Raw genomic sequence first — 72,089 nt, 5'->3', positions numbered from 1 at the left:
TTTATGAACATCTGAATTCTGTTTTAAGGTACCAATTCTATCTGCAGTGAAAAGTAGGACGCGATAGATATAAATTGATGGTAGAGTGAGCAGCCTAAGATCTCTAAAAGTGCTTCTGCATGGATGATTATTTTCTAAATTTTCTAAAAATCTTACTGCCCGCTTTTGCAGAACAAATAATCTCTGAATGTTTTCTATACTTGTTGCACCCCAAAGCTCAACACAATACACAAAATGAGTATTAATAAGCGAGAAGTAAACACGCTATACTACTGTTTACAAGTCTTGCAATATATCTGAATACAAAAATGCCTTTGCTCATTTTATTAGCCACCTTATCAACATGCTCGTTCCAAGATAATTTGTCATCCACTGTCAAACCAAGCAGATTGACCACACTTGCGCTCTCAATCATGCTATCTCTATCAGGATTCAATGAGCCCTAACTTCGCTCTCTATGAAAAATAAAGGCAGTCATTCTATTCTAAACTTGTTATTAATTCACTGAATTTGTCATACACTCCTGATTCTAGAGAAGAATACGAAAATGACTCGACTGGATTCCTCTTGAGTGCTTAACATCAGATCATTCCTCTATTCGATTAACATCAGATCGATTCAATTGGATGAATTTAACTGAATGAATTGTAGAGTGAATTAATATAGTTATTGGCCTGGGGTCTGCCTAGAAGTTTAATTGCTCTCAATGACAATCGTACGCGTTTCTGTTCATCGTATACTGAGGTCCACGTTATAATGGCAGTGTTTGATTAGCAATGTTATTTCTGTCCTTGTCTATCATTCAACAAAGCGGATAGCGCTATCTCTATCTCGCTTTGCTCTGTTGCCAGATCGTCTTTTAACAATGTAGAATTGATAATTAATTAACAAAATAGTACATCTTAAGGCTGTTCAAAGGCTAAAAATAAACTTTCTACTTGAGATATTTTTCAAAGTTTTTCGATTTGTATATCATCAAGCTATCAAAATGAAAAAGTTTTCTCAGAAAAACTTATTTTTCCGATCATTACTTTTTGAGATATGAGTGCCTCAAGCTAAAATTTTTGGGACAGAAAATTTCAAATTCGGTGAGAGATAAATCAATGAAATTCAGAGGATAGATTATTCATGTTATTGTTGATATAGTAAAATAAAAATTCTCTGAAAATATCAATTTTTAAGATAGTTAGTTATTCAATTTACTAAAAATAACCAAAAATAACTTCAAGTTGAGTTATTTTTGGTAAATTGGATAACTTTTTCAAAAATTGATACTTTCAGAATTTTTTTGTTTTACTAGATCAACAATACCATGAGGAATTCATCCTCTAAATCTCATGGATTTATCTCTTACCGAATTTGAAATGTTGTCCGAAAAATTCAAAATTCAGGCGCTCATATCTCAAAAAGTAATGATCGGAAAAAATGTTTTCCTGAGAAAATTTTTTCATTTTGATAGCTTACACTTAGAAAAATATCGCGAGTAGAAAGTTTATGTTTAGCCTTTGCACAGCCTTAATTATGAAAATTCATTATGGAATTATTGAAAAAATATAATTTCTTGCTTAATAAAATATAATTGATTATTTTAAACGAGGATGAACAATTAATATTACATCAATAAACCTGTATCAGCTACCGTCTTTAGAAGGCATTGAGAAGACAGAGGTTTGGCAACGTTTCTCTCCTATCTTTCTCCACTGCCATTATAACGTGGACCACACTATAGGCATCTTTATACTGACAACATTGGGCCAACACTAGTTCGTAAACAAGGCCTCTTTACACCATTACACTCGCGGCTGTTCACTATAACCAAAGAAAAGAGAGACTACTATAGAAAAAAGAGAGACATTGCTCATTACTTTGTGTAAGCTGTAGTGAAGCTTAAAATAGACATCAGTTCATTGATCACTGCTTTTAGTGAGAGGAGGTATCTGCTCAAGTCTATTCGACTGAGACGATGAACTCGACGTCAAAACAAATCATTCATTAATTATTAATTAATTCATTCATTTATCTATTCATGATGAATAAAGGGAGGTTTAGATTAGATTTCTTTATTTATGTATGTTACAATATTTACTGGCTTATACACTAATTTACATTAAATGACGATAATGCTACTTATTCAACGAATTTCACAAAGTATAGATGATTAATCAATGAGAATAAATATAGAATGCAATTAGAATAACGATAATATAATAATGTGATGTAACTTCATAAATCGGCGGTGTTGATATAAAATATCCTTCCCATTAACACACGACCGGGTCTAGTGGATATGATTTTGTAATTTCCATTGATATATGAAAATAGATTGTTTTATTCCGTGTCTCAGTAGTCAAGTCAACTACTTTTTATAAGATTTGAGTTAACTTTTCAATAAATTTGTGATATTTTCAGACAATATTCCAATCTTTCATGAGTTATTGAGTTAACTAACTCTCTATGATAGTTGTCCATACTGAAAACAAGACTAGATGTGTCACCTGGTCATATGGGACATGAATCATTATATTTATCTCATATTGATCAGGATTTTAGAGTTTTAATTTAGAAAAGTTTAATGAACAGTGTTTTTGTCTTTGAACAATTTGTGTCATCGACAGAATGATTGTTTATTTCATTTGTTATCAAAATTATTGTAGCTTCTCTTTTGTTTTTGATAACAAACGTGCTCGCTTGTGCGACTGATAAAAATATGTATTTGAAATGGCTTCATGTTTGGCATTGACGGAGTTATATATTAATACCCAAAATTTTACTTGTGGTGTGTGAGTTCGTTCGTTAGGACTGTGAGTAAGTCCGGCTGTTCTGGTGAAAGGGGATAGATTTTGTTCTTGTTTTGTAATACAGTTTTCCTGTCACAGTTCGGGCAGTTTTAAAGAGAATTGTATTATTGAATAGGAAGGGATCTGAACCCACTTCATTAGATCAGTTATTTTGATTTTAATTAATAATTAACGTCGCGTTTCAACCAGTGGATGCCAAATTGGGAAGCCATTTTCATAAAGGTAGGTGACTACTGAGTCATTGTTTAAAATTTTTCATAACCACAACAAATGAATCTTCACTAGCAGCAAAGCGAGTAGCCCTTGAAAAATTCATCTGTCTATTATTATTTCGTAATTTCTAATTATAATTCTAATTTTGTAGTAATAATTTATTGTTTGTTTTAAATATCAAAACCTGTACGTTCTTTTCTTGTTTTTCATTTTCCCACCCTTACATATTCAGTGAAGGCACATATTACTTACAGATGTTACTCAACCACAGATTTATAAAAAATTGAATGAATGTGTCTCAGTTTTTAATAAATCTGTGTTTGGGCAACATCTAGGCCCGGTTGCACAAGAGCCGGTTAAATTATAACCTTTATTAATTCCACGAGAACCAATCAGAGAAGGCGTTTTTGTAAAGACGACTTGTCTGATTGGCTCCCGTGGAATCAATAACGGTTAAAATTTAACCGGCTGTTGTGCAACTGGGACCTAGTCTTTTAATTCATGATTGTTTTTCCCTTCCTTAGATACTTATCACATTATAAAATTACAGTATTATCTCAACCGAGTTTCATCAAATTTGAATTTTTGAAAGTGTTTGAAGAACTACCAAATATGTTTTAAAGCTTTTCAAATCTTGTCATATATTGATCCTGAACTTCCAATCAATATTCCAATCAAATCAAAGCTTAATGGATATTATAAAACACTTTTTTAATTTGCTTTAAAGTCCTCAAAGAATCTCTTTTCTGTATAGGGCTACTTTTTATAGAAATAGAAAGAAAAATAAAAACCTCAGTACCCTTTTGAATTATTTAATCACAACATGTTCGGACATCGATGCCATTTCAAGTGATATGAAGTCATATCTCTTTACTTCAAGTCAAGATATCACTTGAAAATGGCATCAATGTATATGACTCCATATCACTTGAAAATGGCATCAATGTCCGAAACATGTTGTGATTAAATAATTCAAAAAGGATACTGAGGTTTTTATTTTTCTTTCTATTCTTTAGAGAATTCTTGTTCAATATTGGCTGTATGTTAGCAATTTGATGATTGTTCAAAAGTTTGTCATTCAGACGTGAACAGACGGCTGTATAAATTGATGACAGAAACTTTTTGAAGCTTTTATTAATTATTTCAAGAACTGGGCGTTGGATTAAAACACCATAACATCATTCAATTCAATATTTTTTGTAATATGTTATGATTCAGTGGGATCTTCAATACTATCATAATCTATGCTATTATGATGCAATTTGAAATTTTATAATGCTGAGAATATTGTAGTGAATGCGAGTTTTATTTCATATAAAAAAATTCAAAAAATTGTCAATTATCTGTGTCAATCACATTAAAACCTTCTCAGTTTTATCACTAAGTACTGAAGTGCCAGGTTTCTATCTCTAGGTTTCTATTATTCTATGTTTTTATTAATTCAGTGTTCCATCTTTTATTATCAGTCCACTGTAGACAATTGAAAATGTTATGTGTATTATTTAATTACGACTATCGTATTGGTATCAGTAAGTTATTAATTTATTTCATTCAATGACAAAAATACATAGTGAAAGAAAAAGCAGGCATAGCCTGCAAACACAATTTTGAAAAATATAGTCGAAATTTTTAGGTTTTGTCCAACTTTCTGTTTATGCCAAAGGTTTTTCCACTCCAGTGGTATTTTCGTTGGTATCATAATGTATGCATTTATTATACAATATTTGAACTTTTATTCAGAAGAAATCAATGATCTATTTTGAATTTTGAAGGTTTGATATGAAAACTATTCAAGTTATGCTTAGAATATTCTAATTAACTATTTTCATGGGCCTAATTTGAGAAGATGAAATACATTTTTTATTAAAATTTGTTCAATGAGAATGAATATTGTGTTAACGTATAATAAATGTGGATATGACAATATAAAACTGTTATTATTAAACGAAAATCCAAATTGAATGCTGTAATTCACCCCGAAGACTTCTGCTTCAGCAAATATTGACAACAGGGCTGACAAATAATTTTTGAATAGTAGTGCTCATCGAATTTCCGTCTAGCTGTTTACCCTGTTGTCAATATTTGCAGTAGCATAAGTATTCGGGGTGAATTGCAGCATTTAATTTGAATTTTCGTTTAATAATAATAATTAATTCATTAGAATTTGAATAATTACAATATCTCAGTAATTTCCATCTATAAATTGTTTGTAAAGGAATGTAGATGTCAACATATTATCCGTAAATTGAATTTAAGACGGCCATAATTTCTATTGAATTTTGTTAAACTAGGTGAAGTTTTTGTTAAATTAAATACTAGTATCTTCTTAAAATGTATTTAGGGCTACTTATTTTTTTATTTCCCCCACTTATTTTATTAGGTGGGTACTATGGTGTTATTTTATAAAATATCGAGGCACCGAGCTTCGCTCGTTATTTATTTATTGACTTTTGATAAACCGAACACAATTCTTTAAAATGATTGTGGAAGTACTAACAGCACAGCCCAAAACTGTTTCTTTCCCGAATTTTGATTTATACACTATAAATAGTCCAGAAAGTAGGTTATGTTCCATACACTTGTATTCAGGTTCAATTTTCTGTTCAAACATTTGAAAACAAAAAATTATAATTTAGATTATATACAAACCAAATTAAATAACAAAATAACACTCACTAATCACTTGAAATTGTCAAATAATGATCAACTTTGAAAATTATGATATACTCTAGTTTAGGATGATTATCATGTCATGTCAACAAATCAGATTATGTTGATCAAATCGATTAAATTGTCTAGCTAGATAAAATTTCTCGCTGATTGATTATAATTACACAGCTGGAAATAATTCTTTCCCTCTCCCACACAGGCACACGCATCTTCTGTTATCGAGAGACGACGAAATTATCATCTGTTTTCCAAGGATGAATTATCCTTTTAATGTATTTCAGAGAGTTTTCCAAAGAATGAGACCTAGTGTAATCGAATCTTTATATCATAAACATAATATGTTCCAAATTTCGCGAAAATCGTTAGAGCCGTTTTCGAGATCCGTAAAACATAAATAACCAGATATAAAAATAACCAGATATATATACAGAAATTGCTCGCTTAATATAATAGGATAAATACGAGTACTTCTCAATCTGTTCCAAAATTATTCATATCTTGTTTAACATCTCTGTTCACTCAATCAGTATTGTGAATGTCCCAATAAAATTTGAGTTTTGAAGAGTTCAAACGAATTTGAATCTTGATCAATATCTCATTTGTTATGTACTGAAAAACAACATTAATTATATCATTGAAACTAATAATAATTGTTTCAAGTGTTTGTGTTTTGTTTCAATGTGGACATAGTGAAGAGTGGAAAGTCGCTCATAACCTTTATTTGGACAATTTATTTTATGAAATTGGGATGAAATAGTTATTTTATATCTAGAGTGAAAAGTACGACTTTTTCTCCCTGTGGGAAAAAGTTTGAAGCCCGAGGCGAAGCCGAGGGCAGCAATTTTCCTGAGGGAGAATAAGTATTTTTTGCTCGTGATGTACACAACATTTTTCCTCCATCTACATTTTTTTATAGAAACTGCAAATAAAATCATTCTAATAACTTACGTATTGGTGACAATGATTCCTAACAACATAACCTAAATCTAAAACCTAAAAACCGGTCATCTGATTGGCACTGCCGATTGCGCTATCTATCGGCAAAAGTTTTAACAATTATATCAGCTGAGCAGCTACCAAAAATGGCTGACTCCAGATCACGCGGTTCAGAATTGAATTGCAGATCAAAAATATTTGTTGGCTGGTATTTTGAATAGAATAAAATATTTTTTAAATTGTATAAATTTTTATCGTCTACTAATATCAAGAATATAATAATTATCATACAACCACAGATTTATTAAAAATTGAGATATTAATATTGAAAGTCTCCATTTCTAATGAAGCTGTGGTTGCACATTAGTTTTCCACATTCCTTGCCCTATTACCATAGGTAAGGAAAGAATTGCTTTCCAAAAAAAATTAACGTACCCCAATTTCCAAATTTCTATACGTTTCAAGGTCCCCTGAGTCCAAAAAAGTGGTTTTTGGGTATTGGTCTGTGTGTGTGTGTGTGTGTGTGTGTGTGTGTGTGTGGTGTGTGTGTGTGTGTGTATGTGCGTCTGTGTACACGATATCTCATCTCCCAATTAACTGAATGACTTGAAATTTGGAACTTAAGGTCCTTACAATATAAGGATCCGACACGAACAATTTCGATCAAATGCAATTCAAGATGGTGGCTAAAATGGCGAAAATCTTGTCAAAAACAGGGGTTTTCGCGATTTTCTCGAAAACGGCTCCAATGATTTTGATCAAATTTATACCTCAAATAGTCATTGATAAGCTCTATCAACTGCCACAAGTCCCATATCTGTAAAAATTTCAGGAGCTCCGCCCCATCAATGCAAAGTGTGATTTTGGATTCCCAATTATCAGGCTCCAGATACAATTTGAACAAAAAAAATCAAGTGGAAAAGATTGAGCATGAAAATCTCTACAATTAATGTTTTGTAACATTTTCAGCTTAAATTGAAATAAGCTTGAAATTCGAGAAAATGTTATTATTCAATTGCAAACTGTTGATTCTATTAAATCATTCACTATAAAGAGATAGCAGACCTCGTGTGTCTCCAGCGTTATTGTCCTGTCACCAGCTGGCTTAGATCTTTAAATAGTAGACTTGAGATGCGCGTGAACCCTAGCGTCAGGTGATCAATTTTCATAACGGCAAGGAAAGTTGTGTGAGTGCGCCACACCAGATTTTTTGAAAATGAAAACACCAATCAACCACTTTTAATAGTATTTTTATCCAGTTATGAACTACATTTCCTGCCGCGCATTCCTTTGCCTACACCATTTGTGTCCTTTTGACATATTTCCACCCTCCATTTTCTCCACCTTCAATGTCCTTAACCTTTAACTAGAACACAATCAATATGCATGAGTCACCCTGCCATTTTCTCTTCTTCTTCCTCTTTCTCTACCTCTCTCTTTCCTTCTTCCCTGCTATCCATCATCACCTCTATCAATCATTCTTGCTCTTTTACACGTTCCTTATCAACACTTCTATTGCGCTCGTTGCTCTACTTCTCTTTTATCTTCATCTTCTTCTACCCTCTTTTCTTCACATCATTGTATTTTCTCTTCTCTTCAAATCATCTCTGTCTTTTACCTATTATATATTTCTCCTCCACCTACTATCTAAAGTACCTACTTCACTCCCTTAAACATAATACTAAAGTGTCACTTTTTCGCTCTCGGTAGTAAAAAACAGAAAAACTCCCCAGGGAGGAAAAGTGACTCCATTTAAATAACATGGGAAGTATCTCTATTTTAAAAACTCACATTATAATAGGTTAGAAGGTCTAAGCTCAGATGGGGAAGCATATAGAGTAGTCGGACATTGAGCGAACTAGATTCAATACCTCATCCAGATTTGATCATATGAAATATATGTTTGTATGCTAAAATTATTAAAAAATTCATACCACTATACTAAAAAAATGTATATATTTTTTTATTTCATGCTATTCAAAATACCAGCAAACGAATATTCCTTATTAACTAATCAAATTTGAAACGGGAACTCCATCATAGCTGTAGTTGTGGCTGTCATTGTTGTTACAACTTTAGCCGACAGATAGTGCTGTCGGAGGAGAACTGTGATTACAAGCCAGCTGTTTCTGTTTACTTTTTAGATTATGTTGTAACACATTGTTTGGTCACATACGTTTTTAAAAATTATTTTATTAGCAGTTTTTATAAAAATGTAGGTGGAGGAAAAATGTTGTGTATATCACGAGTGAAAAATGTTTTTTCTCCCTCAGGAAAATTGTTGCCCTCGGCTTCGCCTCGGGCTTCAAACTTTTCCCTCAGGGAGAAAAAACAGCACTTTTCACTCTAGATATACAAATAACTATTACATACTCAATTCTCCTCGTAAAACAGCTTATTTCTGAGGAGAATCTACTTTTTCGCTCGCTGACCATCCGCGCATGCGCAGTAAATTTTCTTTACGCTCGCAAATCATTTGCGCATGCGCAGAAGAGTTTCTTTACGCTTGCCAATCAGCTGATGGTAAGTAGCTCACGAAAAGGTCAGATCGGTAACCAGTCGGTAATTGTAACTCCGCCGATATAAGTAATTTAACAGGTTTGGGCAGTTGTAGAAAAAATTTTGTATGTAATTCGCGCGTAATGCTTCTTTATCGCTCTTGCAAAATTATCACGCTCCGCTTCGCTATTTTTTATAATTCAGATTTGATATTCTGGTACATAATGTACTGAGATTCAATTTACTGGTAAATCATTATATTTTTACACGGTCTAATAACAATCTGGCAGTTGTTATAATAACAATCTGGTAACGGTGCGGAGTTGGGAAAAGGATAGGGCTATCTGCTTTGTCTAATGACAGACAAGAATAGCAACACTAATGCTAATCAGGTGCTGACTCTATAAAGTCTTCTCCTCCTCCTCCTCCTCCTCCTCCTGATTTCTCTTCTTCTTCTTCTCCTTCTCCTTCTCCTCCTCCTTTTTCCATCTCCTTCTTCTTTTTCTCCTTCTTCTTCTTTTCTCCTTCTTCTTCTCCTTCTCCTTCTTCTTCTTCTGCCTCTTCGTCCTCCTCCTTCTTTTCTTCTACTCCCTCTCCTCGTTCTTTCTTTTTCTTTACTTCCTCCCAATCCACTTAATAATATATTCTTTTTCTCCTTCTTCAGATTCAGGGAACCACCCCCTAGCATATTGTATTGCAGTAAATGGAGTTGCTATATCTTAAGGTGTGGTGACCTTTTACTCCTTGACCTACTGACATTCTAGCAGAAGTGAATAGATAGAAGGAGGAGAAGGAAGAGGTGGAGGAAGAGAAGGAGTAGGATGAGGTGGAAGAGGTAGAGGAGGAGGTGGAAGATGAGGAGGAGGAGTAGGAGGAGGAGAAGGAGTAGGAGGAGGAGAAGGAGTATGAAGAGGTGGAGGAGGAGGAGGAGGAGGAGGATGAAGAGAAGGAAGAGGAAGTGTCGGAAGTAAATTTCCTCCTCACACCCTTCTCCATAGATGAGAAGGGCGAATTCGGAAGAGCCCTGGAGAGGTCACATCAGAGGCTCATAATCAATAATAAATATTGCAAACTCCGTGTGGATGAGATGTGATGTTCATTATATGAATAATATTGTTGAAGTTTTCAAGTTAGTTGAGTGTACATTGAGTAAATTGTTTCACATGTGATTAGTGATTGAAAGGAAGTACATATCAATTGTTTGAATTTAATTGATGAAGGACCTTATGTACCACAGTTTAAACGGAGATCAGATGAATCAGATTATCGTTTAAGGCCTTTCGGTACACTCTTTTTATTAAAATTGGATAATCTTTTTCAATATAATTGTTGAAATCATTATGAGTGAAAAAAGTGGCAAACTAAAATTTTTAAGTGGTCTAATAAGCGAGTTATGGGTTGTTGAAGTTCTAACTCCGTTTTCTTTCCAGATCATAAACGGTTTCGACTATAAAAAAAACGCTTAAAAATTCAATAATGTATATTTCCAAACTGAAATATTTTATTCCCCATATCGTCCATAAATAAAATGTAACGTTTTTTGTAAACTCGATAACTTGTTTATTTTGGCATTAATCGCGAAAAAACGCATATTAGAACAAAGACAGTGATATACTGAATGTATAAAAGAACTCCAATGGAAAATTTGAAACCGTTTATGATCTGGAAAGAAAACGGAGTTAGCACTTCATACTCGCTTATTAGACCACTTAAAAATTTTAGTTGTCACTTTTCTCACTCTTATAATGATCTTAACAATTATATTGAAAAAGATTATCCAATTTGAATTGAAATAAGTGTATCGAACAGCCTTAAACCAGGAATGAAACTAACTGGAACATAGGAATGATAGCGACTATCACAGCAAGTAATCGTGGTTTAGCGTTCAACTTACATGATGCTTTAGATCCGAAATTGTTGAAACTTAATCGATCAAGAAATCTTGAATGTATTTATTCTGTGAGAAAGCTTGTTCAATTATTTCTATTGTTTTGTTTGCATTTGTTATCAGATTTCAGTTGGATGCTCATTATTTCCAACACATAGAGGGTGTCCAAAATTAAAGTGCCAAACTTCGGGAATAGGTTCTATTGGTCAAAATAAAGAGGAATTGTAGAATAATTTTTTTTCCTAAAAAAATATTCAACTTTGTCCAATTCGAAGATTAAAAATGGCGGCCATTTTAAACTTTCAATCCAAAATTGAGGAGTTGAATGGAATAGGGGCGTAACCCAGTGATATGATAAACCATATGTTTTCGTTGTCATTGATTCATTTATAAATATCAAATGTTGTTGATCCGTTACTAGTAGAAAGTCATGTTCAATTCTATTTGATTAAAGCTCTACAAATGAAGAGTTTACTTATTTCAATTTAATCAAATAAAATGCCGACAAAGAAAAAGACAAAAACGATTGAAAACCGTAACTACGAAGAAGATAAGATGGAATCACATATTGACAAGTTTCTCAAGCCAAAGGAATTATCTATCAACCCAGATTCGCCTACGGCAGAGAGAGAGTGGAAACATTGGAAAAAGACGTTCGAAAATTTCTTAGAAGGAACGACAACCAAAGACAAAATGAAAATATTGGTAAACTTCTTATCACCTGCTTTATACGAAATTGTGGAAAGCTATACTTCATATGAAGAAACTATATCCATGTTGGAAGATATGTTGAAAGAGAGAATTTGAACGACTGCTTTGCCTATTTGGATGATGTTGTCATTTGCGGTTCAGATCAAGAAGAACATGACAGAAATCTTAAGAAATTTCAACAAGTAATTGAATTGTATGGCTTGACTATAAATGAAGAAAAATGTAAATTTTCAAAAAAATCATTGAAGTTCCTTGGGTATGAGATAAAACATGGAGAAATTAAACCTGACCCAGAACGCCTTGCACCACTCATGGACTTTCCACCCCAAGAAATGCTAAAGAAATGAAACGACTCATGGGATTACTGGCTCATTACTCCCGATGGATTAAAAACTTTTCTCAAAAGATTCACCCCCTTGTCCACATACAGAAATTCCCTCTATCTCAAGATCAGATGGAAACTTTGGAATTGTTGAAAAATGAAATTGCTTCCGCGGTACTGCTCTTTGTTGATGAAAATGTACCATTCATAATTGAGACAGATGCATCAGATTTTGCAATTGGTGCAACATTAACACAAAATTCTCGACCAGTAGCCTTTTTCTCACGAACTTTGTCCCAAAGTGAAACCAGGCATTCAGCTGTTGCCATTGTGGAGTCTATAAGAAAATGGAGACACTATTTACTACGAAAACAATTCACTTTGATCACTAACCAAAAATCAGTCACATTCATGTTTGGCACTCAACACAATAGAAAAATAAAAAATGAAAAGATACAAAGGTGGCGCCTAGAATTATCTGAATACAAATTCAACATAGTCTACAGACCTGGAAAAGAAAATGCACCAGCTGATGCACTCTCTCGTATATGTATTACAGCTGGTTGTTCAACATTGAACTCAGCTTTGGCAAAATACCATGATGAACTTTGTCACCCTGGTGTAACTCGTTTCTACCACTGGCTCAGAATGAAAAATCTCCCCTATACTGTAGATGATGTAAGGAAAATTTGTTCCAATTGTGCAATTTGCTCTGAAATAAAACCACAGTATATGAAGACAAAAGGAAATCTCATAAAGGCAACAAAACCTTTTGAACGAATAATATGGACTTCAAAGGACCCGTACAATCAAAAACAAGAAATAAATACCTACTGGTGATGGTTGATGAGTACTCAAGATTCCCTTTTGTATTTCCTTGTCCAGACATGACTGCGAGAACAGTCATAAATTGCCTGGTCTCATTAATATCAATGTTTGGCCTTCCAAGCTATATTCACACAGACAGAGGAATATCCTTCATGTCAACTGAGTTGAAGAGCTTTCTTGGCTCAAAAGGGATAGCAACTAGTAGATCAACGCCTTACAATCCGAGAGGGAATGGTCAAGTAGAGCGATATAATGGAATTATATGGAAAGCAATAACACTTGCTCTAAGATCACGAGGACTTGATTCAAATCGATGGGAGGAAGTGTTGCCTGATGCACTTCACTCTATTCGATCTCTTTTGTGTACTACAACAAATTGCACCCCTCATGAACGAATGTTCCTACACATGAGATCCTCAACAAATGGACAGTCACTACCATCTTGGCTAATGAGCCCAGGACCAGTTTGGCTGAAGAAAATGAACCGAAATTCAAAGCAAGATTCATCAGTAGAAGAAGTTGAATTGATTGAGGCAAACCCAGAGTATGCTCACATTCGTCGCCCTGATGGACAAGAGTCCACTGTGTCGCTCCGTCATCTTGCCCCTAAGATAACATGAAAATCTAGCCGGGTAGAATGATATGATAAACCATATGTTTCCGTTGTCATTGATTCATTCATAAATATCAAATGTTGTTGATCCGTTACTAGTAGAAAGTCATGTTCAATTTTATTTGATTAAAGCTCTACAAATGAAGAGTTTACTTATTTCACCCAGAAATTGATATTTCGAGAAAATGGGCCTTGAAGTTTTCAACTAGTTTCAAAATAGAGAGGTTTTTTCTAAATATTTGGAAATTGTATTATATGGTAGTTATTTGGTAAAAATTCAAAGTATACCGCTACAGCTAATCTATATTGAATGTTTAAAATAGGCTTGTAACTGCCCTTATTCCATTCAACAGCTCAATACTGCCCTTTTTCCGTTCAAGTCACATTGAATGGAAGAAGGGCAGTTTCAGTCATTTGAGACTTTGTATCATATTTCAGATGTAGAATAATAAAAAATTGAATGCATGATTAATAAATAAAAACTTAATAATGATGATATTTATTGAATTTATTTTCTCAAAAATAAATGATAAATGATAACAAACAGAAAAGTTATAACTACCTAAATGGTAGTAGTCTGCTGGACTTTGCAAATTTGGTCAAAATAGGCCTTTATGAGATAGTGATATACATTTTAATATAAAATGCATTATACATTTTATTTTGAAAAAGTTATATACATTTTAATATATAACTTAAGTGGTAGCTGCCTGAGACTTTGCGAATATATTGTCAAAATATGCCTTTTGGTCATCACTCAGATATGGGTAAATACGTAGGTTTAATAGAATAAAAATAATCAAGTTCCAATACTTTCTATTACTCAAAGTTAATTCTAAGATTTCAAAAGCAAAATATAACGTTTTCGAGCATAATAATCATGAAGCATTTCTGTTTACAACCAATCCAGTTTTTAGCTGGGTTTACACCAAATTTATTAACAGAATTTCAATAACTTAATCCTTATAGATTCTATTAGATTGAACAGAACTTGACAAACACATATGTTTATCATATGTATGATAAGTTATGTTCAATCTCATATAATCTATAAGGATTAAGTTATTAACATTTTGTTAATAACTTTGGTGTAAACCCAGCCAAAGCTGAAAGCTCTGATCACAGACTGTGGAAACGAGAACTGCTGACAAACATAACCTCCTAAAAATCAACGTCATGATCTCGAGAAAGAAGATATTAGAGTGAAACTTTGCATGTATACCAACTAAACTACGTAGATTCCAAAAAAGCATTTAACGGTAAAAGGGCAGAACTTGGTTTACGCCACTATTCTATATAGCTCCACAATTGCGGGAGAACGGTGATAGAGAAATTTACCAAGAACAATTTTTTTAGGAAATTTTATGTACAATGAGTCAACACAAAAAATGAAAATCTTACAATCAGTCATAACAAAAAAATTGGAATTTTTTGGTGTTGATTGATTGCAAATAAAATTTCATGAAAAAATTCGTTCTTTGTAAATTTCTCTATCACCGTTCTCCCGCAATTTTAGATTGAAAGTTTAAAATGGCCGCCATTTTGAATCTTCGAATTGGACAAAGTTGAATATTTTCTTACAATTATTCATCTCTCTTATTTGAACATGCCTACAGATTTTTATAGCGATCAGTTGGAAAACTTTGAAGATGGAAATTATTTTGTAAAAAATACCATATGGCGAATATTTCGTAAACAAAGCGTTTTAGGAAAAAAAATATTCTACATTTTCTCTTTGTTTTGTCCCATAGAACCCATTCCCGAAGTTTGGCACTTTAATTTTGGGACATTATGTATGTATCCGATTGGAAACAATATTATTTAGAGAACGTTAGTACATCTCAAATGGTAGAATATAATATATTCTACCATTTGAGATGTACTAACGTTCTCTTATTATCAACTATCGTTGACGTTAACGTTCTCTTATTATCAACTATCGTTGACGTTAACGTTCTCTTATTATCAACTATCGTTGACGTTAACGGTCTCCTATTGGGCGAAAGGAATCAATTTGACCAATCGTCGCGTGGCTTCTAGAGCCTTTGGACCAAATAGTAACTGCAAAATCGGTAGTTTGTTATAATTTCAATGCTTGCTGTTTTCCAACTTATCGCACTTTATGTCGCGACAAGAAGGCTAAGTTTTAGAGATAATTCCATAATCTACATTCCTCGACGACTCGGAGCCACAATTTTTAAATATCTATCATGGGAAACTCGAAGTCATGGCCGTTCATAATAGAGAGAGAAAATAATTTATTTCGCTAACTGAGATATCTGGGCCTAATTCGGGCGTAACTCCGAATTGTGAGATAGTGGACTGTAGATAATGAATACTGTAGATGTATACTGTCTAGGTTAGACAATGTCGGTCCAGAATCACATAAATTCAATGCGGAGAAACAGCCACTTGAGTGCGCTGGTTCTCGTTCTCTCTGGTATGACAGAATACAATAATGTATCTGTGAATAAAATGAAAACAGCTCAGGACGCTGAATGACAGACAAATAAATATGTTTATTTGCTGTTGTGTTGAAAATACTTCTAAGCAAGTAGTAGGATCTTAAAGTATGAATTAATGTAAGAATGTATGATGCAATTGACATTTATTGAATTGCCTTGTGCAATGCTTAAGATTAATTGCAGTACAAATGTTGATAAAAATCTGAATACATGAATTGAACACTCGAAACCGCTTGTATTTAATGAATTGACCTATTTCCATAGATATAAGAATAATGTAGGAACGTAGGAATTGACCTGTGAGGTTTGAACTAGAATTGATTTGAGTAATAAGAATACAACTTAATACTATGAATAATTGCATAAACAATTAGAATAATAATAATAAGTGCGCTTCCAAAATTGCTACTGGAATGATTGAAATTGAAATAAGTATCACAACTTGAAATATTAAATAATGTTTGAATAATAATTGAATTGAGATAAATGAAATCTTGAATTGAATGATAACTTTTCATAAAGTTTCATGAATAATCTTTGCAAAACACAATAAATGAATAACTGTGAAAAATGTACTTGACCTAATAACTAATGATTAGATAAGGTATACAAAATTGAATGTTGGTAACTTGATGTTACAAAAAGTCTCATATGTGAGATGGAAACCTGAATCTTATGAGATGTCAGTGAATCAATAATTAATGAAGCCTTCACAACCAATAATGCTTGGTGGAAGGTACAGAAACAACAACTAGGGATGCCCTGTAAGATGACTGTGAGGACAGTTGAAACCGCCTTATTAAGTTTTAGTAAATAATGTACAAAAATGTTGAAGGTGCCATATAATATCCAGTGGTAGAGCAATGCGTAATTGACTCTGATATTATATTTCATATGCTGATAGTTGTATGACCTAACCTCAGTTAGAATTATGAATAATAATTATCGTTGAAGTAAGAAAAATGTACAAGTGTTTATGAACACTGTCATGTAAAAATTATGCTGCAAATAAATGGGAACTACCAAAAAATATGAATTAATAAATGCCTCTGAGAAAAGGGACCATGAATAAGATTGTTAAATCAATTGAAATTTACGTATCTGAAATAAAACCTGGTGAGGGAAGAGCTGGTCTGTCCCAAATGCGGCCGTACCCCCGTACTGGCTCTGCTTGGCTGAATCCAACGTCATTGGGCGCGGATGAAGACCTCTTGGAGTCGAATGATGAGTGGCTGAACCGAATCGTGGTTGAACTATGACGAATTTGGACGATGACGCACGAACTGAATGTTTTTGACCAGACAGTTTATGAACTTGGTGCACAATGACTAATTCACTGATTGTAATGAATGTTCTGACTCTAATCCACGATGAATGAAGACAATTGATGAAAGTTCAATTCTACATGTGCACGTTGGATGGCTAAGTACGAGTGGGCAAGTTAGGTTATGTGAACTAACTGCATGAATGTAACCGTGAATTGGCTGGTTCAACGGTGAAAATATGTTGCTAATTGATCAAATACTGCAAAATATATCTTTATGCTGTAGATATATGACCTGGCTGACTCTAGTGTCCAACGTATGTTGGGATGCTTGGATCGTTTTTGGAACACACTAGTTGAAGGGTCTCTAACTTGATGTCTAGAGCCTATGATGAAAAGCAATATGTTGCTGAAGTTGGATTTAATTGTTGAATTGATTGAATGTAGATTGAGTGCATTCTATATGACAGAAATGCCTCGAATTGGTTGTCAGCCAGATGGAAGGAATGCAGAACCAAGTCTTACAAAACCATTGAAACTAATGAAAATTGCAGTTTGAAATAACAGTTCATAATTGTATGAGCCTATGCTTTATGTTGAATTGATAATTAATGATGAGAGTTCTTGAGAATAAACGTTTGAAGTGATTGAATGTGAAAGCATGGCGAGTTAGGCACTGAGTCCTAAAGTTGAAATATTTACTGAACTGGTCTTACAAATTCGATGAATGATGTATTGGCGTTGACGGTATTCCTTGATGAATCCATTGAAAACACTTTTGAACTGTTATGAATGACTGGGAAGTTTAAATAAACTTGAAAAGACGGGAGCCTACCCCATTACAACGTTGACTTGTTGAAGCCGGAATTGAGAGTGTGTGACTCGCGGAAACAGGAAAAGAAGTGCTACGTATGTGACCGGAAACACATGAATGCATATGCGAATTATGAATGTAAATCTTGTAGAGATGAATGTTGAGCGTTGGCAAATATATGAAATAAACCAATAAATACATTGACGTCGAATAGATACAAAATATATGATAAAATATACGCAGAAATAGTACGATGCCGATGACCAAATAAAGATGGGGGTGGGATTGATCGATGGCAGTGGCGAAATTGGCGGTCGATTCAAATGAGGTGTCGACTGGTTGAATCAGCTGCTGAAACGATGCTGACAAAGTGGTAAGACAAAATGTACAAAATTGACACACCTTGACGATAAAAATGGCGAAGCAAGTTAATGAGCAGCTGAGATTTCACACTAACTTACTTACAATAATGGCTCTAGTCTATTGCATATTAAATTTACTATTATAACTTGGGAAAAGGCCTGAATTAAAAGGAGTGCTCGGCACAATAGGCTCTAATTAATCTTTCTCTTCTTTGTATTATTTAGGAAATTTATTTACCCAATTTTCTTTTTCTCTTGTTTGTATTTTTTAGGGAACTTATTTACCCATTATCCATCTTGATCATCTTTGTATTGTAATCTTGAAATGTTTGTATTTATTATACAGTCTTTAAATTATGAAATTATTTAAAAAATAAATGGTTCAATTTAGAACATGCTGAAATCTATTCTTATGTATAAATTCTTTTGTTATAATAAATAAACTTTAAAATTTGAAAGTATTAATGAATATATATGTGATGTATTAATGAAAGTTAACTTGAATAATGTTTTCATTGAATAAAAACGTCTTGTTATATTATTAATTGAAATGAGTTAAAGGTTAAAATTTCTCTAAAGTTTTTGTAATTGATGTCTTTTTCTAAATTTTAAAACTGTTTATTCTATAAATTTTGATATGATTGATTATCGTTTGAAATGGATGCTGGAGTGTATGTAGAATTTTAGTGAGGTTTGTTGATTAGAATTTTGCTGGTATGTGATTGTTTTTTGAGATGGAAACCCATTATTGCCTAAAGAAGGAATAACAGAGGTTATGACTTAGAGAGGCAGTAATGAGATAATATTTTTTGTGTTGATTACTTATGTTGATTGCCATAGATGCAGATGATTACTTATGAATATTGATTGCCTTTGAAGCAAAATATTATTGATGTTTTGAATGATTTCTTGTTTAATGATTGATAGTAAAGTTTTGTCATGAAATGTAGTTTGTGTTTAGAACATTGAAAAGTCGAAATAAACTATAGTATCCAACAAACGATGATTAATAATATTGAATAATTTGCTTTTTATAAAATATTTGAACAATGAATAAATGGAAATGAAATTATTTTTTTCTAGTGAAATTTTGTAATTGATGTCTCCAAATTTCACAATTTATGTATTGCTGACTGTATAATAAGATGTTAACAAATTTCAATTTTATATTGATTATATACTTAAAAATAATTTTCATGTGTATTAGATTGTATTGATAGCCTAATCAAAATTTTCCTTTTAGTTTATAAGCATTTTAAGATAACAGGTACAGCATGGACATTAACCTTGAAATAATTATCACGTGAATCTCGAAATCAGCAACAAGTGAACGCCATGAAGAGTGTTAAGAACATTTGGGTGATTTTCGAACTAGTGTGACTCATCAATTGAATATCTACATCAATATCTACACCATTATGTACGCAGATCACAGAGACAGTATTCACATGCAAGTCTAGGGCTTATATGGGTATCACTAACACCAAAAAGTAATACCATATTTGATCACATTATCAACATTCGAACTTTTTAAATGTAAATATAAATGCTTTCAATATTAATTTTACTCCATTAGCATCTAGTAAACACCAATTTGAATATCATAGTAATAAACTAACAAATAAAATTCCGGAAGACTTTACTACGAATAAAATAACAAAAACCAAATTGAGATTAATAAAATCGTGGGTAAAACAAAACTATAATTCCAAAATTGAGAATTGAGTTGGCTGAATCACCGATTTTTGGCAATATTAATTGTGTAAAAATTATGAAAACTCGACAATTTTCATATTATACTGTGCATCTATATTTTGTTTATCAAGTACTTGATTATTGATAAAATTCATCAGCCATAGATTCAACATAAATTAAATAAAATAAATTAAATTAAATAAATTCAACATCCATCAACAGAATTGTATCAATTGTACTGCTGTTATTAGATTAAAAAATGTATTTCTTATTTTTAGAACTCGTGGTGGCTGGAGCTCAAGGCTTCTTTTTCCAGTCACGTCAAAAACTATTGTAATTCAATGATTATTTTTATTTGTAAAAATATTTTTTGTATTTGCCAATAAATTCATTATTCATTCATTTGGTGCCTACTCAACAATATGCAAGCTATCATGGCAGTAGGACGTGATAAATAATTATTCCACAATGGAATAAAAATAAATGATAGATGTATTTTCTACCAATGCCGTTTTAGTAGAAACGACCAACTTTAATGTTCTTATTTTATTATGGAAATGTTCTACAACATCACTTGATATAATCATAGAGAAACGATAGCATAAGAAGATATCCCATGGTATAGGCTGCGTATATGTTCTAACTTTCAATTTTAAATCAAGCCGATAGTCCTAGTATTTATTTTTCCTACAGTTACGTTGAAAAGTGGCCATTGCTGCACTGATTACAGAACGCAAAGAATCACTTTTCCGCTCTAGTGCGGGAAAAATGTTTCTGCACTCCAGATTTGCAACATGGCAATGCAAAATACTTAGTAGGTTATATGGAGCAACAGTGCAGCAAAATCAAAATGAAGTTGGTAACAGTGACTGGGCTGCTATAGTGAGCAGAGGTGCAACGAAGCACAACGCGCAAATTATTACTATTATATATATTATAACCAACGACAACATTTTTATTCAATTTGACAATAAATTAAGGTTTTTATCAATAATAAAATTACACAGAAAAACATTTGATGCATTTCAGGCAATTTTACCCATAATTACCCACTTTTCATATTCAATGGTAACTGTAGGAAAAACTTAATGTGAAATACGAGCGCAAAGTTCCTCTGCTGCACTCAAGAAACCATTCCGCCCTCGCCTACGGCTCGGGCGTAAACGTTTCTTTCGGTGCAGCAAACTGTCACTTTGCGCACTAGTTGCACAAATAACTATTTTGTGCTTCTATGTGACGCCGTCAGATTCTCATACTGTGCTGATCTTACACTCTCACCCAGCCAAAATAGTACCGTAATAATATACAATAAACGACAGTAATCGGCTTGAAATTTGGAACATAAACAACCTGTACCATGGGATATCTTCGTATGCTATCTTTTCTCTATGCTACAGTGTTCTATTCCATGATGCCACACCGAGTAAACCTTATATAAAGTGTAATTATAGAAAATAACTAGTACCCTTGTATTTTTTTAGGGCTTCTTTTAATTATAAATCTGAGTACCCTTTTTAAATTATTTCGTCACGTCAGATCATTATTTCGTACTCAGATTTATATTTCTAGTACCTTTTTGATATTTGTGGATTAAACTTGACATTGTGATTAGATTCGACATTTATGTCATTAATTTGAACGTTCAAGTGGCCCTATTGAAAATACTTTATCTGAACATATGGAAAGTTTTTGTCTAATAATGTCCAATTTGTATATAATAGGATATTCTTTTTTGCAGGCTTCTCAAGGATCCCTGTTTACGAGACGGCGCGTCATAATATCATCACGATGTTCTTCATAAAAGACCTGGCGCTGGTCGACCCTGATGATAACATACCCTTGAAGACGTTGTGCCAGTTCTATGAAAACCCCTGCTACTTTGTCTTCGAAGACACCACGCTCGATATACTGTTCAAGCAGTTCAAGGAAGGTTTGTAGCTTAGAATTGAGATTAAAAAATAATAATAACCAAGTTAAATGTGGTATGAATTCTATTATATTCAGCGAACAATTTCTGTTTTTTTTATATTTGGTTATCTGGTTATTTATATGGCTATTTATGTCCAACTGATCTCGAAAACGGCTCTTAGACCAGTCAATATAGACATAAAAAAAGGGGTGTGCTTGCGATTTATATTGTAGTTCTGATTTTTTAATATATTATTTTGGTACATAAGAGAAGTCAACAACCAATTTCTTCATGCAAAATTTCCTTGTGCTAGATACAGAGCCATTTTTTGTGTATGGGGAATATGCTTGAGTACACTCAAGAATAAATTTTTCATTTTTCGACTGAATTTGACCTATGATGCATGATTTTGAACCGCCTTGACGAGCCGAGAAGAATGAAGTGTAGTACGATGAGATACGAGCATTGTGTCAAAAGTTATAAGTGTTTGAAATTTTGATCCTTGATGTGTCCTTAAGCGCGCCTCTCCACTAGGAAAATCTGAAATGAAGTGCATCTAACGGGTGATACTCATAGAACATAATCTCATGAACTTATGTGATTGTGCGAAATATCAATGTGAGGACAATGTAGTTTGTGATGATGTTTGAAGCTGAAAATTAGGTGTTTTTCACAATACAAGGAGCATTGTTGTCAGGTGTACCAGGAAATCTATATGAGAAAGAGCGCTCTACCTGATCTCAGTTTGTAGAGCACAAAAACACGCCCAGAGGGATTTTGAATTATACATCAAAATTGTAACAATCGGAAGATATTGTTGATCAAAAACTAAAATTCATCAAAATTGGTTTTTTCTTCAAATTTCACTCATTTTTGAAAAATCATAACTCAGTACTCATTGGAGATAGAGAGTTCCGAATGGTATCATTTCATTCAGAATTTTATAATCTAAAAAAAAGGCGCGAGCAAATTTTTTTGTCCGATCACGAGATTTGGCAGAAATGGCTGAAAAATGGAAAATGAGCCGAAAATACGAAGTTTTTGGGCCACTCTGTATCTAGCACAAGAAAATTTTGCATGAAGAAATTGGTTCTGGACTTCTCTTATGTACCCAAATAATATATTAAAAAATCAGAACTACAATATAAATTGCATGCACCAATGTATATAGTGACTGGACTATCTAACGATTTTCACGAAATTTGAAACATAGTAGGTTTATGATATAAATATTCGATTGTACTAGGTCTCATCCCTGGGAAAACTCGCTGAAGGAAATTGAAAGCATAATTATTTTTCATCCTTGGAAAAACAGATGATAATTTCGTCGTCTGTCGATAACAGAAGATGTGAGTGCCTGTCGGGGAGAGAGACAGAATTATGTTCAACTGTTAAATCAATCAGCTTATCTCATGAGAAATATTATCTAGAAATATTTCAAGCTACTTGATCAAAATAATGTGATTTGTTAACATGACATGGTATATCATTCTAAAATATCGGTGCACCGAGCTTCGCTCGTTAATTTTATTTATTGATAAACAGAACACAATTCTCTGAAATGATCGTGTTTATATTTTACAGCTGGCTATACGTGAGCTTATGAATTTCGGGGATGAAATATTTTTATTTTTCACATACTCGCTCACTCATTTTTTCACTCTCCACAGCTGTTTCATCCAAGGATGAATTATGCTTTTAATGTCTTTCAGCGAGTTTTCCCAAGGATGAGACCTAGTGCAATCGAATTTTTATATCATAAACCTACTTTGTTCCAAATTCTGTGAAAATCGTTAGAGCCGTTCTCGAGATCCGTAAAACATAAATAACCAGATATAAAAATATAAACAGATATACAGAAATTGCTCGCTTAATATAATAGGATTAGAGTATATCATAATAAATTTTCAAAGTTTATCATTATTTCACAGTTTTAAGGGATTAGTGAGTGTTATTTTGTTATTCAATTTAGTTTGTAAAGAATCTAGATTATAACTTTTCTGTTTTCAAATGTTTGGACTGAAAATCGGACCTGAATTCAAGTGAATGGAACATAACCTACTTTTTGGACTATTTATAGTGTATAAAACAAAATTCGGGGAAGAAACAATTTGGGCTGTGCCTGTTAGTTCTTCCCCAATCATTTTAAAGAATTGAGTTCTGTTTATCAATAAATAAATAACGAGCGATATCGGTGCCCCGATATTATAATATGATATGAGGAAGGTGTATAACCCACATTCCTCCATTTTGAAGATGAAACAGCTAAATACATCAATATGAATATAGATTAGATAGAAATCAAATGATTAATTGTGATGGATAATTATTTAAGATGGTAAAGTGTTTTGTGCTTTATCAATAGCACTATAGTGAGGTCCACGTTATAATGGCAGTGGAGGAAGATAGAAGAACAGCGTTGCTGATTCTCTGCCTTGCCACTGCCTTCTGCATCTAGATTCAATAAAAAAACTCCAACTAACAGTCAGATAAATGCTAGTAGTAGAAAAATGCAGTAGTGCCACTGCCGAATCTAGATTCAATAAAAAAATTCAAACTAACAGTCACAAAAATGCCAGTAGAGAAAGCCCTATACTCTGCTGCCGAATTTTAATTTGTGAAAATGGGCTCACTATAGGAAGATGATACAAGGGTGATAGACAAGGATAGCAACACCAATGTTAATCAAATACTGCCAAAACTGCCATTATAACATGGACCTACCTTTAGTTTCCAATATTTCTTCACTATTGTTGCAATTTTAGTAGCCTACAATTTATCGATTTTTGTGGGATCGTATAATATACAGGGTGATTATTAATAAATTATGGTAAAATACAAAACACAAAAGCAAAGTGAAATGGTTACAAATAACTGGTTAATAGATTAAACAAAAACACAGCGCGGTTACAGTAGGCCTAACTTACAGTTTGTTGGTTTGTTCAACAGTGAGCTAAAATATTTCTGAAAATAATTCTCAGCTGATGATTTCTTTCAAATATTTTTCTATTTAAAACAAAAAAATCAGCTGTTTTGGAGCAGCTGTTAGTTTAATCCATGTTTCATTTGCAATCAGCTACAACCTAGGACTTATTAGTTCTCTCCTCATAAAACAGCAAATTTTTGTGGTGTAATGTACTACATAAGAATACTTTTTATTCAACTTTTAATCAAATTTAGTTTACACAGCTTACATAATTCTTTTCAAAATTGAATTCTCTACAATTTTTATTGCGAAAAATTATTTGTTTACTGGTCATTAAAGAAAGTTATTGGGCATCAAACGTAAAAGTCTGTGTTTTTCTACTTGGATTTTTTGCATATTTCAACTTTTTTCTCAAAAACTACTCACACTACAGCTTCCAGACTAGTTTTATTCAACTTTTCAGATATTTTTACATATTAATCCAGCATAAGTTTTTTCAAAAACGAGTCCTCAAACAATTCAGCATCGGTGTATTTCACCAGAGGGACTGAATTCCGGACGAAAACTTTCACTCTGTATAGCTCGCTAATGAAGCGTCTATGGATATTATGTTTATAGGAACTTTTTTTCTTATTTCTACCTCTACTATCACGTATTAAATTATTTTACCATAATTAAGAATCACCCTGTATAATAGACGAATCCATACTGAAGAATATAAAATTTATTTCTTTTTGGAATTGTTTTCAGGAAACAGAGGTCATATGGCATTCGTACACCGCGTGAATTCTGAAGGAGACGGCGATCCTTTCTATGAAACCGTTGGTATCATAACTCTGGAGGATGTCATTGAGGAAATAATTCAGGCGGAAATTATGGACGAAACAGATGTTTGGAGTAAGTTCACTATCCTTTTCTTTCTTCATAGCTATTACTGATTTTGGTCTAGATCCCTGTCCTTGTCACATTTTTTGAGAAAATCGTGCACTTGGAAAAACAGGGCTCCAAACAAATCAAGCAGGCTTCCTATTCTAAAATCTATCGTTCACAAGGTGTAGAACAACACCGAAGGTGTATTTATTTCAAATAACTTACAATAATTCTCTATGATCAAGAATTGCAATCCTATGTCATGATAATTAAGTCATAATTTATTTACTTGAACTATACCTGGAAGCTCACGGGAGCTTCTCCTATTGCTTATTCAAGTTTGTTTTTTCGGTCCTTCAAAATTATTTCTTTATATGTCAATCTTTCCTATTTTAGTGATAAATAATGTTGAATATTTGCTCTATTTTTGGTTTCGAAGCATCTAAATTTGAAAATCTATTTTGTAAACATATTTAATGACTGAAAAATTTTCAAAGTGAAGAACTACAAGACTCAAAATCAACTGTTCAGTAATATTTTTAGACGATTTGTTGTAATGAGTTGGTTATTCAAGTCAAATAATATCACAGTAAATTCAACAAGTAATCAGTCAAATCTGACTTATATTGAATTTGACATAAATGTAACTTATCTCGTGTAATACTTATAATGTAATCTCGTGTAACTTTGTAATCTCAATATTGTGTGTAATGTTTTCCCAGGTAGCACAGAAACGTTGAAATAACGTTAGAAACACGTAATACCTTAACGTTGAAAAGACGTTTAAATTCAACGTTGAAAACACGAGAAAATGTCCGCCGTTTCCACGTTATTTTCAACGTTGAATAATAGTTGAAAAAACATTGTAACAACCATTATTTTCAACTATAAATAGACGTTGAAAGCACGTCGTGACAACCATTATTTTCAACCATAAATAGACGTTGAAAGCACGTTGTGACAACCATTATTTTCAACTATAGACGTTGAATTAGCCATACTTTTGAACCGGTACCTTATCAATTACATGGTAATATTTCTAAAATCATTTGAAAAGAGATGAAAATACGAAATCATATTTCCATTTATTTACATATGATTTCATGTAACAGAAATATTACCCTGCAATGCGGTACATTGGTAAGTTGACATTAAAAACACACAATAAAAACCATATTCATCTCTTTTCTGTATAGGGCTACTTTTTATAGAAATAGAAAGGAAAATAAAAATCTCAGTATCCTTTTTGAATTATTTAATCACTATTATTAATCATTATTTAAATGATTCAAAAAGGATACTGAGATTTTTATTTTTCTTTCTATTTCCATATTACTTCAATTTTGATCCACAAAAATAGTATGATGAAAGGTTGTTTAAAGAACTAAGATGGTTACAACCAAATTACCATGGTAATTCAATATACTCTGCCAAGCTCAAAAACATTTTATGTCTGTAAGAAACATACCGGTAAATTAAAACTATTATTTCAAGAATTCAGCAGTTGTTTAAAAATCTTGAATTTTTAGTATGATAATTTTATCTGTGGTGAGCAAAAATAGCTCAATTCTTTCTAGGAAATAATATATATCTAAATTTTTACTTGACATTTATGCCAGGTTTAAACTATGCCAATTGGCAAAACAATAATAATTGTCAATTAGTTTTTATTTAGCTATGCCTAGATGATGGTTCTAGAATTAAAAGATTCAATTGATACTTTACACCAGCTATAAATTTCAGAAGACAATATTATTATCTTGTCAATTGGCATCGTATAAACCCGCCTACATTTTAGTTTTCAGGTATGATGATAGTTTGTGATTCATGCAATAGAGAAACAAATATTCTATTACAATGTTTCAATAGAAAGGGACTTTCAAAATAACTTTCCACTTTCATTTCATAATACTTTTTAATTACCGACGAAATTAGATTGTTTTTTTCTCCACTGAAAATACTCTGCCGCATATTTTAGCCAATCCTTAATAGCGTCTTCAATTTGGGTCTCAATGCCCACAGTCGACCCACAAGATTTTTTGATAGAATCTGAAACATAAGGTAATATAAATTTTAATAAGAAATTCTATAATATGAAGGCAGATGAAATTTTGCCACTACATAGGAGTTATTATTTGATACAGATGTTGCATGGTTAAAAGGGAATTGCTTTTAACAACAAGTACAGAAATTTTTCTCAAGTGCACATCTAATAATGTTATACATTTGATATTTTGTTACATACATTGATATTTTGAATCACAAGGCGAGGTGATGACTGTTTTTTAGATAAAAATAGTCCATTACTATACAATAGTCAGACGAGAAAGTCACACCAGCTGTTCGTTCAAACATTCAAAAGAACTAAGAATAAAGTAAGAATATTGGGTTTCCAAATTTTGTAGCATAGACGAATTTTAACTTGAAATACTCCTCTTTCATTAGGCCTATAGAAGTAAACAAATAAGGCTCTATATAAAAACGGTAGAAAATTTATTTTTTAATTTATGAGTAAAATTTAATAGTTACTGTAGGTACATACTTAGTATCCCGATATTTCAACCATTTTTTATTGGCCTACTAAATTTTGTAAACCTAGACCAAAAGTTTAAAATCACAATGAAATTAATCAAAAATATCCTTGACATATATGGGTTGTAAACATGCATAAATTAATTGAAAATTTAATTTTAAAATGAACAAGTTATTATTTTAAACGAGAATTAACAGTTGATATTACATCAAAAACCTGTATCAGCTACCGTCCATAGAAGGCATTGACAAGACAGAGGATCGGCAACGTTGTTCTCCCATCTTTCTCCACTGCCATTATAACGTGGACCTCACTGTAGATATACATTATTTGATAGTGAATGAAAAAGACTAATAAATTGTCAAAAACCACAGATTTATTGATACTTAGAAAGACCGGTTTCGGTTATTACACCATTGTCAATCTCTGATAACGAAGTACACCAGTGTAAGTTTATCAGAGATTGACAATGGTGTAATAACCGAAACCGGTCTTTCTAAGTATCAATAAGTCTGTGGTTTTTGACAATTTATTAGTCTTTCTCATTCAATATGAATAATTACCACAATATCAACTTCTCAACTACACAAAAAATGATTATTTGATAGCTTATGATGTGCTAATCTTTCACATTTTCTGAAAATTTTAACAATAAAACATTCATTTTGAACAGTATCTATCAAGAATAAGAATAAGAATAAGAATGCTTTTTATTCCTTCAATGCATACATACAATGCTATCGGAAACGTCAGTCAACAATATAATACATAGTTTTAAGTTTTGAATTATACAGTGAAAGTTACACTTAGTACGATTTGATATGACAATACAGAAAAAGTAACAATGTATCGAATAAATACAAAATTGTCTTGCATTAGATGAAAAACTGAGGAAGAACAATTAAGTACATTTACATGATTAGTAGCCTATTGAATTATTTCACTACCTTTTTGACTTGAAAATAGTCCTTCACTGGTAGTTGGAAGAAATCTGAAATTGAGTATAAAGGATAATTCAATAGTAGGCGCTCTAGGTTTTTCTTATAAATTGGCATTGGTAGGTTCCTGGCTATCTCGGGTAATGTGTTGAATAATTTCAATGAAACTTGATTTGGACTTGTTGATATTCTTTTGAGTCTTGTATATGGTATATCTATTTTTCAGTATCAACTCTTACATTCCAGAAATACTGTCTCTATATTTTTATGAATTAATTCTTAGATAGTGTGAACCTCTCCTATCTTCCAAGCATTTCAAAACATATAATATTCATTTCAAATATCAATTCATTCCAACTTCATTATTGAAATATAACATGATTTTTCTCTTATTGCGCAACTCACAACTTCCTCCAATCTGCACAGAGCATCAAGGTATTTCAATCAATATAAATAGTACAAAGGTATTTCCTACTATTTTATTGTATCATTTTCTATTTAGTCGCCTAAAATTTCGGCTTCTAGATTTTTTCAAATTTCTGTCTTGCGTATATGTAACTAATATCTTTTTTTCTTCCTCTATATTGTTTGTTTAATATTATTGTTGATTTATTCATTATTGAGCAACAATAATTGATCAATATCCAATGTATGATTGATTATCATTGAAGATGATTTTAATTATTGGTGTTCAAGCTGTGAGGTCCAGTTGCACAAAAGCCTGTTAGATTTTAATCGTGATTAAGGGCCGTTTGCTCAGTCAAAGCTTAAACTGAATTTAATCAGCTGGTGGGTTAAACTAAAAATGTAACACATTATAACAAACGAGACTTGATACGGATTTAATCCAGTTTGAAATGAAATTCGTTTAAACTGTTACTTTGCAAACGGCTCTAAATGTCAAAAGAATCAATTGAAGAAGCCTTCTTCTCGAAAAAGTCTTCTCTGATTGATTATAGTAGCATTTAATCATGATTAAATTTAACAGGTTTTTATGCAACTGGGACTAACTGTTGTTGCAATTTTGAAATTGGGTGAAATGGGTTGTTGACAAAAACTTTTGCCAATTTTTCAGCCGATAACAGGTCTAAACACAGGCGGGGCTCTAGAAGGAACCCAAAACAAGATTTTACAAAGTTTGCCGAGCGAAGCGAGATCCAGCGAATTCATATTTCGCCGCAACTCACGTTGGCTACATTCCAGTACTTGAACACTTGTGAGTAATCTGCTTATTGTAGCTATTATTAAATTTGGTTATTTGTTTCAAATAATGATTACATCTTGAAAATTGTTGTTTGGAGTTGTTGATACTATTATTGCATTCTATTCATTGGAATATCCAGTCTCTGAGTTATATCATCCTCATTAATAATAAATAATTTTTTACTTTCATTCACTCTCGTATTCTCAGATGTCAGTAGTCTATCTTCAGTAATAATCCCATTATATTAAGCGAGCGATTTCTGTATATATTTATATATTTAGTTATTTATATGGTTATAATATATTTATGTCCAACGGATCACGAAAACAGCTCTAACGATTTTCACGAAATTTGGAACATAGTAGGTTTATGATATAAAAATTCGATTGCACTAGGTCTCATCACTGGGAAAACTCGCTGAACGACATTAAAAGGATAATAATTATTCATCCTTGAAAACAGATCATAATTTCGTCGTCTGTCGATAACAGAAGATGTGGGAGAGAGAGACATAATTATTTTTAGCTGTTGAATCAATCAGCATATCTTACGAGAAATATTATCTAGAAATTTTAATCCAATTGATCAAAATATCTGATTTGTTGACATGTCATGGTATATCATTCTTAATTGAAGTATATCAAAATTTTCAAAGTTTATCATTATTTTACAGTTTTAATTAATTAGTGAGTGCTTTTTTGTTATTCAATTTGGTTTGTGAACAATCTAAATTAGAACTTTTCTGTTTTCAAATGTTTGGACTGGAAATTGGACCTGAATTCAAGTGTATAGAACATAACCTACTTTTTGGACTATTTATAGTGTATAAATAAAAATTCGGGGAGGAAACAGTGTTTGGCTGTGCCTGTTAGTTCTTCATCCCCAATCATTTAAAAAAATCGTGTTTATCAATAAATAAATAACGAGCGAAGCTCGGTGCCCCGACATTATTTACAATGTAAGTAAATAAAGAGCATGGATATTATATATAGATATCAAGTTCTAAGGCAACGAGTAATGGCTTAATAAGATATCCCATGGTATAGGTCATTTATGTTCCAATTTCCAATCCGATTGTTTGTTAACTCATGCCGATTATTGTCGACTACTGTCTAATATCACTGTTTTGGCCGGGTGAGAGTGTTAAGCTGCGTACACATATACGCACTTCCAACCCGCACCGAGCACGCTCCGCCTTCGTACCGCCCTCGTTCCTCCATCGTACCACAGTCGCTCCTCCCGCGAAACCTATCATGAACGTTACGGAAGATGTTAGATCTTCTCGCGTTCCCCGGTCGAACCACTGTTGCTCCCCGGTCGATCATCAATCGCTCTGCTGGAGTGACGTTCGGTTGTGGAGCAGAGCGAAAGTCTGTACGCACCTTAAGAATGGCACAGTATGAGAAACTATCAGCGGCACAAATTCACATAGCAAATGAGTGTATCGATTATAATTGTTATATATCGATATTTCAAGTCGATATTTACATTTTTTTGTCATACTTACTCAATTGCAGCTGTTTTCCATGCATCAAATCAAGCCGGTAAACAGCTGTTTGCAGAACAAGAAAACATGTGATTTTCATTACAGCATACTATACTGTGAAGAGTGTAAGAGAGGGTGAGAGTGTAAGAATGGCACAGTATGAGACTCTACCAGCGGCACAAATTCACATAGCAAATGAGTGTATCGATTATAATTGTTATATATCGATATTTCAAGTCGATATTTACATTTTTTTGTCATACTTACTCAATTGCAGCTGTTTTCCATGCATCAAATCAAGCCGGTAAACAGCTGTTTGCAGAACAAGAAAACATGTGATTTTCATTACAGCATACTATACTGTGAAGAGATCATATGGTTTTCTTTACAGTCGAGTATGTTTCCCATTATCAGTAGATAGGACGGCTACATCTTCTGAAGATGTACTTTAGCTTAGCTACGTGAAGAAAACCTTTATGACTTCACATTAAGAAAACATCTGAATACGTTTCTTATTCTAATCAAATTGTTCCAGATTCAAATTCCTTACAGTGTCTGCCTCATTCTGCCTCGTGGAAAATAGCTCTCGGAGGCACTGTCCACTGAATTAATAATATCTAAGTAACTAATAGAATAACTCAAATATTATTAGAACTCATCTAATAAATTTCAAGTTATAAGAACTCATCTGACATTTTTTAATATTGGCCTTTATTATTCTATTTGAGCTCGATGGGTCTGTTATGAACTAGGCACTAAGCGCTAGGTAATGTTTATAGAAAGCAGTAACTCAAGCAGCAGCAGGTAATGGTTTCTGTTTCTCAGCAATATTATTATTTCTGAGAAAAGTATGACAAAATAGTTATTTGTGCAACTAGTGCGCAAAGTGACAGTTTGCTGCACCGAAAGAAACGTTTACGCCCGAGCCGTAGGCGAGGGCGGAATGGTTTCTTGAGTGCAGCAGAGGAACTTTGCGCACGTATTTCACATTAAGTTTTTCCTACAGTTACCATTGAATATGAAAAGTGGGTAATTATGGGTAAAATTGCCTGAAATCCATCAAATGTATATCTGTGTAATTTTATTTCTAATAAATAAAATAGAATGTAGTATGTGTGTTTGAATGGCCATTCAGGGCGGCTGTGTGGTGTGTGGGTGGGTGCGGCTGTGCTGTGGCTGTCATCCACCACTTCAAGATTCTTATAACGTGCACCACAGTCACTGTTACCAACTTAATTTAGATTTTGCTGCACTGGTGCTCCATATAACCTACTAACTATTTTGCATTGTCATGCTGCAAATCTGGAGTACGCAAAGTAATACTTTGCGCACTAGAGCGGAAAAGTGATTCTTTGCAGCCTGCAATCAGTGCAGAAATGGTCACTTTTCAAGGTATCTGTAGGAAAAATATTGTACGTAACTTGTACGGTAACGTATTTACCGCATTCGTATGATAATTCTGCCCTCAACTACGTTTCGGGCAGAAACAATCATACTTATGCGGTAAACCACCGTTACCGGACTTGTGACGTAAAGTACTATTTCTGTGTTGTTTATCGACAGCTTGCGAGCCGTTCAAGTCGGAATTCATCTCGGAATCAGTCCTGAGTCGTCTCCTGCGGCAGGACATCATCCACCAGATCAAGGTGCGTAAGGACAAGTCGCGAAAGGACGACCCACACCTGGTGATCTACCAGCAGGGCAGACCGGTCGACTTCTTCATCCTGATCCTGGAGGGGAGGGTGGAGGTGACCGTGGGCAGGGAGAACCTCATCTTCGAGAGTGGGCCGTTCACCTACTTTGGACTGCAGGCGCTCACGCAGACTGTTGGCGTTGGTGAGTGAAAGATGTGATTTAGTTGAAAGCAATCGTTTTCATTTTTGAGTTTAGTTGGAAGATGAGACTATACAGAGTGTTTCAGAAGTAGTGTCGAACATTTCAGGGTATTGTTTCCGGACGATAGGAGACTACAGATGTCGTATTTTAAGTGTCAAAAACTCAGCGGTTTTCTTTATAGCTGCCATTTTGTTTTTTTTTCACTTAGGAATTTTTATCTCAAGAAAGAAATTTTGTATTGATCTGAAATTTGGCATGCATATTTATGCTGTAAAGACTCAACTTTTAAAAATGAAATGAAAAATTTTCGATGTAAATTTCCAAAATGGTGGCCACTTTAAATTTTTGATAGCAAATTTCACGAAAACCGTTCACTTCATAGAAAACTTAGAAGAGACAAATAAGTTAGCAAATTTTATCAAGATTTCAAGGATATCTTATTTATCAAGATCGGTCGAAAAATAGCAGAAAAATTCATTATTTTCGTATTGCATGCATTACCATTTCTCACAATAAATTTAGACATCAATATTACATTTTTAATTCCAATTGCATTTAATATGAAGCTTTGAAACTCGGTATGGCTCCATATGGCCATCCAGCTGATTTTACAATGTTTTTCAGATGATCTTGTTTGTTCATGATCATTCATCATGTACGAAAATAATTAATTTCTCTGTTATTCACTGACCAATCTTAATAAATGAGGTATCCTTGAAATCTTGATAAGATTTGCTAACTTTTTTGACTTTTGTAATTTTTTTGTAAAGTGAACGGTTTTCGTGAAATTTGCAATCAAAAATTAAAAATGGCCGCCATTTTGAAAATTTACATCGAACATTTTTTTTTTTTTTTTAAAGTTGAGTCTTCATATCATAAATATTCATGCCAAATTTCAGATCAATACACCATTTCGTTCTTGAGATAAAACCTCCTAAGTGAGAAAAAAACAAAATGGCAGCTATAAGGATAACCACTGAGTTTTGGACACTTCAAATACGACATTTGTAGTCTCCTATCATCCAGGAACAATACCCTAAAATGTTCGACACTACTTCTGAAACACTCTTTATATGGATATGTGTCATGTGTATATTTTCTTATCGAAAGTAGGTAATGTTTAAATAAAAACACAAATCTGTTGTCAAATTCTACACTGTTTTATTTAGTACACGACCAAGGCTTCGTGACCACACCGGTCACATTTTCAAGTTGACTGAGTCAACTGATTCAGTCAACTTTTCAACTGATTTAGTCAACTTGAAAATGTGACCGGTGTGGTCAAGAAACCTTGGTCGTGTACTAAATAAAACAGTGTAGAATTTGACAACATATTTGTGTTTTTATTTAATTATGGAACGGTTCTACAATATTCACAATGACTCAGTCGAATTTTTCAAAAGTAATGTTTTCATGCATTTTTTTGACAATTCTCATACTCTGTTAAGAGTCTCTGGGAATATATTAAAAACAAACAAACAAATCTGCCATGCATTTATTCACTGTTCATTTTGCAGCTGAATCACCGACTGGTACGGCCACCTCACACAGCCAATCCCAGCAGCTGGGCAGCTTGCAGAGTGTGAACCTGGACTTGATGCTGCGTCACTCGTTTGTGCCGGATTACACCGTACGCGCAGTGACGGACATCTTCTATTTGCGCGTGCGCCGCTCGCTCTACCTGGCCGCCAAACGTGCCACCCTCATGGAGCGCTGCAAGAAGAACGAGGAAGTCGTCAGCAGCGGCGATGTATTTGACGATGAGGTCGAGAAAGTAAGTGCAACTAACAATCTTATAATTTATTAGTGAATATTTGTAAATATTTTTATAGTCTGGGTCCTGTCAAAACAGGAAACAGCACGAATTGGTTGACAACTAGACCAGTTATAGAATAGACACGCTGGGAAGTCTAGCCTCTGAAGCCAACATCTACTGCCAAATCCACCCATCTTGACGTCACAACAGTGACGTCACGCATCATATGGAAAATTTTCAGATTGTGTCTATTTCAGATTCATGGTGTTTTTAGGTTATTTCTAGCTACGGGCAAAAACGATATCAGTTAAGTTATAATGTGTTATGTGATATCGGCTTCAAAGTTATAATGTGTTATGCGATATCGGCTTCAAAGTTATAATGTGTTTTGAAAATAATAAGGTACGGTAGCCTACAAAACTAATTTATTGTCATGCTGCAATGAGTTCACTTACATCATAACCAAGGATAATATTACAGTTAAAACTTGCAATATTTATGTGTATGAATTTCAACTTACGCATGAAAAGATATTCCACGTTTTTCCTAAAAATTTCAGTGCAATTATATGCTGCGCAGGAGATGACCATTTTCATGAATAATAATTATATAAATAAATAATAATCTGCTATGGAAAAGAAGCTATGTTTAACAACAATGTAAGTTAAACACCACAAACACTTACACAACAAACTCAAAAAAGTTTTCTATAATTTCTATACGATGCGTGACGTCACTGTTGTGACGTCAAGATGGGTGGATTTGGCAGTGGATGTTGGCTTCATCGACTTTCAGTATGAATATATACAATGGACCGTGTCTATTCTATAACTGGTCTAAGGTTGACAAGAGTGTGGTTGGGAGGCTTGCCGGCACTGGCCTTCATTGGCCTTCGCTCGACAAAAATCTGAGCAATGTCCAATAAAAGAGAGCGCTGGCAAACCACACACGCACACTTTGTTGCCTCGTCCTCATTTCTACGCATTGGGCGTTAGTGTGGATGCAACGTTTGCATTCGAAAAGATACACAAGGAGCTCCAATGTATCTTTCCATAAGCAACAGATGCCCTTTTGTATCTTCTCGAAAGCATCGTGTTGCATCCGAAAAGATACACAAGGAGCTCTAATGTATCTTTCCATAAGAAACAGATGCTCTTTTGTATCTTCTCAAAAGCAACGTGTTAAATCCGAAAAGATACACAAGGAGCTTTAATGTATCTTTCCATAAGTATTTTCAATTTTTCATCAACTTTTTTCTCATATTACTCATGAAGAACTTTGTGATATTGAATCGGGAACAGTTTTGGACTATAATGCCTGTTGTTCCCATACCTGTATGCATTTTTGTAAATAATTAGATAAATTGAAGCAACAGATGCCCTTTTTTATATTCTCAAAAGCTATGTGTGGCATCCGAAAAGATGCACAAGGAATGCCATAAGCAACAGAAGATGCTCTTTTGTATCTTCTCAAAAGCAACGTGTTGTATCCGAAAAGATACACAGGAGCTCTAATGTTCTTTCCATAAGCAACAGATGCCCTTTTGTATCTTCTCAAAATCAACGTGTTGCATCCAAGAAGATACACAAGGAGCTTTAATGTATCTTTCCATAAGCAACAGATGCTTTTGTATCTTCTCGAAAGCATCGTGTTGCATCCGAAAAGATACACAAGGAGCTCTAATGTATCTTTCCATAAGAAACAGATGCTCTTTTGTATCTTCTCAAAAGCAACGTGTTAAATCCGAAAAGATACACAAGGAGCTTAATGTATCTTTCCATAAGTATTTTCAATTTTTCATTAACTTTTTTCTCATATTACTCATGAAGAACTTTGTGATATTGAATCGGGAACAGTTTTGGGCTATAATGCCTGTTGTTCCCATACCTGTATGCATTTTTGTAAATAATTAGATAAATTGAAGCAACAGATGCCCTTTTTTATATTCTCAAAAGCTATGTGTGGCATCCGAAAAGATGCACAAGGAATGCCATAAGCAACAGAAGATGCTCTTTTGTATCTTCTCAAAATCAACGTGTTGCATCCAAGAAGATACACAAGGAGCTTTAATGTATCTTTCCATAAGCAACAGATGCTCTTTTGTATCTTCTCAAAATCAACGTGTTGCATCCAAGAAGATACACAAGGAGCTTTAATGTATCTTCCATAAGCAACAGATGCTCTTTTGTATCTTCTCAAAAGCAACGTGTTGCATCCGAAAAGATACACAAGGAGCTCTAATGTTTCTTTCCATAAGCAACAGATGCCTTTTGTATCTTCTCAAAATCAACGTGTTGCATCCAAGAAGATACACAAGGAGCTTTAATGTATCTTCCATAAACAACAGATGCTATTTTGTATCTTCTCAAAATCAACGTGTTGTATCCGAAAAGATACACAAGGAGCTCTAATGTTTCTTTCCATAAGAAACAGATACTATTTTGTACCTTCTCAAAATCAACGTGTTGTATCCGAAAAGATACACAAGGAGCTCTAATGTTTCTTTCCATAAGCAACAGATGCCCTTTTGTATCTTCTCAAAATCAACGTGTTGCATCCAAGAAGATACACAAGGAGCTCTAATGTATCTTTCCATAAGCAACAGATGCCCTTTTGTATCTTCTCAAAATCAACGTGTTGCATCCAAGAAGATACACAAGGAGCTCTAATGTATCTTTCCATAAGCAACAGATGCTATTTTGTATCTTCTCAAAATCAACGTGTTGTATCCGAAAAGATACACAAGGAGCTCTAATGTTTCTTTCCATAAGCAACAGATGCCCTTTTGTATCTTCTCAAAATCAACGTGTTGTATCCGAAAAGATACACAAGGAGCTCTAATGTTTCTTTCCATAAGCAACAGATGCCCTTTTGTATCTTTTCAAAATCAACGTGTTGTATCCGAAAAGATACACAAGGAGCTCTAATGTTTCTTTCCATAAGCAACAGATGCCCTTTTGTATCTTTTCAAAATCAACGTGTTGTATCCGAAAAGATACACAAGGAGCTCTAATGTTTCTTTCCATAAGCAACAGATGCCTTTTGTATCTTCTCAAAATCAACGTGTTGCATCCAAGAAGATACACAAGGAGCTTTAATGTATCTTTCCATAAGCAACAGATGCTCTTTTGTATCTTCTCAAAAGCAACGTGTTGCATCGGAAAAGATACACAAGGAGCTTTTTGGAGTTACGTCCTTTAAGCACAACACAACCTATCAGCTGACATTCATTCAACATGCTCTTTCCATTGTTGGTGATACGTTGCAACTTTCTCATTCATGAAGAATCTCTGTGTGTAGGGAGCTTCCTCCATCTAGGGATCTAGGGGCTCTGAAGCCTGATGTTCTTGCAAAGCCGTGAATATTACCCCGCGAACCATACCTTGCCTATATGTCGTTTCAAAGTCATGGAGGCAAAACTATGGTACGTGTATTGTAATTTGGAAATTGGGGCCTGTGTGGTTTGTTTGTCAAAATTGTGTCTTGAATAATGTAAGGGCCAAACCACACGAAGTGTTTTTCAGGCATTTTTGCACTGGCGCCAAATAATTCAGCAGGCTAGGAAGTTCTCTGATTGGCTGATTATCAGCTGTCATAACTTTGAAACGGCATATAGGCAAGGTATGGTTCGCGGGGTAATATTCACGGCTTTGCAAAAACATCAGGCTTCAGAGACCCTAGACAAAGTTGAACTCCTTACACACAGAGATTCTTCATGAATGAGAAAGTTGCAACGAATGTTGAATGAATGTCGGCTGATAGGTTGTGTTGTGCTTAAAGGACGTAACTCCAAAAAGCTCCTTGTGTATGTTTTCGGATGCAACACGTTGCTTTTGAAAATATACAAAAGGGCATCTGTTGCTTATCGATAGATACATTAGAGCTCCTTGTGTATCTTTTCGGATGCAACACGTTGATTTTGAAAAGATACAAAAGGGCATCTGTTGCTTATGGACTTATCTCTTAGTTTGTCAACTAGAAAGTATTTTAATGATGGTATGATAATGATCTGATTTTAATTTTGTACAGTATCCTTGTGCAGGTGAGACTTGCAGTTTTCTATGAACATGAAAATGAACAAACTATCCAATTGTCCTTGAAGCAGTATTTCAAGAGGCTCATTTTTAGCAGAGTTTCCGAAGCAATTACTCGACTCGGTAGCAGTAATTGTGTTATGAGTCGAGTGAGATTATCATATGATGCAAGAAGAGGCACAATATCCGAAGAAGATTTTTAATCTGTGACTGTAATATAATATGCAGGGACCCTCCTTAAATATTATATTCTGTTATTGTACAGAGTGTTCAGAAAGTCACTGCACCAAGTATTTCATTTCCATATAATTCAAGTAAAGACCACACACTATGAACTAGACTCATGTAAATTTTGTAAATATATATTGGTTTTTAAACAGTTTCTTCCATCATTCATAGTTTTTGGTTCACAATAATATTAAGTAATGAAAACACAACGATATAGTCAAATTTGTGTTACTTCATCTCACCATAGAGTGAAGTTAGTCTATAATATTTATAAGTCTATAATATTTATAATTATTATTAAACGAAAATCCAAATTAAATGTTGTAATTCACCCCGAAGACTTCGGCTACTGCAAATATTGACAACAGGGAAAATCAAAATTAAATGCTGCAATTCACCTCCGAAGACTTCTGCTACTGCAAATATTGACAACAGGGAAAATGAAAATTAAATGCTGCAATTCACCCCCGAAGACTTCTGCTACTGCAAATATTGACAACAGGGTAGACAGCTTTTAGGAATTAGGAGGTACTGGGTTTGATTCCTGGGCTGAAATAATTTTTGAATAGTAGCGCTCATCGAATTTCCATCTAGCTGTTTACCCTGTTGTCAATATTTGCAGTAGCAGAGGTCTTCGGGGTGAATTACAACATTTAATTTTGATTTTCGTTCAATAATAATTATTAATTCATTAGCATTTTTTGAATAATTGCAGTATCTCAGTAATTTCCATCTGTAGTCTATAATATTGAGTAATTTCAGTAGTAACTTAAAGGCCAGTTGGCTCAAAAGCCTATTTAATCTTAATCATATCAAATGCCACGAGAACTCATCATAGAAGACGTTTTAGGAAAGAAGGATTATGTGATTGGTCCATGATTGAAACTAATAAGGCCTTTGTGCAACTGGGACATGAAAAGCAATTCTGAGTTCACTCATAGCGGTCTGATTTTTATGATTAAAAGCTATGAGCTTCATCTACTCACGTTTGTGGAGTGCTTTCGGACACAGAGCCCTTTTTCAACACTTTGAGTCCGGTCCAAAGAGCCCAGCGCTCCACAGTCGTGAGTAGATGAAGCTAATAGCTAAAATCATAAAAATCAGACTGCTAAGTCGTAATTTAAGCATTTGAAAGTGAGCAATAGGATTATTTATTGCAAGAAGTACTCTATTAATGAAATAAGTACTGTAATACTCTACTTAATGAAATCACTCCACTTTTATGGGCAACTTTTTTAAATTCTTACTTGAAAATGTCCAAAGTAGGTCGAAACTAGTCGTTGAAATGTTTTAAATAAAAAGACTACTACATGTTACTTTCCTTGACCTATTACCATAGGTAAGGAAAGCATTTCTTTCCGAAAAAAATTAAGTCACCCCAATTTCTAAATTTCTATACGTTTCAAGGTCCCCTGAGTCCAAAAAGTGGTTCTTGGGTATTGGTCTGTGTGGGTGTGTGTGTGTGTGTGTGTGTGTGTGTGTGTGTGTGTGTGTGTGTGCTCACGTCTGTGTACACGATATCTTATCTCCCAATTAACGGAATGACTTGAAATTTGGAACTTAATTAAGATCCTTACAATATAAGGATCCGACACGAACAATTTCGACATATATATGCATATGCATACATAGGCCAAAATTAGAAAAAAAACATAATTTTACACTTAATATTTCAAATACCAATAGAATTTAGAATGTTCTGGAGCCACTGACACGCATCTTCTCCAGCATCATGGAGGGCCGACAGCCCTCCATGATAGGAGTGTTGTGGACACTCAGATATTAGGTGGTTCATTGATTGGATTTGTCCACATTGGCACAGAGGATCAGATGTGTATCCCCATGCTGTCATCAGCTCAGCACACCTTCCCACCTGCGTCCTGAACCGGTTAAGGCCACACCACTCTCTACGTCTCAGCTGGGTGCCAGGAACAATGTTATTAGGGTCATCAACAAGGCCTTTGTTCCTGACCTCTCCCTGCAACCATCTCAGTCTCCATAATTCCCTTGCACTTCTAATTTCCTCTTGCTCGTCAAGTCTCAAGTATCTTCTTGACTTGAGGCGCCTTGGTGGAGGGTTAGCCAAATCTCTAGAGACTGGGAGATCCTCATGAATGTGTTGCAACTGGGAAATGAACTTGTTCTTCTTCTCCGACCTTCTGAGATCTGGAGGCATGATGTTACTAAGCACAGGCAACCACTCAGTCTCTGTTGGTCTCAATGTCCCACTAATCTTTCTCATAGTTTCATTGAAAACTCTATTATCAATTTTCTCAACATGTCTGCTGCGAGCCCAGACAGAAGAGCAGTACTCCCCTGTACTGTACAGAAGTGCAAGACTTGATGATCGAACAATTTCGATCAAATGCAATTCAAGAAGGCGGCCAAAATGGCGAAAATTATGTCAAAAATAGGGGTTTTCGCGATTTTCTCGAAAACGGCTCCAACGATTTCGATCAAATTTACACCTAAAATAGTAATTGATAAGCTCTATCAACTGCCACAAGTCTTATATCTGTGAAAATGTCAGGTGCTCCGCCGTATCTATGCAAAGTTTGATTTTAGATTCCCAATTATCAGGCTCCAGATACAATTTAAACAAGAAAATTCAAGTGAAAAAGATTGGGGATGAAAATCTCTACAATTGATGTTCAGTAACATTTTCACCTAAAATTTAAAATAAGCTCGAAATTCGAGAAAATGTTATTATTTCAATTGCAAACTGTTGGCAACTGTTGATGCTATTAAATCATTCACTATGAAGAGATAGCAGACCTCGTGTGTCTCCAGCGTTATAGTCCTGTCACCAGCTGGCTTGGATCTTTGAATAGTAGACTTGAGATGCGCGGTAAATTTTCATAACGGCAAGAAAAGTTGTGTGAGTGCGCCACACCAGATTTTTTTAATTTCAACTTGGAAATGGCCAAAGTAGGTCGAAACTAGTCGTTGAAATGTTTTAAATAAAAAGGCTACTACATGTTTTATATTGTTTTTATTAATGCTATTGAATGAATACATTTTTCGCCTTCCTAAGTAGATAGCTGTGGTTCAAATCATTCCGGTACGGTATATCTGATCTGATACTGATTGTTGATTGTATTCAAATTATGCTTATTGTATGGTATTTTCAGCTTCTTCATTCCCTAGACGATGATGATACTAGAAGCCAAGGCTCACCGGAACAAGTTCGCACCAGAACCCAGGTAATTTAAAACTTTTCCAATATATTTCAGCTACTTTTAGCTGACTTATTACTCTTCGTTGTTTAAGTGTCATTTGAGAATAGTAAGCATTCGGGATTGTAAACATCATTTGAGAATAGAAAACATTTGGGATTGTAAACATAATTTGAGAATAGAAAACATTTGAGAGTGGTAAAGATCATTCCATCATGAGTACATGTGTATTTTCAAGTACCTCAATATGTGAACACTTCCCTTAACAAACAATTCGATTATTTTTCTGCTCAGCAGAAATCCATTGTATTTCAATAATGTTAAAGTGAACATTCCATGATATATTTTTTCGCCACACTGCACAGAAAGCAGCTGTTTTCCAGTCCCTACGTAGATCTGAAAGACATTGTTTGCAGACGACTCTCGTCTGACGTCAGAACATCCGGGAAAGAGTAAGTACCCTTCCCGGCCGCTTTTTGAAAATGTGTTTGGACAACTGTGCCATATGGTGCATTGTGTTTAGGAGGGTGATATCAGTAATTTCCACCCCACTTTGAGTACCCTACGACGTCTGGTTCTTGAGATATGGGACATCAAAGTTCCCCCCCCCTCATAAAACATTCTTATTCAATTTATTATTCTTATATAGCTGATGCCAGAAAGTTAAGCGGCTTCGTGGGTCACATGGTATAACCTACTCACAGCTGATGCAATGCATCTATCTATTGTCTCTTTTGATTTAAAAATCATTACCTAAGCCAAGCTAGATGACAACTCTACTTGACAACATAAGCTGTTTGAACGCACAAGAGACCCACGAAACCGCCTAACTTTTTGGCGTCAGCTATACCTGTAGTGTGGCGAAAAATATTGTATGCGACCCTCTCAGAAAGGTGTTTACGGTATTTGGATAACATATTCCCGGGCAAGGCTTGCCGAGCTAGGGAAACTATCCTCATAACGTAAACAATAACTTTCTGTGCTTGTAGCGTAATATACTATATCAAGATCATAATCATGCTATTTTTTATCTGGTTCAGAACCTTTTTCATGAATCTGCGTCCAACAAATCATCTAGACTTTCTGAGCAGTTGTGTAGGCGATAATCTGGTATAGTGACGTCCACGTTATAATGGCAGTGGAGAAAAACGATGTCGATCCTCTGTCTTGTCAATGCCTTCTGTTGTAGACGGTAGCTGATACAGGTTATTGATGTAATATTAACTGTTCATTCTTGTTTCAAATAATCAATTATTTATTAAGCAAGAAATTATATTTTTCAATAATTTTCATAATTAAAATGAAATATTTTGTTAATGATTAAAATTCTTCATTGTTGAAAGACTATCTGGCTACAGAGCAAATCGAAAAAGAGATAGCGCTATCAGCTTAGTTGAAATGTTTCATAATTTGATTAAAAAATTTGCTTTCATAACTGAGATCAGATTTTTATTTTTATGCAAACCTGAAATGGCGGCTAATTTAAAAAGCTGTGATACAACAATCTGAATTTTAAAACAACAGAAATTAAGTTATTTGGTAGGTGTTCTATTCCAATTTCTTTTAAAAATAAGAGAAAAATAGAAATTCTATTAAAAATAAGTAATTTCAATGGAAATAATTCTGAAATAACCTTTTAATATTATCTATACCGGTACGAGTAGGTCTAACCTATACGTGTATGCTAACTGAAGCATGGATGAAGTCTAGGATGGTTAGTTATCTACTTTTAAAATGTCATTTCAGATATTTTAATTTGTGTTTCTCATACGGTAATGTCTAAAAATTATTTAATTGTTTCAAAAATACATTTTAAATCAATTATACGACTTGTGTACGAAAGTAATTTGATAGAATGAAGAAAAAATGGCGGCTGAGAATTATTTGTCTACTTTTGTACAGTCACTGTCAAAAGTAAAAATAAAATATTCTGGAAAACAGACAACATCGCAAAGCTAGAGAGAGATAGCGCTATCTGTTTTGTTGTATGATAGAAAAGGACATCAACAGTATGGTCAATCCTACACTGCCATTATAACGTGGACCTCACTATAGTCTTTTCATTCATAGATTTACGGGATCATTACTCATCCATTTACAGGAATATTAATCTAGTGTGGAGGGATGAAATATGGTATTGAACGTTAACATACCCACTTTCAAAGTAAGATAAGTTCGAATCAGCTCAATCTCTCACACTGTTATCGTAATCAATTTGAAATATCTTGTAGAGGTATCTTGTTCTTAATAGTTTCACAGAACATTAAAGTTAACTTCTATGGAATATTCTATTGGACTTGAACATGTTTAGGAGCTGCATTTGATATTCAAATAATCCATAGATGTTAACTTCAACGTTCTGTGAAACTATTAAGAACAAGATACCTCTACAAGATATTTCAAATTGATTAGGATAACAGTGTGAGAGATTGAGCTGCTTTGAACTTATCTTACTGTTCACAGCCTTAAGGAATGAATACTGAATTTTTTGAAACATCTACTCATGTTGGATTCTAATCGTGTGTTTCAATTATTGGGATTGAATTATTCCTGTGTGTATTTTAATATTCTATTGGTCTTGGACATGTTTAGAAGATATTCAATTTGTTGAATTGATTCATATTTAATTTGTTGAAAAATCTACTCTTAATTGAGTGTGAGTCAATTCTTAGGGTTGAATTTCTATGGTAGTTGATACCATAAACAATGTTCAAATTAATCATAAAATCATAAAATTGACACCAGTTCTCGATCGTTTCCAGAGACCATCCATCCGAAAGAAATGTTTGAAAGCTTCACATTCTGTTAAGTCAATAAACGATGAAATTTTTATTTAAGGTAGCCGATTCATATACATCAAGAGTTTCTAACTTGTCTACACCATGTGCGATTTGATAACATTAGATAGAGTTTGGAAAAAAGACTAATTTTAATTTACTTTTTGTGTAGTTGATATTGTGGTAATTATTCATATTGAATGAAAAAGACTAAGAAATTGACAATTTCTTAGGGCCGGTTTCAGAGCTGGGGATTTAGCCAAGTTCTAGACTTTAACTGGCTTCAAACTCTGGAGTCAGAAAATTGGCTTTCCGAGTCAGAGCGTTAACGTAGTCGAGGACTTTAATAGTCTCTGGAGTTTAGAGATCACGTTAGACCCTGGAGTTTATAATTTCGCTTTCTGAGTGAAGGGCTTATAAGTCCAGGACTTGAATTAGATTCTCGCCTCTTTCCGAGTCAAGGGTTTATCAAAAATCTTTAAGTCCAGGACTTGAAACAGCATGATTCTAAACCCTCGACTGGGGTAGGGTTTAAATTCATGTTCTAGACTTAACTGAACAAACACAATTCAGTTATTATTTTGGAGTAGATAAAAAGCCAAATAGATGTAATGGAATACCTACCTAAATTTTTTGGATTAGTCCATCTAAATTCATAATTTATAGTTTGCAAGTTCAATTTGGAATAAAATTTTATCAGAACTATGCGTAAAAAACTAACCTATTTTACGACTGTGACATAACCTAAAAATGTTCGAGAAAAATAATACAAGGATTGCCCTGGAATTTATATTCCAATCTGAATTTTATTGATCAATGTCATATTCAACATATTAATAATAATAATATAACAATAATAAATTATTCAGTTTTTTCAAATCAAATACGTTTTCAAACTCAATAGCCTAATGAAATGTTTATTCCAAAATCACTGGTTAGGATCAATGATCAATAATAGCATAATGTAAAATGAAATGTTTATTCATTCACCTTTCAAAGGTTTTGCTTTGTATAGGCCTACAAAGAAATCGAAACGTATTTTTACAAAATAGTTTGGAGAGCATGCTCATTTGAATTATCCCGCTGCATTCAGCTGTTTCCGTTTTGCTATTAATAATGCCAACAATACAACAGCAAAATATTGTGAAATTCCCTCATGTTTAGGTGCGTTAATTTCCTGGACTCAAATAAGTTCAGAACTTAATAGACTCCGGAGTTTAGAAGATAAAATCGTGACTCAGAAAGTCAATTTAGACCCGAGCGCTTATTTCAGTCCTGGACTCTGTAAGTCCAGAACTTATAAATCCCGAGCTCGGAAACCGGCCCTGATTGCCGGTTGCACAAAAGCCGGTTAAATTTTAATTCCACGAGAACCAATCAGAGAAGGCGTTTTTGAAAAGATGGCTTCTCTGATTGGCTCTTTTGGAATTAATCACGGTTAAAATTTAACCGGCTTTTGTGCAACAGGGCCTTCGTCTTTTTCATTTACTAATTTAAATCTCAGGCTCGGTTGCACAAAAACCTGTTGAATTTTAATCACAATTAAATCCCACTAGAACCATTCAGAGAAAGCTTTTCCCAAAAGAAGGCTTCACTGGTTAATTCATGCGCTATTTAATCACGATTAATATTGAATAGGCTTTTGTGTAACCGGCACTAAGTGTCTCTAAAATTAATGTGAACTTGTGTATTTTTATTCTCTAAAGTTTCAGTTGGTTTCTTATGTGAATTTGAATGCTTGGGTTGTGCCATGTTTGTATATGTCGTTATATGTTTTTAATTCTATGTGCTTCTGTGGAATCTGTTTTCGGTTATCACAATTCATTTTCCCAGAGTTACAAATGTTGGATCTGATTTACTTTTGGAGAGAAAATTGGGATTCTATAGAAATTATTTGATCTTTTGTAGATTAATCAGTTTCAAATGACGTGTAATTTATGATAAGAATCTTATAAAAATCATCATAATATATTTTGTATCCTAATAAGTTCACAGTATTATCAACTCCCAAAAGATTAAACACTGTATAGTGAGGTCCTTGTTATAATGGCAGTGTTTGGTATTGCTATCCTTGTCTATCATTCAACAAAGCGGATAACGCTATCTCTTTCTCGCTTTGCTCTGTTGCCAGATCGTCTTTTAACAATGTAGAATTATCAATTAATCAACAAAATAGTTCATCTCAATTATGAAATTATTGAAAATATAATATATTGCTCAATAAAATATAATTGATTATTTTAAACGAGAATAAACAGTTGATATTACATCAATACACCTGTATCAGCTACCGTCTATAGAAGGCACTAGCCGTCAGGCTCGCTTCGCTCGCCATATCCGTCTAGCCATGGGGCTCCGCCCCCTGGACCCCCGACTGGATCGTCCAAGAATGAGATCAGCAGGCTCGCTTCGCTCGCCTGCATTTTTCATTTGAGCATTTTTATCATATGTTAGGACAATCCAGTCGGGGGTCCAGACTAAACGTCTGGCTAACGGATATGGCGAGCGAAGCGAGCCTGACGGCTAGTAATATAATATTCCCAGGATTGAAGTAGCAGTGCCCAATCAATTTTTCCGCGATAAATGCATTGAAATCTTCAACTTGGTGCCAACCCAACAAAGTCAACTCAACTTAATGCCAACCTGACAAAATTATTAATTTAGTTGCCAGTTAACAACGGTTTCGAAGAGGTACTCTATCTAGATTATAGTTCTATAGTAACATATGATATGGAAATTACAATTATAATTAAGAGATTGGGAGAAGAAGAATATACATGCTAAAAGACGAACTTTAAGCCCTTAAAAACCACCCTTAGAGTTAAAATATTGCCAAAAGATTTCTTAGTGCGCCTCTAAAGGGCCAACTGAACATACCTACCAAATTTGAACGTTTTTGCCCGGTAGATTTTTAGTTCTGCGAGTGAATGAGTGAGTGAGTCAGTCAGTCAGTCAGTGAGTGAGTGCCATTTCGCTTTTATATATATAGATTGACTAGCCGTCAGGCTCGCTTCGCTCGCCATATCCGTCTAGCCAGGGGGCTCCGCCCCCTGGACCCCCGACTGGATCGTCCAAAAATGAGATCAGCAGGCTCGCTTCGCTCGCCTGCATTTTTCATTTGAGCATTTTTATCATATGTTAGGACAATCCAGTCGGGGGTCCAGACTAAACGTCTGGCTAAATGGATATGGCGAGCGAAGCGAGCCTGACGGCTAATTATATAATATTGCCAGGATTGAAGTAGCAGTGCCCAATCAATTTTTCCGCGATAAATGCATTTAAATCTTCAACTTAGTGCCAACCTAACAAAGTCAACTCAACTAAATGCCAACCTGACAAAATTATAATTTAGTTGCCAGTTAACAACTGTTTCGAAGAGGTACTCTATCTAGATTATAGTTCTTTAGTAACATATGATATGGAAATTTCAATTATAATCAAGAGATGGGGAGAAGAAGAATATACATGCTAAAAGACGAACTTTAAACCCTTAAAAACAACCCTTAGAGTTAAAATATTGCCAAAAGATTTCTTAGTGCGCCTCTAAAGGGCCAACTGAACATACCTACCAAATTTGTACGTTTTTGCCCGGTAGATTTTTAGTTCTGCGAGTGAATGAGTGAGTGAGTCAGTCAGTCAGTCAGTGAGTGAGTGCCATTTCGCTTTTATATAATATATATAGATTACTAGCCGTCAGGCTCGCTTCGCTCGCCATATCCGTCTAGCCAGGGGGCTCCGCCCCCTGGACCCCCGACTGGATCGTCCAAAATGAGATCAGCAGGCTCGCTTCGCTCGCCTGCATTTTTCATTTGAGCATTTTTATCATATGTTAGGACAATCCAGTCGGGGGTCCAGACTAAACGTCTGGCTAAATGGATATGGCGAGCGAAGCGAGCCTGACGGCTAATTATATAATATTGCCAGGATTGAAGTAGCAGTGCCCAATCAATTTTTCCGCGATAAATGCATTTAAATCTTCAACTTAGTGCCAACCTAACAAAGTCAACTCAACTAAATGCCAACCTGACAAAATTATTAATTTAGTTGCCAGTTAACAACTGTTTCGAAGAGGTACTCTATCTAGATTATAGTTCTATAGTAACATATGATATGGAAATTTCAATTATAATTAAGAGATTGGGAGAAGAAGAATATACATGCTAAAAGACGAACTTTAAACCCTTAAAAACAACCCTTAGAGTTAAAATATTGCCAAAAGATTTCTTAGTGCGCCTCTAAAGGGCCAACTGAACATACCTACCAAATTTGAACGTTTTTGCCCGGTAGATTTTCAGTTCTGCGAGTGAGTGAGTGAGTGAGTCAGTCAGTCAGTCAGTCAGTGAGTGAGTGCCATTTCGCTTTTATATAAATATAGATTGATGACAAGACAGAGGTTCGGCAACGTTGTTCTCCTACCTTTCTCCACTGCCATTATAACTTGGACTTCACTATAGCTCTTAAAATCTATGAAAGGGAATTATGTACAATATAGACTTGATAATAGGAAAAGGAATATTATAATACCTGGATAACATACTTGTAAAAGTATGACTTATTTACAAAAAGTATAGTTTCCAAAAATGAATAATTCTTAAATCGGCGCATTTTCTAATAGTACTTAAAATTATTTTCCAAATGGAATATTTTCAAATAACTTCGACTCCCTAATATATAATTGAATTGAATTTATGCAAAAAAATTCAAAAATACATAACTCTACAATTTTTTGTGTAGTTGAGAAGTTGATATTGTGGTAATTATTCATATTGAATGAAAAAGACTAAGAAATTGTCAAAAAACCACTGATTTATTGATAATTAGAAAGACCGGTTTCGGTTATTACACCATTGTCAATCACTGATAAACTGAGATTGACAATGAGACAACTAAACTGATTGACAACTGAGTTTATCAGAGATTGACAATGGTGTAATAACCGAAACCGGTCTTTCTAATTATCAATAAATCAGTGGTTTTTTGACAATTTCTTAGTCTTTTTCATTTAACTCTACAATAAGATTTCTAGAGTATTATTATAATACAGATAAGACAGTAGACCATGAGAGAAAATGTAAATTTAATTTTTGACACTTCCAACATAAAATCCCTTGTGTTTATCAATAGAGACAAAGAACTGTTCCAAATTTCAATTATTTCTTTGAAAATATTCTATTCAACAATCCATAAATAGATGAAATTTATAAAAGGAACGCAACATGGAACACTTTTCTATTATTTTAACAGGCTCATAAAACATCTTTATTTCATTCACAAACAATATAACGTTTTTGTTTTAACGGAAGTTTCATTATCAATCTATCTAAATTTGAAATTCTTTGTTTTATTCTGATTCATAGTTTCAGATTGAAGATTTGGTGTTGAAATTGAAGTGAACATAACCTACATAATATTTGGACGATTTGTGACAAAATCAGGAAATTGAAGAAGTTTTGGGCAATAGCCTGTTTTTTCTTTTCCGACTATTGTATTGTTCGCTCTATCTAAATAAATAAATAAATAAATATAAATTGTTAACCATGATTCAATTTATGCATGTTGGATTCAAGTATAAATCTGTTATTTAGATTACTATAATGATATTCTACTAGAAGATAAATCCACTAAATATACTCATTGATTGAAATTGATCTAATTAACAACTACACTTTTCTGAATTTATTTGTCACAAAAATTCAGATCTATTTGAATATTGAATTGAAATAAATTATCATTTTAAGGTTTTTCTTCATTTAAATAATATTTTGTTAGTCCTATAAAGGAAAATCAATACTGAATATGAAAATATACATCTTATTATAAATCTAATATAGATCTATATTAGCATAAAGAAAAGATATCCTAAGCAGATATCCTATAGTATAGGTCGTTTATGTAACAAATTTCAAGCCGATTACTGTCGACTACTGTCTATTATTACTGTTTTGGCTGGGTGAGATTTTAAGAACGGCACATTTACTTTGTGAACATTTATTTATTTATTTATTTATTTACAATGCAAATGACACTAATGCAATAACATTATAGAAGATGAAATAATAAGGTAGTCCTTGTGCTATTTTTCTTCCAAATTTATAGGTGACAAAGTCCAAGATAAGGTTAGAATTTCATGTGTACAATTTTTATAAAATTTTAGTCCAAAATAAACATGAAAACAAATTTTGAATTTTAGATGACTTGAATTAATAAATTGATAAGTAAGTGTGAGAGACTATCAGCGTCACATAGCTTCACGAAATAGAACTACTATAGTCAGGTCCACGTTATAATGGCAGTGGATAAAGATAGGAGAAAAACGTTGCCGATCCTCTGTCTTATCAATGACTTCTACAGACGGTAGCTGATACAGGTTTATTGATGTTATATTAATTGCTAATTCTCGTTTAAAATAATCAATTATATCTTATCAAGCAATAAATTATATTTCCCAATAATTTCATAATTAAGAAATATTTTGTTAATTAATTATTCATTCTAAATTTTTAAAAGACGTTCTGGCAACAGAGCAAAGCGAGAAGAGATATATTGTTGAATGATAGACTAGGATAGCAATACCATTGCTAATCAAACACTGCCATTATAACGTGGATATCACTATATAGGACTTGGTTAGCAGTGAAATATGGAACATAAACGCCCAAACCATGGGATATCTCTTTATGCTATATTATTTCTCTCTATGGTATTACCACGATTCTGTGAGGTTTGTAAGTTGCTAATTTTATCAAGTTGGAAGCTGGTTTTTCCAAAGACCTTAAAGATGCATAGACTCACATGCAGCGCTAGTGTCGTACTTGGAATTGAAATCGGCCATTGAGGGAGCAACCCATAAGATTATTACATACCAATGCCTTTGTAATATATAGTATTACAAATATATAGATATAATATCTCGTGCTAAAATACCCCAATGGCGGCCTTCAATTTCAAGTAAGAGCTATCATTGGGAAGGCATAGGCATTGTGGGTCTATATCTCTTTAAGGTCTTTGGGTTTTTCTGACAGAAAGAGTGCATTTCGCATGATGTTGTGTCTGTTTTGTAGGGAGGTGGACGGTTATCACTTCCCACATGGTAACAAACAGCTGATCGTAGGCCTGAGGTCAATTGAAGGTCAAGCTCAATCAATTTAGTAATGTTGTTCTGGCTATGAGCAAGCAGCATCTCTAATGAACCCCTTCAACCTTCACTACAGTTGGTGGTTTTTGTTGTGCGATTTGGAGGCAACTAGAATTTTATTTCAACTTATTTTTATTTGTTATCCAAAGAAATTATGGGGCAACTTGATGGTTTTGTGTATGTAATTCTTCCCTTACCTACGATAGTAGTGCGAGGATTGGGATGAAAGAAGTACTCTACACGGACACATTTTCCAATTGTATTTGAGAAAGTATCAATTGTATTTGAGAATAGTCACTTGTAATTGAGATAATGTCAGATGTAAATGAGAATAGTCAATTGTATTTGGGAAGTCATCACATGTAATTTAGAGTAGTGAATTGTGTAAGCACGATCTGGACGGCAGGATAAACCTCCACCAAATATGTAAGCAAGATCTGCCTTCACCGAGTATGTAAGGGTGGGAAAATGAAAAACAAGAAATGATCGTACTGGTTTTTGATAATTAAAACAAAACAATAAATTATTTGTACAAAATTAGAAATATAATTAGAAAATAACGAAATAATAATAAACAGATGAATTTTTCAAGGGCTACTCGCTTGGCTGCTAGTGAAGATTAAATTTGTTGTGTTATGGAAAATTTAAACAATGACTCAGTAGTCACCTACCTTTATAATGGCTTCCCCATTTGGCATCCACTGGTTGAAACGCGACGTTAATTATTAATGAAAAATAAAAAAAAACTGATCTAATGAAGTGGGTTCAGATCCCTTCTATTTAATAATACAATTCTCTTAAACTGCCCGAACTGTGACAGGAAAACTGTATTATAAAACAAGAACAAAATCTATCCCCTTCACCAGAACAGCCGGACTTTTACTCACAATCCTAACGAACGAGCTCACACACCACACAAGTAAAATTTTTGGGTATTAATATATAACTCAGTCAATGCCAAACATGAAGCCATTTCAAATACATATTTTTATCAGTCGCACAAGCGAGCACGTTTGTTATCAAAAACAAAAGAGAAGCTACAATAATTTTGATAACAAATGAAATAAACAATCTTTCTGTCGATGACAAAAACTGTTCAAAGACAAAAACATTGTTCATTAAACTTTCGTAAATTAAAACTCTAAAATCCTGATCAATATGAGATAAATATATGATTCATATATATATGTCCCATGTGACAATTGTATTTGAGAAATCGTCAAATGTAAATGAGAAGATATCAATTGAAAATGAGAAACTTTTCTTATTGACATGTCGTGACTCTTCTGTAGCCTACAGTACAGTTTTGATTTGAGCAGGAAAGGATACTGTACTATGTACACAGTATTCCAATAATTACTACCAAAGGCTTTGCATGGGTACAAATTAATATTTTCAATGTAAAAGTATTTTCCCTGTACTGTTTACGAATGATTTATGAGTATCATTTCTATGTATATATTGGCAACACGACTTTTGTCTCCAAACATTTTGTGAAATATTGCACTTGATGAAGATCAAATTCTCTATGTTTACGGTGCAATTGAACTTATCATCAATCAATAATTCAATCTCTTTTTCAAACAATTCGGAAATTATTCAATGGATTTTGGAGCTAGAAATTTTTTTTTCAAAAATTAAACGTTTTATTAGAATATTAAATATATTCTCATATTATTTTATATGAGTACAGTTATAAAAATATAAGTACTGGAATTACTGGGTTTTTTAAATCATTTACGAATTACAACAACTGACAAGTTCTCGATTTCAAATCATATGTTCTCAAATTGAAATGATAATTTCTCAATTAAAATTCACTATTCTCAATTATTACAAGTGATGACTTCTCAAATCCAATTGACTATTCTCATTTACATCTGACGTTTTCTCAAATACAAATGACTATTCTCAATACATTTGATACTTTCTCAAATACAGTTGGAAAAGATGTAGTTCCCAAATGTACATAAATAAAAATATCTCTACTTTTTCCATGTAAAGTAAATTCGTATAGCTTTGATTGTGGGGAGACCTTGCGGAAGGTTCCACCTCGCCTGAGTATATAGCCGTCAATCGGACTTACGACCGTCATACTTCAGCCGGGCCCGACAATCTAACATGAATCTAGGTGGAAGGGAATTTTAATGTGAAACACGGGAGTATATAATTATGTTTTCTCCCGTTCTACGACAAACTTCCACTTACGGGAGAGATATGTATTATAGTTCCCAAATGTTTTAGTTACAAATATTTCTACTTTTCTAGCCCTATACCATAGGTAAGGAAAGTAGAAATATGTATAATTATGCACATTTGGGAACTAGAGTACATACAGAGTGTTTCAGAGAAACGGGAAATTTTGAAAGTTGAATAATTTCAAGTTGAACAAATCTTTAAATGAAGTTTTTTATATCATTCAATAGTAAAAATAATGCCATTTCAGAATACATAATACCGTAACATTTATTTTTTGAAGATGACATCTTGCAGGTATGTACCTTATCTACGCAAACATTCCTGTAGTCTCTTCATCACATTGTCCATGGTTTGACGTAACATTACAACTGGAATTTGAAATCGCTTCTCCAATCTTGGATTTCAATTCTTCAACAACGGAAGAATTGAAAGCCAAGATTCGAGAAGCAATTTCAAATTCCGATTTCAAACCATGGACAATGTGATGGAGAGACTACAGGATAATTTGCGTAGAAAAGGGATTCACCTGCAAGATATTATCTTCACAAAATAAATGTTACGGTATTATTTATTCTGAAATGGCATTACTTTTACTACCTATTGAATGATTTGAAAAACTCTATTTAAAGATTTGTTTTTCTTTAAATATTATTTAACTTTCAAAACTTCCTGTTTCTCTGAAACACCCTGTATTTCCCCGTATATGAACTTTTGTCGTGGAATGGGAGGAAACGTAAGGTGTGCCGTCCATTGGAACCGATATCGTCCGAACTAGCATCGGCCGAAAACTACCGAACTCGTCCGAACGATCCCCCAACAAAGAAAGGAATAGATAATCGTCCATTGCAACACTCTCATACTTCTGTGCACGGCCGTCTCCGGCCGATCAATTTTTCGATCCGAATTGAATGGGATTTTCCGGCTCTATCCGGCCGAACCAACTAGTCGAGCTGAGACAACAAAGTGTTCCTAACCTAAAATTATTTCACTGTCTTGTTTGTTGAAGAAGTTCTGTTTTATAAAGTTGTAACTATGGACAATAAAAAGTTGATAAGTTTGGTTCAAGAGCATGTTCCATTGTGGGATATTCCAGACAAAAGATATCATCGTCGTGTTGTTCAAAGGAATCTGTGGACAAAGATTGCTCAACAAATAGGATCTGAAGATAAGATTATTATAATGAATAACTAATTTAGTCGATATTTGTTTATTCAGATTTCAAAATCTCAATATAATCATTGTTTATGAAAAATTTTGGTGGCTATGATAGTAGTTAATTCAATAATTGGCAACCAGCCTACTACTGAACTAGACTGACGTAAACGGTTCCAATGGACGACCATAATCGGCCGAATTAACGGCCGGCAGATTCGTCCGATCCAACGGCCGAACGGATCGGTTGAATACGGTTCCAGTGGACGGTTACCATAATTCTGAAACGTAACTTATTCAAATCAGGAGTACACACAACAATTTCATTCCACCTAGATTCATAAAAATGAATTATTTAATATTCTTTCATTATAATTCTTTGCTTCGAAAACGTTTCTACCAATTTAAATTCATACCATGAATATCAAACGAACCCGGTACCCTACAATTCGCTCAATCACTTTTTAAAATTTCATTATTTTAAAATTTCATTATTTTAAAATTTCAATTGTAACTTTGTCATGGGCTGGATTCCCATCAATATCATGTTAGTTATCGTCATCAAGGCATCACATTCCACTCTCTTCTCATCTCACATTTTTGGACATCGTTAGTAATAAAACCATAATAATGATATTCAAAATGTCACAAATTACAATCTCATTTTTTATAGAATTACTAGTATCCTCTGCTATTTCAATTATCTTCTAATTATTAAGTTCTCAATGTGTCACTAATTCAACTCCATTCACGTATTGTATCCAAATCGTACAACAATAACTACCAATTTGTATCTTGAAGCTTATTGTATTTTCAAAGTACCATTTCATCCATTACTCAATTTTCCATCTAATTATTGCGAGTTTTTTTTTTTCGTTTCATCCTCTTTTAATGATGAGGTTACTAAATTGCTCGAGCTTAAGGCTGTGCAAAGGCTAAAAATAAACTTTCTTCTGGTGATATTTTTCAATTTTTCTTTCGATTTGTATATCATGAAGCTATCAAAATGAAAACGTTTTCTCAGGAAATATTTTTTTTTTTCGATCATTACTTTTTGAGATATGAGCGCCTAATGTTTAAATTTTTGGGACAGAACATTTCAAGTACGGTAAGATATAAATCCATGAGATTTAGAGAACAGATTTTTCATGGTATTGTTGATCTAATAAAAGAAAAAATCTGAAAATATCAATTTTTGAGAAAGTTATCCAATTTACTAAAAATAACCAAAAATAACTATTGGTCGAGTCATTTTTGGTAAATTGAATAACTTTCTCAAAAATTGATATTTTCAAAAAAAAAATTGTTTTACTAGATCAACAATACCATGAAGAATCTATCCTCTAAATCTCATGGATTTATCTTTTACCGAACTTGAAATGTACTGTCCCAAAAATTTAAACTTTAAGCTCTCATATCTCAAAAAGTAATGATCAGAAAAAAAAATGTTTTCTTGAGAAAACTTTTTCATTTTGATAGCTTCATGATATACAAATAGAAAAACTTTGAAAAATATCACCAGTAGAAAGTTTATTTTAATATTAATTCATAACTTTAAATCCAAGTCTTTTAGTTTCATTCAATATATTTCAAACATCACCAACACATTTGAAATAAAATAAAAGTTTGAATATTTTGAAGCAAGATCTTGCTTCAAAATATTCAAACTTTTATTATTTAAAATGAATACTAATTCAAATTTTAAAGTAACAAAGTCCATAAGTTTTGAAATCTGGAATTCATTCAAATCTATTTTTTATGGTGATAAATCTGGTGTTGAACTTCAATTATTTTTTCCATAACAAATGGATTACTCTGTACAATTTAAAAATAAATATTAATCCATAACTTTAAATCCAAGTCTTTTAGTTTCATTCAATATATATATATATATTATATATATATATATATATATATATATATATATATATATATATATATTATATATTATATATTAAAAGACTTTGATTTAAAGTTATGAATGAATATTTATTTTTAAATTGTACAGAGTATAATCCATTTGTTATGGAAAAAATAATTGAAGTTCAACACCAGATTTATCACCATAAAACAAAAATGGATTTGGATGAATTCCAGATTTCAGAACTTATGGACTTTGTTAATTCAAAATTTGAATTAGTATTCATTTTCACACTGTGGTGTAATCTATTTTGTATGGAAAAATAATTAGAATTAAAATTCAAAACCAGCTTTATTACCATAAAAATCGATTTTGATGAATTTCATATTTTACAAGGGATGGATTTTGGTACTTTGGAACTTGATAAACTTCTAAGGGCTCTTGTAGATATGCCATACACAGCTCAGCGTGACTTAGTCCTATTCCTCTCTTTTTATGAGAAGATTGCAAAAAACCTCAGCTCATGTTTATCATTTTCATTTTCTTTCATCTTCTAACTATTTTTCGACTCTACATGATTATCTTCAAACTCCTTCTTCTTTCCAAATAAACAACTTGATTTATATTATAAGTTATTCATTACTATCCTATCATTTTTGGACAACCTTGACAATTTTTGTGTAGAACTTCTCTGTAACTATGAACGTTACAAGATTGTATTTTTTCAATAGACAATGCAATTTATTATCCCACTAAACTTTTGAAACATCATTGAAGTCTCTCTAATCATAAAGTAAGGCTTTTACTGATTGTGTTTATGTTGAATATTTTAAAAAGTTTTTAATTTTTGTTGATCTTCAGGTCTTACATTTAAGCTGCGTTTACACCGGAGTTAATAACACGAGTTATTAACTTGACTGAATCGTCAAAAATTTCTCTTGACAAAAGTTAATAACTCATGTTTCTAACTACAGAAAATTCCTTGTTATTAACAAGATCTTTTTATCAATATAATTGACCTCCATATGATTTCATTTAACGAGACTATTCATATGATATAACAGCCAGAATAAAAAGCAAAAAATTGTCTTCAAATTTGAATTGAAACATGTGTGTGATCATTAAAATAATGTCTGATCTAATGTAAATAAATTATAATGCGTTTACACCAGAGTTTAAAACAAACGTTCTCAACATAAGTTAATAACATTTTCTTTTGGCTGCTAGTTTTGTTATCAACAAAAGTTAATAACTTTGTCACGTGTTTCGTCTGCAGCTGTAGTTATTAGGGAACAGCTGTAGTTGTAGGGTAGGGATGCTGGGCGAGGGGGTTGCGGGGAAGATAGTAACCTGTTATTAACAAAAAGTTACCGACTCTCGATGGATAACATAAATCGTGTTAATAACAACGAATTTTCTGTTGAAAACACGAGTTATCAACTTTTTTCAAGAGAATTTTTTGTCGATTCAGTCAAGTTGATGACAACTTTTTATTAATAACTCATGTTATCAACTCCGGTGTAAACGCAACTCAACATGATGTTATTAACTTTTGTAATTAACATCAGTTGATAACAAAAATTTTAAAAACTTGTGTTATTAACTCCGGTGTAAACGCAGCTTTTACTCTCTTATATTCTATTTTTTGTCATTTATGTTTTGTGATATGTGTTCCCTGTTTCATTTATCTTCATCCACTAATACGATGAGAATAATTTTGCAACTGGATTGTTTCTGTCTTTGTTTGTTTTGTTACATCATAAATTATTCATTATAGTATGTTCTTTATTGTCTGTTGGATAATTATTTTATTTTATTTGGGTGAGAACGTGAAAGAGTTTAATTGTGTGTTAACAATACTCTTCAATTGATGAACATTTCCCGTTTAAACACTTATTTTTTCTACCCTTTTAGTTTCTGCTTTATTTATCAATAATCAGCACAGTTTTCTGAACTGTTTTCTAATCTAGCTCTTTCATTCGCTAAATTCAAAAAATACAACAATACTCTTTAATTGATGACTTATACCCTTGAAGTTTCTGCTTAATTTATCAATAACCAGCACAGTTTTCTGAACTGTTTTCTAATCTAGCTCTTTCACATTCCCTTCGCAAAATTAAAAAACAAATACAATAATACTCTTTAATTATTGATGACTTATACCTGTTTAAACACTTTTTTGAACCCTTGAAATTTTTGCTTTATTACTTAATACTTAGCAAAGTTTTCTGAACATTAAGCCTGTCCATTTTTTTTCAAAATTCAAAAAAATACTCATAAACGTCTGACGTGTGTGTTTTCTGAACCTATACTGACTGTAAATTTTAAAATTGTTATTTTCCAAGTAATATTCTCCATTCTTAAGAACAGTGAACCCCTGATTTGGAGTTGAAATGTTTTAATATGTGCGATTCTTTGTCAGTATATAATACAAAATAAACTAGCAATCTAAGCTACTAATCAATTTGCTTTCTATGTTGAAACTGGTCAAAAGGTATAAATATAGCTACCGTATAGATAGAAAAATAAAAATCTTAGTACCTTTTTTGAAATATTTAATCACAAAATATTAAAATATTTCAAAAAAGGGTACTAAGATTTTTATTTTTCTATCTATTTCTATAAAAGTTGCCCTATACAGAAAAGAGATAAATAAATATAGCTATTTATTTGTATTGTCCATTCAAATACTTCACATTAAATCATAATAATTATTATTCATTTATTCGAAAAATCACGCATTATTTATGCTTTTACTATTCCTAAATATTATTTATGTTGACCACAAAGTCATAATTTCAAGTGAAAATCTTGTCTTGCTAATAAAATCCTTTATTTTAAAAACTTACCGTAACTTAATGTTTGATATTATATTTCATATTATTCTTTCTCAATGATAAAACATCAAATTGTGTAACCTTCACAGATAGATAATCAAACCAACTAAATATTAAGATACGTAACATCCTATTTATTCATATGCGATTCGGGTAAAAAAAAAAACAATTTTTCTTTTTTTATTCATGAGCTGGTATAAATTTTCTGCATGACCTGAATGAAATAGTAGGATGAATCTTTCAATAAAATCCTCTTGATCATGAATACATTATTATTGTAGCTGTGTATTCTAAACTAATATTGCAAATAATTTTACAGAACTGTCATCTGCATCCTGTAATCTTTGCATATCTCTTGGTATGACACTAGAAAAATGAAATGTAAAATCTCCAAGTAAATGTAGAATGTTAATTTCTCTTCTATTTTAAGTTACATTTTAATGGTATTTTTGAGTTTTCGATTATCTTTTTTTTCTGAAAATGAAGGAATTAATTCATATTGACTGCCAAGTCCTTTCTTACAAATTATCAATGTATTTACAGATTATTATGAAAAATTAATTCTACAAAAATTTGATCAAATTTAGGTGTTTTCTTCTTGTTTCAAATATAATTTATTTACTATTAAAACTTTCAGATAGTCAAATCCACTATGGGGATATCTAGTTTGAACTGTCTTGAAATTCACAATTTCCTATAAATAAGAACAATTATGACTGTTTGTAATGAATATCGCTTCTATGTAAACCTATTGAGAAACTTTGGCAGCTTATAAACACTTCTGTTCTTCACTATTATCCTTATTTTATTCTCTCTCCATGTATTTAGGCCTACTCATTTTAAGTTGCTCTTTTTTGATCTCATTAATAAATACTTGGTTATTCAACATTTATTATCAAAATTCATTCTAGAACAGTGTAAAATACGGTACTTATACAGGATATAAGCTCCATTCGCTTTAACGCTGTGCAAAGGCTAAAAATAAACTTTCTACTGGTGATATTTTTGAAAGTTTTTTGATTAGTATACTTTCAAGCTATCAAAATGGAAAAAGTTTTCTCAGGAAAACATTTTTTCTCCCTATCATACTTTTTGAGATATGAGCGCCCAAAGTTTAAATTTTTGGGACAGAACATTTCAAGTTCGGTAAGAGATAAATCCATGAGATTTAGAGGATAGATTCTTCATGGTATTGTTGATCTAGTAAAACAAAACTCTTCTGAAAATATGAAGTTTTGAGAAAGTTATTCAATTTACCAAAAATAACCGAAAATAACTCAAGTTATTCTTGGTAATTTTTGGTAAATTGAAAAACTTTCTCAAAAATTAATATTTTCAGAAGTAAATAACTCAAGTTATTTTTCTTAAATTGAAAAACTTTCTCAAAAATTCATATTTTCAGAAGAGTTTTGTTTTACTAGATCAACAATACCATGAAGAATCAATCCTCTAAATATCATGGCTTTATCTCTTACAGTACTGAACTTGAAATGCTCTGTCCCAAAAATTTAAACTTTAGGCGCTCATATCTCAAAAAGTAATGATCGGAAAAAAATGTTCTCCTGAGAAAACTTTTTCATTTTGATAGCTTGATAGTATACAAATCAAATAACTTTGAAAAATATCACCAGTAGAAAGTTTATTTTTAGCCTTTGCACAACCTTAACCAAATAGCTATCGTTCATTATATGGAACCTGAGTAACTGATGTATAAAAATAATATATTAAATATAAAACCTTTTTTCTGTAGTTATAGCCGTGAACAGTTACATGCATGCTATCAATTATTAATCATCATTCATATTTGCAATTATAATATTGAAGCTGTAGAGAAAACTTACCCAAAGAATGTTTGAATCCAAAATACAGGGTCTGTAAGTAACCGGACTGACCTCAAGAAATTTTTTATTGGCAAAATATTTACAATTTTTCATTAGATATCTCCAAAGTAGTCCCTATTGGAGTCGATAACACGCTGGTACCGGATTTTCAAATCCCTGAACGCTCCCTGGAAGTCGGCAACCTCAATGCTGTCTAGAGCCCTCGTCGTAGCACGTTGAACGTTTTCCAGAGTCCCGAACCGCGTCCCAAAGTTGTCTCTTGATTTTGGGGAACAAAAAGAAGTCCGGTGGTGCCATATCCGGGCTGTAAGGAGGATGTGGTAACGTTACCCTCGACTATTTGGCCAACTGCTCGGTGACGAGCAGGCAGGTGTGCGACGGAGCATTGTCGTGATGGAGGATCCACGAATCGGCAATCCCCGGACGGACTCGATGAACCCGGGCGGTTAGTCGACGGAGCACCTCTTTGTCGTTTACAGTTTGCCCGGGTGGCACAAACTCTTTGTGAACGGCCAGTACTGCAGAGAGGTGCTCCGTCGACTAACCGCCCAGGTTCATCGAGTCCGTCCGGGGATTGCCGATTCGTGGATCACAACAATGCTCAGTCGCACACCTGCCTGCTCGTCACCGAGCAGTTGGCCAAATAGTCAAGGGTAACGTTGCCACATCCTCCTTACAGCCCGGATATGGCACCACCGGACTTCTTTTTGTTCCCCAAGATCAAGAGACAACTTGAGGAGGCGGTTCGGGTCTCTGGAAAACGTTCAACGTGCTACGACGAGGGCTCTAGACAGCATAGAGGTTGCCGACTTCCAGGGAGCGTTCAGGGATTTGAAAATCCGTTATCAGCGTGTTATCGACTACTTGATGATATCTAATGAAAAATTGTACATATTTTGCCAATAAAAAATTTCCTGAGGTCAGTCCGGTTACTTATCATACAGACTCTGTATAGTAAATTAAAATATATTGCATCATATTTATATTTTAAATTGATAATAAAATGATATATCATTATATTTTGTATTGCGTGCGGTAAGATTTATAAATCCGTTACTGAAATATTGTATGAATAGAATACGGAAATTGCTCCCTTATCGATCTTGTTGTAGTCCTTGAACAAAAGCCTGTGAACTATATTTCCTGATCGTGATTAGGCCTATAGTTGAATAGTTTCACTCACCCAATAGATTATCAAAATGCACTAATAGTGTTCGTGTAGTTATTCCTATTAATTGATAAAATAAATAATAATTTTCATTCAGATTTCACTGTATGAGAATTTATCATTTATCTCGAACAATTCCTAGTTCCTACCGGATTGAAATCCAACAGAAATTGATATGTCTCAGGTAATGAAGATTAATATTTAATTCCCATTAAATTACTCTCCCATCAATCTAAAAATTGTAATATAGCCTCGATTTGTTGAATATTAAGACTTTAACATTATGAATAAATAGATATTCAAATATTACAAGTTGTGATAGAAGTAATATAAGCTATTCCTTATAACTTACAGTATTATAAATTATAGTCAATATGAACTAGAAGCATATTTTTGTTTGTATTTTGAAAATACCAAATTTGGTGCTCATCGCAGTGCATCGCATTTTTGATGCAATTATTTAGATAATTTCATCACTTTCTCTAGTGCATTACAATAATTCTTTCTCTTCTACATTACAATTTGTTGAAGCTTTTCTAAATACACTACAATATTATACTTGACATACATGTAGTGTGTAAGTACACTATAAACTTTTCTCTTTTTTCTCTCTGTAGATTTTGTTCTCTTATCTTTTTTCTTCTCTTCTATTTCATCTTTTTAGACATTCTTGGTCATTCATTAACACTAGCTATCAAACCATTTCTGCTTCCAATTTTAGATTTGAATTGCAATCTTTATATTTTTATTTTATTCAAACACACAAAATACATAAATTTTCATACATTACTACTCATAAATTTTATTCAAAGGGATGGTTTATAATAGTGTATTGAGTGAAGTTATTACATTCAGATGTAAGTACATTATATTAATTTTTTAAATATGAAAACATATCAAGTTTACACTGAATATTCCACTATTATTGATATATCCACTGATAATGTTAAATCTGAAAATTTTTTGGCAACATTTAATTATAATATCAGATCTATCAACTTTAACTAATTCAACATTCTATTTTTAATAATCATGAATACTCTCTTGTGATGAATAAATTTACAATCTTCATAAATATTCACCATGCATTATCTACAAGAGTGTAATCATACAGGTGCGTACAGATATACGCGCCGCGAACATGAGCAATTCACTTTTAATCAGCTGATTATATCTGTATTTTACAGAAACGGTAAAATACAGATATAAAAAGCTTGACATCAGCTGATCGAAAGTGAATTGCTCATGTTCGCGGCGCGTAAATCTGTACGCATCTTCAAAAATGATATCAGATTAATTCCTGTTTTTGCTCATTGAAATCAGCCACTCAAATTTCAGATGTCCAGCCATCTATATAGATGGTTGAGTCAAGAAAAAATTTGGTCTTTATAAGATCTCTGCAATTTCAAGCTTCTTTGTGACTGAACCATTTATATTATATCAAAATTATTACTTATTTTGTCTGTGATTATAGTGAATTGTTGAAATTATGAGTTTGACATTAACTTAATTAATTTCACGACTGATTGGTGATAATGAAAGTCGCACAGGTTCGGTTTTTTGGGCTTCAAATGATGAAAATAAATTTAATCCAAGTGAAATAAACTTGGTTAATTTATTTTACAGGGTCAGTCGTCAGGCCACACCAGTCCAAGCTCCTCTCAACGGCCCGGGTCGGAGCCAACTAACAACGGTCACCTGTTGACAGCCGCTTCAGAGCCAATTCTCGGCCTGTCTCCGTCGCGCACCCCACCGCGCATCCCCACTGCGCATCGCAATGCCGCGCATGCGCCGAACATTGATCCCGAACGCACCTCGCTGCTGGGTGGGTCCAACGCTTCCCCCACCCCGCCCACTCCTCCCAGTCCGCCGCCGTCATAGCAGTCAGCTGACAATAGTGCCATGTCAGCGGAAAGTCAGTGAAGTACCGGAACCTGAAGTAATCTTGGTTAGGTTAGGTTAGCGAGCTGTAATCTTATGATAGTGCTGTGTCAACGGAAATTTAGTGAAGTAACCCAAAGTGATCTTGGTTAGGTTAGGTTTACAAACTGTTAACTGGTAATAGTGCTGTGCCAGCAGAAATTCAGTGAAATAACCTAAAGTAATCTTGGTTAGGTTAGGTTAGAGAACTGAAATCTGGTAACAGTGCTGTGTCAGCAGAAATTCAGTGATGTAACCTACAGTAATCTTGGTTAGGTTAGCAAACTATAATCTGATAATAGTGTATCATCAGCAGAAATTCACTGATGTAACCTACAGTAATCTTGGTTAGGTTAGCAAACTATAATCTGATAATAGTGTATCATCAGCAGAAATTCGCCATCTTGGTTGGGTTAGGTTTGCAAATGATAATGCAGTCCTGATGGAACAGAGCATGAAGTAATCCAAAGAATTCTGGTAAGGTTAGGTTTGGTTAGGAAACAGTATGTTTGGTGGATTGGAGGGCAAAGTAATCTAAATAATGACCTTTGTCAGGCTACATTATAAAATGCTTCTCAATTTCCCGAAATTGACTCTTCCCTTTCGAATTTTCTAAATTCAGTCTTTTCTGAAAAAGACTATTGCTTTTTTCTCACTACAATAACTGCAATTCACCAAAAAGTAATTTAGTGTCATCTTTATCCTGTTTTCATCAGCTTCGTTTTTGAAGCAATAAACATTTAATAATCCAACACAAACTAACCTAACTTAACCATATCAAGTTGGATAGTTCTCCTCATTTGGTCAAAATAGATGTATTGTCATTTCCATGATGTAATCTGCTTTCTTATTGAAGCAGCCCATACAGTAACCTAACCTAACTAGATCAAGTTGAATAGTTCTCCTCAATATTGATTGAAAATATTGTATTGTCATTTCCACTGTGTCGTCTGCTTTTGTATTGAAGCAGGTAATTCAGTAACCTAACCTAACCAAGGCTGCTTTAGCGTGTTCAACCTTGGTTCGTTTAGGTCAGGTTAGGTAATGTTCCTTGGAAAGTTTGACTGCACTGGACAGCTTAATTACTTAAATAGTTTACCCCTAACTTGAAATAGTATAATTTGTTAAAATCTATACTATAGTATAATGGTAAAATCTTAAATAGTATTACCATCTATGCTTGTAGATAGTTTATCACTATGCATTATTTCACACTATTTGTTATATTGTTAGGTTAGGTTGCAGATCAGTCGTTTGGTCTCTTTAAATGAGTGTTGTGGTAAGTTCCATCTTTTAGAAGTTTATAAGTAGATTCAACAATCATTTGATTGTTATACAATAATGTGGTAATTATCATTTGTTCTTATTAATTTCATTATTGTATCAATATTTTACTAGTATTTTAATACCATAATATTTTTTCAATCTTTTGATTGTTTTGCATGAATAAGTTCAACAACAACTTTTTTATTGAATATCATCATAGAGAAACGTTAGCATAAGTAGATATCCCATGGTGTAGGGCGTTTATGTCGCAACTTTTACTGTTATCCCTAGCTGATAGTTCACGTAGTTCTTGCCTATGCAGCTGTGTGACGCTGGTTGTCTCTCAAATTGTGCCGTTAATACACTACCGTATCACCCCAACAAAACAGTAGAAATTGACAATAATCGACAGTAATCAGCTTGAGATAACAGTAAAAGTTGCGACATAAATTCCCTATACCATGGGATATCTACTTACGCTATTGTTTCTCTATGATATCATGTCAAATTTTTTAATTATTTTGCATGAGTTGAACCGTTGTTTTGAAAAAGTGGAAGATGGAAGATTTTATGTAAAAATATGGCCTATTAAGAAAAAATAGGATTTATTTGAGGGTCTATAAACTAAATTTTTTTTCTTAGAGTTGATTTTGAAGTGATAAAAATGCCTGTTAGAAAGTTGTCTGTCAGTATCGAGGAAGCAGTAAAAGATGAGGATGAGTTAGTTACTTCACTAATGAATTTCAAGGAATGGTTTCTTTAAACAAGTTTATTTCAATTACCTAACAGATTTTTACAATTGTTTTACTGTATCAGGATCTAGTATCCAAATTCTTCAAAAAATTATAAAGTAAATGTTTCTATTGAATAATATTACTTCTTACCTCTTCCACTTTCAACTCTTCATTATCTGCCATGATTGCCTCTAGAATTTATACAATTTTACTTAATTTTGTTTTTTATTCAGCTATTAATTGATTAATACAGCTTCTTTTATACTGTATTACAATTAATATTTGTCTAAGTTTACAAATTGATTTGATAGGACGAAACTGTACCAAATAATGGCAAGTGAAGAATTTTTAAATATTACTTTTAGGTTTATTGAAATTTGTAAATTATGTTTCCTGTGTTATTTCACTTACTATTGGTCCCCTAATAAGTAGTGTTAGAGATTTGAATTAATCGTAGCAATTAGGTTTCCTGTTTAGAGTAAATGTTGAATATTGAGAATGATTTATGTGTATTTTAGAACGAATATTTTGGGACATAGAAAAGTAGAATTATGTCAAAAATATTGCCCACCAAGGTTCAACTGTTTTCTATTGGAGATCATATTTTTAATCTCCTAATTATTTTGCAACAATGTTTATAATCAATCATAGTGAAAGTCTATTACTTGAAACTCTATATTGTAACTGTATAATATTATGTTCAAACAAGCTATCAAGATACCTTAAGCTGCGTTTACACCAAAGTTATTAACAAAATGTTAATAACTTTATCCTTAGAGATTCTATTAGATTGAACTTAACTTATCATACACATGATGAACATATGTGTTTTCAAGTTCCGTTCAATCTAATAGAATATATAAGGATTAAAACGTTGGTGTAAACCCAGCTTATTCCTCATTATTTAAAAAAATCAAACATTTTACAAAGATTCTCTTGCCAAGTATCTATAAGGATCAAGTTATTAACATTTTGTAAATAACTTTGGTGTCAATCCAGCTTTATTCCTCATTATTTAAAAAAATCAAGCATTGTACAAAGATTCTCTTGCCAAGTTATTTATTAATTTTGTTTTGCAAATAATTATTCTATCATTCAATTCCATTTTTAAAATCGATGATTCGACTTCTCTTAGAGAATTTAATAATATCTTGTAGACTATTTGATGAAGCATGTTTGATTCACCTGTTTTTTTTTCAATTAATTCGTTCTATCTATGATTCGCTTTTATGAAATGAGACTAAAATAATTCACGTTATGTGTAGGAAGCTTAGTATTGTTTGGGAATTCATCAGATATTGTAATATACTGATTAACTTATAAAATAGAGAATGAGTTAATAAATTAGGCTTATTTCAAAAATAGAGATTTTAACAAGAACTAGATTTTTGTGAATTCCTACTCTCTTATCAAATGGATTTTTTTTCAAATATACAGAGCTGCGTCAGAGGAAGTATATGAGCTAATTCTCATGAGAACGTTTAATGAAAAGCATAATAATCAGAAAGTTTAATGCTGTATTATATTTCCCATATTATATATTATGATGTTAATTTTTTATCAATGTGAACTATTCTTCTATCACCTCCATTGATTAAGGTAGTTTAGTGGTCATGTATTTGAATTCATACTAAAGTAAGCAGTATTTGGATCTTAGTTCTATTATATTTTATATTATAATAGTTCTTTTAGAAAGAAAAATAAAAATCTTGATACCCTTTTTGAAATATTTAATCACAACATGTTTCGGACATTGATGCCATTTTCAAGTGATATCACTCGTGAACTTCGTTCTCCTAGGTCAAAATAAAGGCAGTCATTCTATTCTATATTCTCATTCTACATCATATATTATAATAATTGAATTTTTACATATTTCTAGAAGCTGTGACTGGTTGGAACATGATCACTCCTCATTAAAATCGAATAAAAATTTTATTATTTATAATTTTGAATGAGTCAAAATCGGTCGCGCTTTTATATTTTTGATCATATCTAGATATATGCGCCTGGACGTGTGATCATTTGAGTCGACCTCGGTTAATATCATTTTTTGAGACTAAAGATCACTTTCAGGTGGTTTGGAACACACCTAAAACTGTTAGTCCTCTCATATTTTATCAACATCATCTTTCTTTCAAGCCTGAGCTCATGATGTGAGTATCACCGTAGAGTAAAGATTTATTTATTTCTACATTGATAGATACAATATAATTCTCAACTATGAATGATTGGGAAAGCAACAACAGGCTTGAAGCCCAAAACTGTTTCTTCACCGAATTTTGATAGAAATTTTCCAAAAATATTTGGTTAAAAAATTTGAATTTGAGAAAAAAAATTGGATAGAAATTGTCCAAAAATGTAAAAAATTATCACTTTTCCGTTACTCCTAGTATTAATAATTGTCTCTGGTATCATTTTCAACCAAATGTGAGAATTTGTAAAGTCTAAAATTGGAATAAACTGAGCGTACAAATTACAAGAAAATATAAGTTATAAATATCACGGGTTCCTCTAATACATACCTCAATACAATGTTTACCTATAGCTCACTAGCTCTGGATACAATGTATTATCATAGAGAAATAATAGCATAAGAAGATATCCCATGGTATAGGGCGTTTAACACTTAGCAGAAAAAACAGATACTGAAAATTTGAAAAAAGAAGAAAGGAAGATAATTAGAAAATACTTGGACCAAGAAAGACCGAAGATGGTTATAGACTACAGAAAACAGCCAAAGTTGAAGAATACTCTAACATAGAAGCAGACATCAGGAAAAGGCGCCTTAAATTTTATGGTCACATAATGAGGCTTCCAGATCACAGACTTACAAAAAGAATAGTAACATATGTAGCAACCCTTAGTAATGGAGGTGCATGGATGAAAAACGTCAAGAAGGACTTAATACTTGCTAACATTAACAATGATGAAATATACAACAGGAACAGTTTCAGAGAAAAGGTTGAAAAATGGGAAGTTAAACCAGAGATGACTGTGCCAAGAGTGGGAACAAAATGGAGTGAAGCAAGGAAAGCGGAGTTCTCACTGAAAATGAAAAACTGGTGGATTGATAAAAAGAACAAGAAAAACAAAAAATGAACCAAATTTTGCTCAGCGTCTTCCATCTGGGAGCTTGACGGCTAATAATAATAATAATAATAATAATAATAATAATAATAATAATATCACGGGCTCCTCTAATACATACCTCAATACAATGTTTACCTATAGCTCACTAGCTCTGGATACAATGTATTATCATAGAGAAATAATAGCATAAGAAGATATCCCATGGTATAGGGCGTTTATGTCGCAACTTTTACTGTTATCCCAAGTCGATAGTCCACGCAGTTCTTTCCCATAAAGCTTTGTGATGCTGGTAGTCTCTCATATTATGCCGTTCATACACTCTCACCCGACCAAAATTGTAAAAATCTACAATAATCAACTGTAATCGGCTTGAGTTAACATTAATGGCCGGTTTCCGAGCTCGGGATTTGGCTAAGTTTTAACAGCTGGAGTCAGAAATTTGGCTTTCCGAAACGGGGCGTAGTCGCAGTCATTGTCATAGTTACGTTTGAATTCAATTTCAAAAAAAACTAGAAAATTAAACACAAAATGAAATAAAGAGAAAATCGTGTAAAGTTTCAGCTATTTTGAATTATTTAGAAATGTTCAATTTCGTCAAGGAAAAATGTTTCCAATTATAGAAATGAGAGAATAAAAACTGCGACTACTGTTATAAAAACTGCGACTACGCCCCGTTTTGGAAAGCCAATTTTCTGACTCCAGCTGTTAAAAGTCTAGGACTTAGCCAAATCCCGAGCTCGGAAACCGGCCTAAATGCTGGCTAAATGCTAGAGTGTATTCCGTTAATTATCATTTTTTATAATATTGAATGAATAAAACAAGATAGGGTTTTGTATTTGTTGCAACTGTCGTTGGGAATAATTGTCCTTAGAATATAAATTAAAAATAATAAATAAAATTTCTTGTAAAAATAATAAATGAATTGAATAAATGGTAGTTTAAAAAATAATTATTGATTAATAAACGTTAAAAATGATTGATATTGTAAAACTTCTAATGTTTTTCTTTTAACTATCAGTGCAGTCAAACTTACGAGGAATCTTAGTCCCATTTTCCCGCTCTTTGGTAAAATACTATTGGTTCTAATGGAAGTTTTCACATACACCTGTAATGAAACGTGTGAAAACCCCCA

At 33.1% G+C, this 72,089-nt stretch overlaps 1 protein-coding gene across 3 annotated transcripts; it reads left to right on the top strand.

Annotated features, from left to right (window-relative positions):
• The first annotated feature begins 21,819 nt into the window (after window positions 1–21,819).
• Window positions 21,820–67,453, top strand: LOC111044630 (metal transporter CNNM2). 3 transcript variants are annotated; one of them, XR_005571025.1, is made up of 8 exons: window positions 21,820–22,008; window positions 25,664–25,810; window positions 30,330–30,470; window positions 33,508–33,780; window positions 35,298–35,554; window positions 42,930–43,001; window positions 65,571–66,140; window positions 66,217–67,453. XR_005571025.1 is itself a non-coding variant. In XM_039425540.1 (7 exons), exons 1-7 carry the CDS (start codon window positions 21,867–21,869, stop codon window positions 65,823–65,825), a joined length of 1,287 nt encoding a protein of 428 aa, XP_039281474.1. In that variant the 5' UTR covers window positions 21,820–21,866; the 3' UTR covers window positions 65,826–67,453. The 3 variants fall into 3 exon arrangements, 2 of the variants coding, with proteins under 2 accessions (XP_039281474.1, XP_039281476.1); XM_039425540.1 differs by having other exon boundaries at window positions 65,571–67,453; XM_039425542.1 differs by lacking the exons at window positions 65,571–66,140; window positions 66,217–67,453 and adding an exon at window positions 45,737–45,826.
• The last annotated feature ends 4,636 nt before the right edge of the window (window positions 67,454–72,089 follow it).

This window comes from Nilaparvata lugens, chromosome 4, assembly GCF_014356525.2.
Source record: "Nilaparvata lugens isolate BPH chromosome 4, ASM1435652v1, whole genome shotgun sequence".
Lineage (NCBI taxonomy): Eukaryota > Metazoa > Arthropoda > Insecta > Hemiptera > Delphacidae > Nilaparvata > Nilaparvata lugens.
The sequence above is the reverse complement of the archived record's forward strand: the minus strand, read 5'-3'. Positions and strand labels throughout refer to the sequence as shown.

Coding starts and splice junctions, on each gene's coding strand:
- LOC111044630 (XM_039425540.1), top strand. CDS start 21,867: ATGTTCTTCATAAAAGACCTGGCGCTGGTCGACCCTGATGATAACATA. Junction 22,009..25,663: donor GTTCAAGCAGTTCAAGGAAG/GTTTGTAGCTTA, acceptor AATTGTTTTCAG/GAAACAGAGGTCATATGGCA. Junction 25,811..30,329: donor GGACGAAACAGATGTTTGGA/GTAAGTTCACTA, acceptor CCAATTTTTCAG/CCGATAACAGGTCTAAACAC.